This window comes from Henckelia pumila, chromosome 1, assembly GCF_033568475.1.
Source record: "Henckelia pumila isolate YLH828 chromosome 1, ASM3356847v2, whole genome shotgun sequence".
In the NCBI taxonomy this organism is placed as follows: domain Eukaryota; kingdom Viridiplantae; phylum Streptophyta; class Magnoliopsida; order Lamiales; family Gesneriaceae; genus Henckelia; species Henckelia pumila.
In genome coordinates, this window is record NC_133120.1 from 98,951,377 (window position 1) to 99,012,324 (window position 60,948).

The window sequence follows — 60,948 nt, forward strand, 5'->3', positions numbered from 1 at the left end:
TTATTTATATCATGAATTTGATATATAACTTGATTTGCATGTTAATTGCTTTTACTGAGAAATATATTTTTCACCGGAGTTATCCGGCTGTTGTCGTGTTTGTATGTGTGCATGACAACAGGTGGTTCAGGAACAGGGCAAAGACGGGCTTGATGAGTCGAGACTTAAGAGATTAGTATGATGATCCGGTTTAGATGTGTTGTTGCTTTCAAGTTATGCTAAGAACAAGAGTTGGAATTGTTTAGTTTAGACTTGAACTTGTAATCACATTTGATATTTATGTGTTTACTCTAGACTTGATGTATTGAAGGATATGTTATTATCTTATTAATGACTTCACTTACCTTGTTTCATGCTTTTTGGAACTTGAATAATGTTTCTTGCAATGAGTTGAGCTGATATAATGAAGCATGGACATTATTTGACAGCAACTGTGTGTGCAGCAGATTTCTGGCCTTTTGGCCTGCGCACGGGCGAGCCCTTGCTCGCGCGCGTGGGCCAAGCCCAAGGGGGCTCTGTCCCATTGAACTGCGCACGCGCGAGGGACGAACCCCGCGCGCGCGCAGGTCACTATTTAAAAAAAAAAAAATTCTTTTCTTTGAGGCTTTGATTCTTAGCCTTAATGTATGTTTCATAGATTATTTGTTGATTGAGAGATTTAGAACCGTGTCGTCACAGTTATAAATAGTTATGCGTTTTATTCAAATTAAATAAATTTCACATGATTAAAAAATTATAATAAAAATTAATATACACACATATATATATGTATATAACATTTGTGAGTATTAGATTTTTTTTTTTTGGGTATGGGTTGATTGTCAACCAAATCTTTTTTCCGTTTTATAAATTTTGCACCCATATGATGTTTGATATGTATTTCTCTTCACATATATTTATTAATATTTCTACATATACCTGTAATAATTTTTCCTCGTATTTTTCTCAACTAAGTTTGATGCATATGATGAATCACTTTCTAATTCATTTATCTATTATAAATATAAATTTTGTTAACTTAATTACTGAATTATAATAAAAAATATATTATACATAAAAAAAATTAACACGTAACACACACACACACACACACAGATATATATATATATATATATATATATATATATATATATATATATATATATATATATTATCATCTTATAATGTAATGCATATGTGTACCATAATACTATTTAAATAGCGACAATACATATACATTGTGTGTATAATGTAAAATATAAATATAATGTTTTGTTTTCATATAATACAATATTAATTTTTTTAATAATATATAATTTTAATATGATATGTCTTTTTCTTTCTTTTTTTTTTTCCTTTTTTTTTTGTAAATTTATAGTTTTGTGGGTTTGTTCGTAATTTAGAGTTGAACATTTAAAAATATTTGCTTTTAATATGATATGTCTCTGTTTACAATTTGATAGTTTTGTGGGTTTGTTTTATAATTTAGGATTGAGCATATCAAGATGCAAGAGATCATCTCTAAGTTGTCTTATTGTTTGGTTTGATGTATTATTAATATATATAACTTATCCCAATTAATTTCGCGTTATTTTCGTCATATTATTTATATATTTATTAATTATTAAGTTTATATCAATTAAATCAAATAAATTATAATCTATCATCAAATCAAATAATGTATTAACTATTTTTTCTTAATTATTTTTAATTTACATTATATTACTTATCTATGTATTAATTATCCTATCACTCAAACCAAACATGATAAGAAATAACTCAACATTGTTTTTTGTCCATGTTCAAGGTTTTTATTTCTTTATTTTTTAAAGCATATGCAAGGGAAATATTTGAACATGATATAATACAATGGAACTTAATTTACGAAATATTTTATTTTATAAGTGATTACTACACTCATATTTTATTTTTATTTTATTTTATTTTATGACGATGAAATTTATAGCATTATCTTTTTTTTTACGGTTGTAATCGTTATCTTTTAATGTGTACTCAGTGAATTTTCGAATTAACGCAATATCTTAAAAATCATGTTATCTAAGTAGATCAAACTGCAAGAGATTACCTAAGAACATGTAGAAAGAATCAAATTATTGATATTTGATAATTATTTAAGTGTTCACCTGAAAACTCTACCAACTTGTTTTTTTTTTTTTTTATCGTTACTAAACGTATGTATGCAGCCAGCAGGGGCGGAGGCACATAGTCCCTTAGGCCCCCCCCAAAAAAAAAATAGTATATATATATATATATATATATATATATATATATATATATATATATTGGTTTTGTTTGATATTTTTTATAATAAATTTTAATGGGTTGTGCCCCATTTTTTTAAATATATAATAAATTGGCTTCTCAAATAAAATATAGTAATTTATTTTAAGTGACGATCAAACTATTTTTTTTAAGGGATATTTGATTTATTTTTTCTATTCGACTCTTTCGAGTGGACGACCAACACAGTGACACACAACACTCGATTAAGATTTAAGGTTATTTTGCTTTAAAAAAAGATTTAAGGGCATTTCGTAAATGATTTCAGTTTTTTTTATGTATTTTTTTTTTTCATATCGTGTATTTTAAATCATTTTTTTCTCAAAAAATTAGGTTTTGGTTTCTTGAGAGCATATATTTCTTAATTCTTCTATTTATTTTTTTCTTATTTTAAATCTTTGTTTCATTTAATTATGAGACAACACATTCGATATCAATGTTAGAAATACTAAAATTTATTGTAAAAAATAAAATTAGCATTGCTAATTTTTGCGTTTTTGATTATTTTTATTTGACTATTTCTATATGTTGAATAATTGGTCGAAAATATTTGTGGATAACAACGTACTTTTACTATATTCATGAATCATAATGTAATTTAATTGATAAAGATATAATAGATATTGTTAAATAAACTAGCAGAAAATTGAATGCAATGAATCTCGCTTTATCTACTATGTTTTATCTAAAAAACTTTGCAGAACATGAGATGTTGCAATTAAAAATCCAATTTGAGTATTTTGATCATGTTCGACAACTTTCTTATATTAGAACTCACTCGAAACTTATTTAATTGTTTAGATCTTGAGAGAGGTTTGAGCTTACTCCCCCTCTCTTGTTTTTTTTTTTTTGATTTCTAATAATATCTCTATTTTTTTTATAAAAAAAATCAAAAATATATAACGTTTACGCTTTCAGTTCTTCTTCGTTGGCCCCCCCCTCTTACGTGATTCTGGCTCCGCCCCTGGCAGCCAGCAATGTGTGTCCATATATAAACTTATATTAAAACACAACTCGAAACAAAAAATTTAGAAGGAATTTATTTTCCGGTCCTTCTAAGTTGTTCTAACTTGTGCAGATTAATTAATTACGTGGACCGTTTTCTTCACACAAAAGACTCCAAGCTAAATGTTTATTAATCTAGTCAAGAAATTTCCACGAAGTTTAAAAGGACTTATTTAAATTTCAAAATCCTCATTAATTAACCCAACAAATCATTGTAAATGAACAATTTTTTTATTTATAAATGTGTCAAGGCCATTTACTTTGAAGCTATGTAGATAAAGTTTTTATGAGACGGTTTTACGAATTTTTATTCATGAGACGGTAAATTTTGCTCATATTTACAATATTAACAATTATTTTTGTATAAAAAATAATACTATATCAAAAGTGACTCAATCAGAAAAATAATCTCATAAAATTTACCTATAAAACCGTTATACATGAATTTTTATGGGTTTTTTTTTGTGTGATCGTAAGATTATGCTATATATAGAAACGGAGAATATAATGAATAACTTAATGATAATGAACTCTTATGAGAAAATCAAATGTGTTAATTTTATTTTATTTTTTGAAAGGATATATGTGTTAATTTTATAAGATAGATATCAAAGTTAATTACATTCACATGTTAACCACTTCCCGTACGTCAGTGTTTAATTTCATTTCCAAAAGGAAATTAAATTAAATATCGTAATCAAACAAATTAAAAATCATAAAGTAAATTAAGCACACACATAAAATATATAATAATTTGAAGCCTTAATTAATGCGTCAAACAATTAAGAAAAATATTACCATATATATGGATTAATATATGTACAAGTAAAGTCGAATCATTGGCATTATAATCAATCCATCAATTTTCTTATTAACTCCCTTCGCTCCACGTGAGAACGACTGATCATCTTGAAGACTGAAGAAATCGTTGACTTGAATTTAATTCGCTTTACCAAGCCCTTTATCTTCACTATCGCATATCAATTAATTAATTACAATCAACATATTAAAAAAACAAATCGAAGTGTATTTATATATATTATTCTAATTTAAAATTTCATATTCTATATCTATATTATTGTAAACATCTCGATCTTTGTCCAATTTGAATAAGGTTGTATAATTTTATTTAATTTTAAATTTATCAATATTTGAAAAATATTTAATACATCTATTACTATTTATTAAGTTTAAACACCACATACAAACTGAATGATGTTTTAGTCTGATTCTTTTTAATCCAAAAATACTCATCCACTAACCCAATGTCCTACCCATACATGTTCTTTCTATCATTTCCAATTTACACTTTTTTTTATCCCCTTTTTAATTCGCTTCATTTCCTTCCGAATTATGTGGAGAGGGCTGTTCTCATGTCTATACATAAATATTCATGTATTTGTCGCGCACACATCGGGTGTGACTCAATTACTAGTATTAATTATGTGTGCCCTCCGACGACTAATATAAATATACATCATAATATTAGTTCTTTTAATAAATAAATTTTATTTGTCATATGATCATGATAAATACTCGAAGTGTAACATAGAAAAACCCTAAGATCCGGATATGAAATGCCACAATTTCTCGTGTCAATAATCCTCTTCAATGTTTAAACTTTAAATATAATTTAATTACGCTTAAAATCCAAAAATAATAAGTAATCGGTCGTAAATTTCTCCTTCAGAAATACGTGGGATAAGTTGACATGATTAATAAAGAGTGAATGAAGAAGATACGTTTCACGCGCTGGAGAAAAAAAATTAAAAAAATTAATCGACTTTCATGATTCAATCGAATTTCTTCTAGAACAACAATTAATGAAAAATAATTAATAGATATCAACTCAAATTAATTACGTACGTTTGATGTAATCTCTACATCTAACCAGTTTTGTGAGTGAATATTTTACTTGATGATCTATATATTTAAATAAACAGTACATGTTAATTTTTCAAATAAATTGCGTGATCTTAAATAGTGATTCCAATGTTTTATATATATATATATATATATATATATATATATAATATGTCTGTACACATTGCACATATGAAAATCGAATCATTCAGGTTGCATTTTGGATCGAAACATTGTTTGAATTTGCCACGCAATACTGTTCACAAGATCTCTGGGATCTTCTACCGAACTATCCGTAATTTTTCTAGATCTTTCAATAATATGACAATATGAATTAAATGGAAAATTTTATTTTACCCCATGAGTTTTACCCCATGTAATAGGTGAAAGCACATGATTGATCAAATTATGTGGGCCCCACATGATTGATATGGGGTCCCCATGATTTGGATCAATGAAAGAGTTCCACCTACCCCATAGGATAATGCCCATGAGATAGGATTGAAGTAACCGAATTAAATATGATAATTTCAAGTACTTCATCAATATGTAGACACTACCAAAAAAAAAAAAAACCCCCGAAGTTGATTCAGTGGATCCGGATCTTACCGGGTGGGCCGGGTTTGCAAATTAATTGCAATCATGCAGCGAAACCCTATGGCCATGAATTATAACATGTCTCACATTCTCTATATATGGTAATGCAAGCACCTTATAATAATTGCCATTTGCCAGGTGTTGTATTTGTTGGAATTAAGGTTTGCTTGTGATGGCCATGCATGACATTGCAAAGAAAGTTGGCATGATCATTGAGCTCTAGGCTTGATTTGAGCAAGAAACAGGCAATAGTGTAAGTATAAATAGGTAGGAATTACTAAATGGTTATGGTAATCATGCTAAGTGATATGCTTTTGGATGTATATTTTTTAAATTTCGATATTTAGGAAGTGTTTGCAATTACTAAAAAAAAGTGATTGTTAGCTTTTGGCTTAAAAAATCATTTTTGTGTGTTTCTTAAACCTAGATTATGTGTTAGCTTATGCTTAACTTAATTGAAATCCAAAAGTTAGTGATGTGGTGATTATGATTCTTCAAAAGTGATTCTAATAAGAAGGTCATTGTTAAAATCACTCTAATCACTTATTTATCAAACACTACTCAACTTTGATTTTTAAATTTTCACATTTGTTTCCAAACACTATCAACTTTTGATTTTTCTTAACTTTTTTATAATCTATAAAATAATCACTTCTACAAAAACACAATCTATTGCAAACACTCCCTTAGTTAACAGATTTTTTTAGAATTAAATTAAGTTAATCAAATTACGTACTACATGTTTTAATTGTTACCTTTTAACACTCTTGAAATATAATTGTGCTTACTGGATTGATTAGGGGTTAATACCGATGGTAAAGTGAATGGATTGTAAGGTTAAAGTGAAATCTGACACTTATAAGGGAGTGTTTGCAATAGATTGTGCTTTTGTAGAAGTGATTAATTTATAGATTATAAAAAAGTTAAGAAAAATCAAAAGTTGGTAGTGTTTGGAAACATATGTGAAAATCTAAAAATCAAAGTTAGGTAGTGTTTGATAAATAAGTGATTAAAGTGATTTTAACAATGACCTTCTTCTTAGAATCACTTTTGAAAAATCATAATCATCACATGACTAGCTTTTGAATTTCAATTAAGTTAAGCATAAGCTAACACATAATCTAGGTTTAAAAAACACACAAAAATAATTTTTTTAAGTCAAAAGATAACAATCACTTTTTTTAATGATTGCAAACACTCTTTAAGTAAGAGACTTTATCTTTATTACTTATTTAATAAGAAAAAAATTTGTGAAATGACATTTCTCAATTGGCTTATTTATGTTTTTACTTCCGCTTATTGTTCAATTTTCGATTCAATGCCATATTTTGGGTTTACATTTTCATTGAAGACAAAACGAATAATTAAGGGAGTGTTTGCAATCACTAAAAAAAAGTGATTGTTAGCTTTTGACTTAAAAAATCATTTTTGTGTGTTTCTTAAACCTAGATTATGTGTTAGCTTATGCTTAAGTTAATTGAAATCCAAAAGCTAGTCATGTGGTGATTGTGATTCTCCAAAAGTGATTCTAATAAAAAGGTCCTTGTTAAAATCACTTTAATCACTTATTTATCAAACACTACCAAACTTTGATTTTTAGATTTTCACATTTGTTTCCAAACACTACCAACTTTTGATTTTTCTTAATTTTTTTATAATCTATAAATTAATTACTTCTACAAAAGAACAATCTATTGCAAACACTCCCTAAATATCGTATGATAAATTTTTCAAAATTTTGTGCATAGATTTCAAATTGTAATTTTGTTAACAAAAACAATAAATGATGCTAAAAAAAAATTGTGGGCTTTTACTACGAAAACTTAAACGTACATGCTGGCCCAATTATATATAGGCGGGCTTCCAATGCGATGTTGGGACGACCTATGGGCCTCAGTTTGTAGTTTTTTTTTTTTAACCACCCTCAGTTTGTAGTTAGTGGCAAAATAAATTGAAAGAGAAATGGGGCCTCTTATATAGTCTAAAAACCGGGTTAGTGTATGCTACATCGAGAGTGTTTCTCTCCCTATTTCAATACCATTAGATAACGTGGGACCCATATTGTTTAATGAAAATTGACATGTGTGTTGATGATCCAATGGTTGATATTTGACCACATCATGGGATGAGAAGTACTCCAGGTGTAGCATAGAATAATCCCTAAAAACCGTGCACACGTGTCGAAATAAAATGAAAGTGTCGAAAAGCAATACGAATTTAGCTGTGGAGCAATACCAATGAATGTTATTTCCATTAACAATGAAAATATATCTTCGATGGATGTTTGAATTGGCGACGTATGTGAACGTTTGATCAATGTTCATAAATATGATTCCATATCAATATTTTATCAGGAAAATCTATCACACAGAATTTGCTCAGTACAATTTACTTGTCTAACCCAAGATGCACCTAGCTACTAAAATATCTGGAATTCATTTATTATGAATGTTTATTTTATATTTCAAATGATGAAAATGTGTATTTCTAGAGTTGATAGGGGTGGGGCATTTGATTACAATATCCGGACAGAATCCATATGATTTCAAATAATTTGAGCGGCTCCGCAAATCGTGTTGAGTCACGTGGTAGTTAAATCAATGAGATATTATTACTTAAATTACATGGTAGGGGCACAGTCCTCTATTATGATTCACATCTCTCTTGATTTCCCACTAATCGCACTATACGTTGCACAATCACATCCATAATATCGAAATCAAATCAAAGTACACATAAACAAACCCTTAATTGGTTTTTATTATTGATTACCATAAATAGATTATGTCATCTTTAATATATTGTTTTAAGCGTACATCTAATGATGTACGCATCATCGATATACGTGAGATTAACAGGAAATTTTTTGTGAGAAAAAATATTTATTTTTAGACATAACTTCATGATATTGTAGTAGTTTTTTAAGAAAGCTTCTAAAAAATCATTTTTGATTATCATTTTTGATTATCTGGATTGGTTAATGTAAGAACCTAGCCAAAACCTTCCACCAACCATTGATTTGCTTTGGTTAATTATTTATATATATTATTATTATTTTTGGGTTAGGATATACTTTAAATATCGATTGATTCTAGTCTAGCTAGGAACCTACACAGTTAGATTCAAGTTCCAAAGAAAGCAAATTAATTATGAAACATTAATTATTGGTATTCGTCATCGGTAGCCGTTTACAATACTAATTTGAGCAACCTTTCATCCAATTCAATAATTTTTACTACCTTTTTCGTGACACCTTGTTCGTCAAGATAGAAATTCATTTTTATATATTCTAATTTCAGTCTTAATCTATAAAATTTTTATTTTTTTTCTTAGCAATTTGTTTTAAAAAAAACGAGGCCACTGTCACATTAGAGAGAAATAAAATCGCACTGAAAAACTCACAAGTGACAAAAACCAAATCGCTAGTTTTCTAGCTAGACGATCTCGAATCAAACCATGGTGAAAACAAATACTATTAACATAAAAATAATATTTGAGTAAAAACTGGATAACTTCGACCCTGTTACTCCATGAGTGGTGTGGAAGTATTTAATTGGTCCAATCATATGGGGCCCACATCAATCACGTGAGATCCACATAATTTAAACCAATCACAGCACCCCACATCACCCATGGGTAATATCTCATGGATAGGATCGAAATTTCCGTAAAAACTCCATTTCACAAAAGTTTTTGCTTTATATTATATAACAAAATGCGAATCACGTATCTGTTAATTGGGAATCCAATTTTAAAGATCGCATGCAAAACCACCAAGATATGAAGATTTTGTTTGTATCATCGGAAGATATTTTAAAACTTCAAGAAATAGCTAGCAGTTGACTTTCCTTGCGCATATAAAGCCAAGGCCAGCCTTCCTTTCTCTACACTCGTCATCGCTTCTCTTCTCAAAGAACAAGAAAAACACAACACATTTCACGTACGCACAGAAACATGATCTGTCTCTATGCAGAAACCCCCATTTCAACACTTGCATTGATCCTCTACACTTGCATGTACATCCCATTTCTCCACATCACACAAGCATTTTCGGCATTGCTCGCCTTCATTTTCCATCCACACCGATACCCAGAGAGCACCAGTTTCCAGTGCGAGCTGGATCTTCCAGTTTCGAGAGTTTGCGACTTGGCGGTGTTGCGCGATGAGAACGGGGGAGGTGAAGAGACATGCTCGATTTGTTTGATGGATTTCGAGGGCCAAGATTTGGTGAACAGGTTGCCTAATTGCGGGCACTTGTTTCACGTGGAATGCATTGAGAAATGGATGGATAGATGCAAATTTACATGTCCCATTTGCAGGGCTAACTTGGTGTTGCATCTTCATCCTAAGCTATGCATAAAATGGTTGCCATGCTCATAGTTTCCAGCGTCTGCATATTTAAAGTTATTGATCCACATTTTTTGAGTTTCGATCTGAAACGTTTGATTTGCCCTTTACATGTAATTTATGGAAACAAATTAGTGCAAAAAATCATTTCAGTAACATTAAAATTTTAAAGTTACAGAGCAAGGAGTTGAAACCTGAGATAAGTGATGCTGCTTCCACTCGACCATGACGAAATTCGAATCAAATTATATAATGCTTCAGCTTGCTTACACCTTTAGGCTTTAGATACAATGGTAGAGATCAAAACTAACTTACAACATCAACTATTTTTTAATTTTTATTTATTATTTTGACAGCAACATCAACTATTAATGAACAGAAATATCTAACACATCGATTAATTGCGAACCGTCTGAGTGTTACCTACCCACGGTTAAAACTCGACGGATGTGAAATTGGCATGATCATTGATGAAATTTGATGATCTACAGCAGGCAGCAGCTTCAAAATTGACCATCATCGAGCCACCTTGGCGCCTTCAGGAGCCAAAATAACGTTCAAAATCTTGTTCGGAACATAGATTGTCTTTTTGATCGTTTTCCCAGACAGAAACTTGGACAGTTTTGAATCCAATGAAGCAAGTTTAAAGGCATCTTCTTCTGTGCAAGTTTCTTCAACCTCTATGGTTCCTCTGGTCTTACCGTTTATCTGTACAGGTAGCACCACAGTTGACTCCTTCAAGAAAGCAGCATTCACCTGCCATTATTACCAAGTGATAATCACGGATAAGAATATACAGTTATATCATCGCTCGCTGCTTTAACAGCGTACATACTTCTAACTTTATTTATGTAATGTCAAGCATTCAACCCAAAGCATGATCCAGATACTTAAACCACCTCGCAAATTAACTTATTTGAGGGAATGAACTTTCAAATTCGCGAATAAGAAAGACAGGTAGAAAGTAGTTGACACAAACAGAGCCTTATCAATCTGGTAATAAAGCCGCTTCGTGTTGAACCTCTAGCAAGATTCAAATGGAGACCTGTTACCACAAGTAATACCTTGGGGAAAGGCTCGTAAGCCAGTGAACTTGAGTGTCCGAGACGGTACCACAGCTCCTCAGCAATGTGTGGTGCATACGGTGAAAGCAACAAAACAAAATCTTCCACAATGGATCTTGGTAGTTTGTCCCACTAAAACAAGAAAAAGAAAACTGTGAAAATTCTTGACCAATTTACAGCGACAATCAAATTAGCTGAACTAGCTCGATATGATAATGTTTGAGCAAAGTTGGACACATATTCAGTCCCAGATTTCCTCCAATTAAAACCCTTCAGGGAACCAAGGCCGTTCCTCATTTTTCTATGGAAAAGCTACAGTTCCGTAACACACTCAATCAATGAAGAGTCAAATGCGCAAGTATAGATGATTTCCAAATAAGAGAAATCAAAATAAATAAAATTAAATAAAACCTAAACTGGGAAAAACATTTGTGTGTTAGCGTGTGGTGGGGGTGGAAAGAGACCTTATATGCCGCGTTAGTGAATTCCATCATAGCAGAAATTCCAGTATTGAAACGTGTTCCTTCAATTTCTTCAGTTACCTTTCGCAACCAAAAAAACATTAATAATTCAAAAGAATAAATTCAAATTTCCACTCATAAATCAGAAATTTAATAATTAAAGAAGCTTGGTACTTTCAAGCTCATTTAAGGTGGGCGAGGCAATGCGTATGTTAAATTTTCATTATTCCTGAAAGCTGATCGCATAATATATATCTACTTATCAAACACTTCTATTTTACATCTAATAATTTTTTTGGCTTGAAGGCATCACAGTCAAAATACGAATTTCAAAGGTGAATATCAACAGAAAACAGAAGCTAAATAATCTGGAAACTATTACCTTACTGATACATCTATGAAGAACACTAAGTTGTTCAACAGTAGGTTCCTCAACAAAAACAACTGTTCCATCTCTGAATTTTCCATCAGGGGATGGTGAACCAACAATCAATCTCCAAACTCTGGCCAGAAAACGGTGAACACCTTCGATACCACTAGTACTCCATGTTTTCGAGTCTCTGGAAGTGCAAACACGAAAAGTTAGTGAGAGGGTCAGAAGATAATTTCGTTAAAAAAAAAAAGATATTACAAAGGAAAAAAAACGCATACCTAAATGGACCCATGAACATTTCATATAATCGAAGAGAATCTGCACCATACTCAGAAACGACATCATCAGGATTAATGACATTTCCCCTACTTTTACTCATCTTGTAAGCACGGGCAATTACGCGGATACCAGGATTGCCTTTCAGCACAAAAGAATCACCAGACTTTACAATCTGTATCGGAAGAATATGAAAACTTTACCGAATGATGAATTGCATCCCGTCATTAAAATTTAACAACGCACAAAGTTTAATTTTGGAACACGATGAGTCAATGAGACGAAAAATATGTAGATATCTGACAAATATGAAATCCCAAAAGGGCATGCCTGGTCCTCAGTTATGCTTTCTTGACTGAATTTACTCATTGGGTCGACCAAGTCTGCGGATACCAAATTCCCATCAGGATCCTTAAATGCCATATATTGGACCTGCAAGTAAAGCCAATAAAAATTTATATTGGCGAACATGCATCATTCAGGATTTTAGCAACCTAAACTCACTTCACCGAGTATTATTCCCTGGTTTATGACACATTTAAAAGGTTCCTTCGTTGACACAACACCGATATCAAAGAGAACCTGTGGCAAAAGTATCCCACATTATGTCACAAAGCAAATAGGAAAAAAAAAAAACAAAAGTACATTTGAAATAAAACTCAAAGAGACACAAAACAACAAGTAACAAGGATCGGTACATATGAATCGAGCCTAATTTCGAATACAAACCTTGTGCCAGAATCTAGAATAAAGCAAGTGAAGAACAGCATGCTCAGCACCACCAACATACACATCAACAGGGCTCCAATACCTGCATGTGAATAGATTCTATGACTAGCATAATAGATCCTAGCATCAAATGGAAAAACAATGCTACCCAAGGTAAATCTTCAAAGATGAATAAAACTAGAGGTTAAATTTACTTTTCTTTTTCCTTGTCCACCAATGCCTGGGAATTTGAAGGATCCATAAACCTCAGATAGTACCTGGACATCAAAAAATTGATAAATAAAGATTCCAATAGGAAAACAGAGCCAGCCAGAGTTTTAAATTAAGAACCGAATCACAAAAGATTAATATCTGAATAACACTGTAAAAATGCAACTTGATTAGAACATCAAAGTTTTTACAAGATAATGATCAACCCTCTCAAGGATAATGGCCCTGGAGCAAGAAAAATTTCCCAACAGAGTATAATTGTCCTCTTGCCCAAGCAAGTTGCCTTCACTAAGGACCATCCTAGTGTAAAATTTTAATAAAAGAGGCTTTTTAAACTTTTTGCGTATTTTGTATTTAATTGTCTTGTCCCAACCCTCTAGATCTCAGCAAACTGTCCATGACAGATTTATTGGTCATTGGTAGTATTTTTTACATCATTTAAAAAAGGACCCAGAGAGAGATGAATTTAATATATGGAAAAAAGATGTACCAGCAAGAGCCAGCCCACTGCGGCATTGTGTTTGTTTCTCGTTGAGCAGGCCTGCCAGAGGTAGGATCGATTGTTTTTACCTGACATGGGTCACATCCACCAACAGGCACAGGCAATTACTTCATAAAGAAAACACAAAGGGGAAAGGAAGTTACAGAACATAGTGATGAAATTTTTGTTTAAATTTTAGGAGTTGACTGAAATAAGAAAACTCAAATTCATTCATAACTCTTAGGCGGTCATGTAGCAAGTGATCTTAATGACAAAACAAAATTAGTAACCAAATAGTGAACATACGAATTGTTCGGTCCACAAACTTGATTGGCACAAAGTCATAGAAAGAGATAGCATACCCAAGAGAGAGCCTTTGTGAGTGGTGGCTCCCCTGTTCCAGTAGGAGTAAAATCATCCAACTCAGGAAGGGTAAGAGGTAGCTCAGCTTCGGATATAGGTTTGACTTCACCAGTATCATCTGGGAAAATTACTGGGATAGGCTCTCCCCAATAACGTTGCCTGGCAAAAAGCCAGTCCCTTAACTTATAATTAACCTAAAGCACATAAAATTGTTAAAAGCATGGATTTTGGTTACTGGACAAAAAGAAATGAATAATATAAACTACGAAAAAGACGACATTGCCAAACAAAAGTCCTACCATACAAAGAAAAAAGACTGACCTTTTTCATCCCATTTCCAGTCATTTCAAGCCACTCAATGACTCTAGAAGAAGCATCTTTGCTATTTAGACCATTAATGTTAAGCCCTGACGTTGAACTTGATGAATTTACGATAGTACCTTCACCAGTGTAAGCCTTTTCTATGTAACTGAAACTGCTGTTACCCGGTGTCACTACCTCATATATTGGAAGCTTGTACTTCAGAGCAAACTCTTGGTCACGTGCATCATGCGCAGGTACAGCCATTATTGCTCCTGTGCCATAGCTGCTCCAAAAATTTGCACATCATCACAAAATTAACAAACTAGTTAATCAAACACATACATAGATCATGTACATGTAAAAAAATTATATTTTTTAAACATTGTATATTTATTGCAAAATTATTTGATAATTTCCTACAGAATTATCAATAGAGGCAAATTCGAAAAAACACATTTAATTTACAAGAAAGAATTCTCCAGCTCCTTGCTGCTTGATGACAGAAGTAGATTCTCATCAAGGATTGCAAAAATTAAACGGTACATGTCACTTGAGCACCTCAGATTTCAGAAACAATGTGGATACCTTCCCAAAACATAATCCGCAACCCAAATTGGAATAGCCTCGCCACTAACTGGATTTCTTGCATAGCAACCAGTGAAGACCCCGGTCTTTTCCTTTTGGAGCGCAGTCCTTTCGAGATCACTCTTTCTAGAGGCCATTTCAATGTATTCTTCCACCTGTTGTCATGATTATTATTTTTTTGAAATGCCACAAACATTGAACTACGCCTAGAAAATAAAAAATAAAAGGCATACATCTTGGCTTTTGGCATTGGATACAATGGAGGAGAACAGCACGTGTTCTGGTGCGAGGACTAAGTAGCTTCAATGTAAGACAAATGCAATTAGAAACATTGTAAGTCCCACAAGAAACTTTTGAAATGACATGAATTAGAGGATATACGTCGCCCCAAATATCGTGTCAGGCCTCGTTGTATAAACAGTGATTTTAAGATCTCTTTCGGGTCTATCATCAAGAACATGAAATTGTAGCTCTGCTCCTTCTGATCTCCCAATCCAGTTCCTCTGCATTTCCTTAACACTTTCTGGCCAGTCAAGATCATCTAAATCTTCAAGAAGGCGGTCAGCATACGCAGTGATCTTCAGCATCCATTGCCGCATAGGCTGCTTGGTAATAAACAAACTGTAAAATCATAAAACCATCTAACAAATGAAAAGAAGAAAAAGCAAAAGTTGAATGTAGAATGCTGCAAGAGAACACAGCATAATTATAGAATAAAATTGAAAAAAATTGAAAAGGAAAAAAAAACATACTTTTCTTATTACAGGGTGACCACCACGCTCACTTACACCATCCACCACTTCTTCATTTGCCAGTACAGTGCCAAGTGCAGGGCACCAGTTGACAGGAACTTCAGCCTACATAACATGTTTAACATAAAAACCACACATCTTGTACGAGATGAAATCAAAATATTTGACAAGATTGATACCTGATATGCCAATCCTCTCTTCAAAAGCTGCAAAAATATCCACTGTGTCCATTTATAATATTCGGGCTCTGCGGTGGAAATTTCCCGATCCCAGTCATATGAGAAGCCTAACAATTTGAGCTGAAATAAAAACGAGTCAGTAAAAAAGAATTAAACCTCTCATGAAATCTTCACTTCTCCTCGAGTCTTGTAGTCATACCTTTTTCAATTTTTGAATAAGAAAATGTTGTTTTCAAATCATTCTAAGTCTGAATATAAAATCAGTTTTACATGAGAGTTGCAATTGGCATGGAGGATATGGATTGTATCACTGCTTTCTAGGTCAGTCAATACCACAAAGAATCTCAGAAATTACTGCATTAGCACTTGAATCAACAAAAAAATACACTACAAGACAAGATATCCGGTCTTTCTCCACTAGCTCAGCAAACAAGATAAACGGCATTAAGCAGCATGAATCACTCATGTTTGCATGATCTAGAAACACAGCACACATTGAAGACCTTGGAGAATATGTACCACATCAAGTTTCATAAATGAAGTTTCATAAATCAGATATAACGGTAGTAACCTGGGAGCGGAATCGATCAACATTTTTCAGTGTCGTGAATTTTGGGTGCGTCCCTGTCTGTCATAAGTGCATTTAAAATATTAAAAAGGAAAGGATATAATTTAATAGCAAACAACTAAGAAAGTATGTTCAGGAAGGAAAAAAATACCTCAATGGCATATTGCTCAGCGGGTAAACCGAATGCATCCCAACCCATTGGATGCAACACATTGAAACCCTGCATCCGTTTAAGTCTTGCAAGGATATCAGTAGCAGTATATCCAAGAGGGTGGCCCACATGTAAACCAGCCCCACTGAAAAAATGATGAATTTTTAAATGAAAACACCAATATGTGATCAAGATGAGGATGACGAGAAACTGTTGTTCAAGCATTTATAGAGTTAAAAAACAAGATATTAAGTTAATGACAAGGGGTTTGGACAGAGAAATATCTCGAGGACATACAGTATGATACCAAACAAAAGAAAACAGGAAACAAACAAAGCTCGTGAAATTTCCGAAACAACACAAAACCGAAAATGCAAGAAAGTGGAAGACTGTGACCTCGGATAAGGGAACATGTCGAGAACATAGAATTTAGGCTTGGAGGTATCAATCTCATCAGGCGTCCGAAAAGTTTTGTTCTCCTCCCAATATAGCTGCCATTTAGCCTCAATTTCTAGAAAAGGGTATGCTTTTCTCACTTGAGCTTCTTTCTGGGTATTAGTTTCCTCAACTTCTTCTTGTACTAGCCCATGAACACTTGTACCACCATTACCAACGCAATTGGATGGTCGGAGCCTGCAAGAATCTATGCAATAACGGCGGTACTGCAGAAATAACGGTCGGCTGCGTAGGAGGGAATCCGAAGGTGGCGGTGCCAAGAACAGAATCCGTGGAGCTGGTTGTATTTGTATGAGCATTTGGCGAGGTCTCCAGTGAACTAACTGCGAGAAATGAGGATTGGAAGTGTGGGGTGAAGGAATAAGAAAAAAACAGATATTTATAGATAGTTTCGATGGGCCAGTTAATTCGACCCAATAGGTTTAAATCTAATCAGCCCAGCAGCAAAAAGGTCGGGGTCCGAATGATTCAGAACACCATCGCTAACTTTTCAGCCTGACACACCCCAACAGGCAGCTGCTGCTCTGTCAAGACAGCCCATACGGTACACTGCTAGAGGGGGATGCCTTATGGGATTAAACATGTAATGATATTAAATGGTGTTTTTACGCCCGGCATTCTAACATACGGTCAAACTGGTTTATTAAGAACAAAAGAATTATTTGCCTTCATGATGTGGGAAAAATCACTTGTTGGAAGAAAAAAAATGTGATGCAGACCGCGTGAGAAACATATTAGGCTCTGTGGTGATCTTATGTGATCAAGATGAGGATGACGAGAAACTGTTGTTCAAGCATTTATAGAGTAAAAAAACAAGATATTAAGACCCCGTTTGGTTTGAGAAGCTAGACTAGAAAAGCATTTTTTTTTAAAAAAAATGTGTTTTTTTAGTTAATAAAGCGTTTGAATGGCAAAATAAATGCTTAAAAAATATTTTTTAAGTCAAAATTAGAGCTTTTTCAAAAGCCAAAAATTATAGCTTAAAAAAACATTTTTTTAAAAAAAAGTTTACCAAATCCAAACGAGAACTAAGTGAATGACAAAGGGGTTTGGACAGAGAAATATCTCGAGGACATACAATATGATACCAAACAAAAGAAACCAGAAAACAAACAAAGAATTTAGGCTTGGAGGTATCAATCTCATCAGGCGTCCGAAAAGTCTTGTTCTCCTCCGAGTATAGCTGCCATTTAGCCTCAATTTCTAGAAAAGGGTATGCTTTTCTCACTTGAGCTTCTTTCTGGGTATTAGTCCGCAATTTTGGGCCATTTTAATTGGACCCAATAGGTTTATTAAATCCAATCGACCCAGAAGCAAAAAGGTCGGGGTCCGAATGAATCGGAACACCATGTGGTCAGTGGCCACATTGACAACACTATTGATTGACAAACTCTCCTCTAACCTCGCACAGGTTGAGGCAGGATCCAATAGGTGGGCTGCTCTGTAAAGCCAGCCCTTTAGATTAGAAAACCACCTTAGAGGATGCTGAAACTGCCACTAGGATTGAGTCATGAATTCTCGTTCTCATTTACGAAATTTGGTCCCTTTTACTAGGGGTGGGCACAGGTGGGGTAGTTTGGGTTTCGGGTAGTTCAGATCGGATACCCAATTGGTCGGGTAGTGTTTTATAAGTATCCGATTAAGTCGGTTCGGATTTGGGTTTCTTGCTTTTTAAAAAAAATGGATACAAAAAACAAATTGATGGTCTTTTACGCATTTGATGTGGTCAACCCAACTATTTGAGAGTAAGGCTTGGATGATAGTCATGGTGGTATTTGTGATCAGAACATGTGCGCATGGAAAAAAAAAATGTCGTAATTTACAGTAACTGGGCGCATATTTTGGTATGGACATCAGATAAGAATTATAATGGCATTTTTTGCTATGCAAAATTTTTTAACTAATTGATATATTGTATTATGAACCGTAGCATGCTTTTCTCATTCTGTCATGGTTAAAAGTTTGTAAATCTTGAACATGGATTGTTGGTACTTCAACTTTCTGTCCCATTTTGTGTAGGCAACCTATAAGCATCTGAAAATCTATTAATTAACTAAATCATTAAAAATGTTGGTGTTTTGTATTAATGTAAATCTATGTTTTTTAAGCATAATCTCTTTAATTATCCTTGTTGCTCGTCATTTTTTTTTATGAATCATGCATACAACATATTCAGGATAGTGTGCTATAGGATTTATGATTTTTCTATACCAAAAATAATGAGTTTATCCATAAAAAATCCAAACCAATAGTCCATATAACTTTTCTATTTTTAAAATAAAGTAATAATATTCGGATAGTCGGGTACCCGATCAGGTATTTCAGGTAGCATTTTACTACCCGAAACCGTTCTGACTAAATATTAATCGGGTTCGGTTAATACCCGAACCCGATTAAAAACCCGACTTACCCGATTTTTGCACTCAATCGGATTTGGGTTGGGTCGAAACCCGAACTACCCGATCCGATTGCCCACCGACCTTAATGCCCTGCGTAGGTTACAAGCAGGGACGGAGCCAGAAAAATCAAATAGGCGAGATCATGGTTCACAGATGCGATCGCGGAGGCTGTCATTCCAATTTTATTGGAATTTCACGGAATGGTCGCGGTTATTGTCGCTGGATATGTTTATAATAAAAATAGAAATAATTATATAATTTGCTAAAATTTTAATTCCAAAAATTATCTAAAACGTTCCGCGATAGCGGCAAAATTTGTGAAATCGTCGTTTCGTTCTGCGACGTTCGCGAAATCGACGATATTTTAAAGAAAAACAGCGTTATATTAATCAACATTTTCACCCCTAACTTTGTTGCGGCAGCTGCCGTTCCCGTTCAAGGAATGTGCTTCAAACACGTCTAATTCAATTGGTAGGGTTTTGGCACCCGTAGGCATAGGTGTTGGCAGGGAATGTGCTTCAAACATCTTTGTTTTATGAAGCATCTCCTGAGTTGAGAAAAAAATGAAGAAGAATGAGAGAATCTCTTAATATTTATGCCCAAGAAAAATGAGAAATCACTAAGATCTTTAAGGGAGAATTGAGAGGGAAACGTCGATGCTACCCCAGGATAGTGTCCTGGGGGTGGCATGGCGGATCATGATTGGTCAAAATCAGTGGGTTCTACGTGGGACCCACTGATTTTGACCTATCATGGAGTTACACGTTGCCCGCAGGGTAGCATGAACAAACCGTGTGGAGACCATATTAGGGTTTTGTGGTGATGTTACGGTGATGTAATTAATAATTATATAATATTCTTTTTTTTTTCCTTTTACCATCCAAGTAACAAACAAAAATTGCATTTTTGGTTTTATAATTGTCATTTGATTTTATTAGTCGTGTGATTTTTTTTAAAATTTTGGTGATTTTAGTTTTTTCATTGTGAATGCTGACATGAATAACATGATACTATATATATCAACGTCACATCTATCGGGATGCTTTTTATATAAGCGCCAACTCAAAAAAGAGACTAAAATTGTCTCAAAAAAAAAAACCAGATAACATAATATAACTAAAATTTTATTAGATAAAATATCAAAATTATAAAGAAACATGTTGGAAAACTGGCGTTCAGATCAATCACGGTTGATACCCGGTGCAGCGGAAGTTTAAAAATTTTATCATGGAACAATTCCATGGTGTGGGTATCAACCATTCAACGATTAAATTATTGTGTGTGTAAAATTCAAATAACAATTAATTAAATTTTACCTTCAATCTCGAAGCGAGATTATTGACACCAACAGAATTAATCTGCTCTTGTTGTCTCTCCCTGGAACCGATGAACTCCTTCAATCAGGTCCACGAATGAGGTTTAAATCCCTCTGACAGATTGCACTAGAAAATCTATCAGAAGTTTTTCTGCGAAGAGATTAAACGAATCTGATTCGTTATTCCTGACTGCAATTCAAAAATCACAGACCGGAATTTCTCGGGCAGAGGGGGAGGGGTCGGCCGAATGAGAGAAAGAGAGGCTAGGGTTTTTTTCGATTTTTCTGTCTCTCAATAATGACCTATTATGTCTAATTTCTGTACTGCAATAACTTATTTATAATGCAGGCCACTAACACCTTAGGGCCCATTAGTCATAAGTTAGGGCCCGACAAGCAAAGCCCGCACGTTCAGAAATTAATATAAAATTCATCGTGACTCCGATTGATGAACCGATTTCACCAATGTGCACAGAAACCATTTCTGCACATTTTAAAGTCAAAATAAATTTTCCTGAATCCGAATTCAGTGGTTTCCAAAAATGCCCATCCCTATGTCATTTTATGAAATCCTACTCCCTTACTCTTAATTAAGAAGTCCAACTTCTTTATTCATTAAATTTAACTCTTTAAATTTAACTATCTCAACGGGGATTAAAACTCCATTACACTGTGTGACCCTCAATGGTTCAGGGATACAGCTAGCCGTGGGCTCACAACTCCTTGTGACTCGGAACAACACTTTCCGACTTGCCCAACGAATCATGGTAAAGCGCCTAGCAACATCGCCCCATGATTCCCTAGGTATCACTGATAGTGCCTACAAGAACCAGTAGATTTTGGTTAGCGTACAGTACGGTCCCTTCATCCAAATATCCCGATCGAATCAACAACCATTGGTATATCGAGAGTCGCTCAAGATTCGATAACTATGCAATACATCTTGAAGATCAAATTAGTGACATCGCATGTGCTACTAAGAAACCATTTCTTAAATCACATCAAGTACTCTGGCCAGAGATTTGTCACACTAATATCTCCTCAGATCGCATAGGATATCCACACTCGCAAGTATGTGGTGAATCCTTGACAACAATGCATCGACTCCTATATGTGTCGTAGCTGTACCCAATCCCGACACCTGATGACCCCCATAGAGTCGGTAAACGAGTCAAAGCACAGCACTAGCATATAGAGTCTCCATGATGTTTCAAGTCGTAAGGACTAATGGTGTACAACCAAAACCGCGGACTTTATCCACTCGATAAGTGATAACCACTTGGAAAGTCCGGATAGGGTAGTTCGATTATTCATCCTATGAATATCCATTTGCATGCTTCGAACATCTCTATGTTCCCTACCAATGAAACGTGGTACTCCGCATCGCAAATGCTAGTCTCAAACTCGAGCGATCCTTATCCTTATTATCGGACGGCTCAATCGACTAGGAACAGTTTAGAATATACAGTGACTATAAGATGTATTTCATGATAGACATATCCATGTTCTACCACATCTTACATACACTATGGTATATTCAAGGTCTTTATCAAAACAACAATAGTATATCACAATATAACAATATGAAGTAATATAAAGTCATTGCCATTAATAAAAGTGTAAATTACATTAAACAAAAGATTGTTTTTACAAAGAGTCATCAAAGCCCATAGCCACAAGTTGGCTCACTGGGCACCCACTCTTTCAATCTCCCACTTGCCCTATAGCCAACTAGTCATACTACGTAGACCCATTGCTTCGCGATGTTTGTCAAACAATGGTCCTGGCAAGGGCTTAGTAAGCGGATCAGCGATATTGTCTGCAGAGGCCACTCGTTCGACAGTGATGTCTCCTCTTTCCACAATCTCCCGGATGATGTGGTATTTCCTCAGTACGTGTTTGGATCTTTGATGAGACCTTGGTTCCTTTGCTTGAGCAACGGCACCCGTGTTGTCGCAGTACACCGGGACTGGACCAACAAATTCAGGAATGACGCCCAACTCTTGGACGAAATTCCTCATCCAAACGGCCTCTTTAGCAGCAGCTGATGCTGCAATGTATTCAGCCTCAGTGGTGGAATCCGCTGTGGTGTCCTGCTTGGAACTCTTCCAAGAGACAGCACCGCCATTGAGCATGAATACAAATCCAGAGGTTGACTTCGAGTCATCCACGTCACTTTGGAAGCTAGAGTCGGTATAGCCTTCCAATTTGAGTTCTCGTCCTCCATAAACCATGAACATATTCTTAGTCCTTCGCAAGTACTTAAGAATGTCCTTCACGGCTTTCCAATGCATTTGACCAGGATTAGACTGATATCTGCTCGTGACACTTAGAGCAAATGCTACATCCGGTCTAGTAGATATCATCCCATACATGATACTACCTATAGCTGACGCATATGGTACATGTGTCATATTCTCTATCTCTGCATCAGTCTTGGGACACATAGACTTGGATAGAGAAACTCCATGACACATGGGTAGATGTCCTCTCTTGGACCCATCCATTGAAAACCGTTTCAATATGGTGTCGATGTAGGTTGATTGTGTGAGTCCTATCATTCTCTTAGATCTATCTCTATAGATCTGTATCCCAAGAATGTAGGATGCCTCACCCAAATCCTTCATCGAGAATCTACCTGATAACCATATCTTTGTTGACTGCAACATCCCTACGTCATTCCCAATGAGTAGGATGTCGTCAACATAAAGTACTAAGAATGTCACCGCATCCTTAACTACTTTCTTGTACACGCAAGGTTCCTCCGGGTTCTTGATGAAACCAAAATCTTTTATTGTTTCATCAAATTTCTGGTTCCAACTTCTTGATGCTTGTTTTAGACCATAAATTGATCTCTGAAGCTTGCATACCTTATGCTCGCTTCCCATGGATGTGAACCCTTCAGGCTGCTTCATATAGATTTCCTCCTTAATGTCTCCATTAAGAAAAGCAGTCTTCACATCCATTTGTCATATCTCATAGTCATACCATGCAGCTATGGCAATAAGGATTCTTATGGACTTGAACATAGCAACTGGTGAAAAGGTTTCATCATAGTCAACTCCTTGCCTTTGAGTATAACCTTTCGCCACCAATCGCGCCTTGTAGGTCAATACCTTACCATCAGGCCCAAGCTTTCTTTTGTAGATCCATTTACACCCTATTGGAACAATTCCATCGGGAGGATCTACCAAAGACCAAACTTGGTTTGTATGCATCGAATCCAATTCTGACTGCATAGCTTCAAGCCATAAATTCGAATCCGCATCAGAAATTGCTTCCTTGAAGTTTCTTGGATCACATCCAATGTCGGGTTCATCTTGATCCCCTTCAAGAAGAAGACCATATCGAATAGGAGGTCTAGAAGTCCTCTCGGATCTTCTAGGTTCAGGCGTGTCCAGCAATGGTTCCTGAGGTGTAGGATCGTTATTTTGTATTTCGGGTTCTTCTCGAACCTCTTCGAGTTCCATCATCTCGCCTTTCTTAACCAATAAGAACTCCTTCTCCAAGAAGGTGGCATTCCTAGAAACAAACACCTTTGTTTCAGCAGGATAATAGAAATAATATCCGATTGAATTTTTCGGATACCCCACAAAATAACATAAGCTGGATCGACTATCCAACTTGTCTCCCACTGTCTGCTTCACGTAAGCAGGACATCCCCAAATCCTCAAGTACGAATACTTAGGAGCTTTGCCATTCCATAACTCGTATGGTGTTTTGTCCACTGCTTTAGTGTGGACGTTGTTCAACAACAATACCGCCGTTTCAAGCGCATAGCCCCAAAACGAAGGTGGAAGCTCAGTGAAGCTCATCATAGATCGAACCATGTCCAACAAAGTTCGATTACGACGCTCCGATACACCATTAAGCTGTGGTGTCATAGGAGGAGTCCACTGAGAGAGAATCCCATTCTCTTTCAGATAGTCCAAAAACTCGGTACTCAAGTATTCTCCACCTCGATCCGATCGAAGTGCTTTAATACTTTTACCTAGCTTGTTTTCTACTTCAGCCTTGAATTCTTTGAACTTTTCAAATGCTTCAGACTTATATTTCATTAAATATAAATACCCATACCTTGAATAATCATCAGTAAAGGTAATGAAGTAGGTGTGGCCATGTTGAGTCCCTATTCTAAATGGACCACAAACATCTGTATGGATCAAATCCAACAGATTCTGACTACGCTCAGGTTTCCCCTTAAAAGGAGATTTAGTCATTTTTCCTTTTAGGCAGGATTCACAAGTAGGTAGAGAGTTAATATCAGACATATCAAACATGCCCTCTCCCACTAGCTTGTTCATCCTCCTTGAGGAAATATGACCTAGCCTAGCGTGCCAAAGGTTTGCCGGGTTTTGACTATCGATTTTCCTTTTGTTTGTTGTAGCCGGTTTATCAAAATAATTAATTGGAACGTCTTTTAGTTTTAAGTTGTATAGATCGTTTTCAAGTTGTCCATTTCCAATCAAACATTCATTCTTGTAAATATTGCAAATCCCATTCACAAAATTGCAAGAATAACCATCTCTATCTAGCATAGAAACAGAAATAATGTTTTTAATTAAATCCGGAACAAATAAAACATCTCTTAATAATAACTTAAAACCGTTCTGCAAAATTAAACAAACGTCTCCTACGGCTGTAGCTTCAACTCTGGAACCATTTCCGAGCCTCAGCTGGGTCTCACCCATTCTAAGCCTCCGACTTCTTGTCATCACCTGCAAATCATTGCAAATGTGAGATCCACATCCGGTATCCAATACCCAAGAAGTAGTGTTAAGCGAAACGTTAATTTCAATATAGAACATACCCTTTGCAGTTCGCAACTGCTCAAGATATTCCTTGCAGTTACGCTTCCAATGTCCCGGCTTCTTGCAGTAATGGCAAACATCCTTGGATTTTCCATTGTTTGAAGCCTTTGTCTTTTGCTTCTTCTCGGGCTCGATTTTCTTGGGTGGGGCAGAACGTTTCTTGCCCTTCATACTTGGCCCCTTTTTAGCAGAAGATGAGGAGCCCACCAAGAAAACGGGCTTATCCTTCTTAAGTGTGGATTCATATGTAACGAGCATATTGACCATCTCTTCAAGGGTGGCCTCTATCTTGTTCATATTAAAATTTACCACAAATCCATCAAATGAAGAAGGAAGAGACAGAAGCAGTAAATCCACATTGAGTTCATGCTCCAACACCAAATCAAGGGTCGCCAACTTTTGTATGAGCCAAATCATTCGTACCCCATGATCACGGACCGAAGTCCCTTCACGCATGCGGCACGTCATCAACTCCTTAACAGTTGCGAACCTTTCAGCCCTCGACTGAGCCCCAAAAAGTTCCTTGAGTTGCGCGTGAATGTCAGCAGCATTCACCGTGTCCTCAAATCGCCTCTGGAGTTCATCAGACATCGAGGCTTGCATATAGCATTTGGTCTTGATGTCATGGTCCCACCATGCATCAAGCTTGGCCAATTCCTCCGGACTTACATCAGCTGGTGCTTCCTTCGGAGGTGCTTTCTCTAACACGTAGAGCATTTTCTCCGAAGTTAAGACAATCTTCAACTTCCGGAACCATTCCGTATAGTTGGCGCCAGTCAACTTGTTTTGTTCGAGGATCGAGAATAAAGGATTACGCGAATTCATCGTATGAAATACTGAAAAGAAAAACAGACATATATCAATGATTGTTTAAATAATTTACTAAGACATAAAATAAGCGAATTTAATTTTATGAATTTCACTCCCACTATTTTAACGATTTCACCACCCTCTGGTGAAAACGGGAAACTTTTTCCTTAGTGAGAACATGGAGTCCAATTGACAAACTTATGGTCCCGAATAATATCAGCCAACCATAATTCTCAAGAGGTAGAGCCCAATTGCTTCCAAAGCAACCCCCATGTGTTTACCTCATGTCCAATAAGGGCCCAATAATATGACGCCGTTTAAAGTGACATGTCAAGATGACCCATCAATATTAAGTTGTGATGGACGGTCGCCATGTGGATCCCCCAATAATATGAGCCGATCCCATGGGAGTTCCACCCAACTTACAACATTTGTCGATCCAATGTACAGCTTTCCGACGGACGGGCCCCCCCAATAATATGAGCCGGACCGTATCCGCGGGTAGCATCACATACATTGACCGTTGATGGAAGGTAGGAACATTTAAAACAAATTTAAATTTCCTTTATTTATCTTGATATCAATTTTAAATCATATTTAAAATGAGGGATTTTTAATTATAAAAATATTTGTCTCATCATATTTTAATTTATTGCATGCTTGCCGGATTCACGCAATTATGTCTAAACATGCATACAATCATAATATCAAATATTATATAGGATGATCGATTCCATTTCTAATTGACCCGTGGTTGCCAATCACGGGTCTTAGTCCAATCCTAGGTAATATGCAGTATGCAATGCAATCCTATTACATGTGCTTCCAATTTACATTTCTTCAGTCTTTATTGTCTGCTGGGCCCACCGTTTTCAAATCTTGATCTCCCACTAAATCTAATGTATTTACAATAAATAACAATGACAAGTAGGGGATACATTTTTAGGGGTGGGAACGGGCTATAAACCAAGCCCACTTTTATTACATATGACATTCATATCGGGCCATAAACCAGACCCATTAATAAAACCAACAACAATAAAAACAAAATGTAAATTCCTAACATACACCTACAAAATTGGTCATGGCAATCGATCATCCTTATCCAATAACATTTAATTCAAAATTAATTTATTGGATAACATGCAGTGGCAATTCAAATTTAAACAAGATAAAATCATATTTTATATATAAAATCTCATTTTACATATAAAATCATATTTTATCTCTATATCAAATAAAATCATATTTCATCTATAAAATCCAATTTTACAGATAAAATCATATTTTACTTAATATATCATAAGATCATATCTTATCATCAATTGTACCAAAAATAATTGATTTCAAAATTCAATTTAAGGATAAAATATTAAAATTTTCCAAAAAATTCAAATTTATCCAAAAATCAATTTTAAAATTTACGGACTCGAACAATTCGATCCGAAATCTCGTGAACCAATCAAAAACAATTTTTGACCGGACCAAAAATAAAATTTTAACACATTAAAATTAATTTTTAAATAAAAATAAAATTTTTCCCGCGGGCCGCCCGGGACACTCCCGGGCCGGCCCGCACCCGGGGCGCGGGCCGGGGGCAGCCCGGCTGCCCCCTTAGGGCAGCACTCTCGCTGCCCTGGCGGCGCCGAACGCCGCCCCTGGGCGGCGCTGTGCGCCGCCCTGGGCAGCGCCGAGCGCTGCGCTGGGCGGCGCCGTGCGCCGCCCTGGGCGGCGACGGTCGCCGTCCTGGGCGGCGGGGCAGCAACAATTGCTGCCCCACCGGGCAGCGATCCAATCGCTGCCCGGGTTTTGCCCCGAAAAAATTTTTTTTTTTTTATTTAAAAATATTTATTTTGTTTTCCAAAAACCGAGATTCAAAAATTTTGTACAATCGATTAATTTAATCGTTTGATCTGAGCAACCTGGCTCTGATACCACTGTTGGAAAACTGGCGTTCAGATCAATCACGATTGATACCCGGTGCAGCGGAAGTTTAAAAATTTTATCATGGAACAATTCCATGGTGTGGGTATCAACCATTCAACGATTAAATTATTGTGTGTGTAAAATTCAAATAACAATTAATTAAATTTTACCTTCAATCTCGAAGCGAGATTATTGACACCAACAGAATTAATCTGCTCTTTTTGTCTCTCCCTGGAACCGATGAACTCCTTCAATCAGGTCCACGAATGAGGTTTAAATCCCTCTGACAGATTGCACTAGAAAATCTATCAGAAGTTTTTCTGCGAAGAGATTAAACGAATCTGATTCGTTATTCCTGACTGCAATTCAAAAATCACAGACCGGAATTTCTCGGGCAGAGGGGGAGGGGTCGGCCGAATGAGAGAAAGAGAGGCTAGGGTTTTTTTCGATTTTTCTGTCTCTCAATAATGACCTATTATGTCTAATTTCTGTACTGCAATAACTTATTTATAATGCAGGCCACTAACACCTTAGGGCTCATTAGTCATAAGTTAGGGCCCGACAAGCAAAGCCCGCACGTTCAGAAATTAATATAAAATTCATCGTGACTCCGATTGATGAACCGATTTCACCAATGTGCACAGAAACCATTTCTGCACATTTTAAAGTCAAAATAAATTTTCCTGAATCCGAATTCAGTGGTTTCCAAAAATGCCCATCCCTATGTCATTTTAGGAAATCCTACTCCCTTACTCTTAATTAAGAAGTCCAACTTCTTTATTCATTAAATTTAACTCTTTAAATTTAACTATCTCAACGGGGATTAAAACTCCATTACACTGTGTGACCCTCAATGGTTCAGGGATACAGCTAGTCGTGGGCTCACAACTCCTTGTGACTCGGAACAACACTTTCCGACTTGCCCAACGAATCATGGTAAAGCGCCTAGCAACATCGCCCCATGATTCCCTAGGTATCACTGATAGTGCCTACAAGAACCAGTAGATTTTGGTTAGCGTACAGTACGGTCCCTTCATCCAAATATCCCGATCGAATCAACAACCATTGGTATATCGAGAGTCGCTCAAGATTCGATAACTATGCAATACATCTTGAAGATCAAATTAGTGACATCGCATGTGCTACTAAGAAACCATTTCTTAAATCACATCAAGTACTCTGGCCAGAGATTTGTCACACTAATATCTCCTCAGATCGCATAGGATATCCACACTCGCAAGTATGTGGTGAATCCTTGACAACAATGCATCGACTCCTATATGTGTCGTAGCTGTACCCAATCCCGACACCTGATGACCCCCATAGAGTCGGTAAACGAGTCAAAGCACAGCACTAGCATATAGAGTCTCCATGATGTTTCAAGTCGTAAGGACTAATGGTGTACAACCAAAACCGCGGACTTTATTCACTCGATAAGTGATAACCACTTGGAAAGTCCGGATAGGGTAGTTCGATTATTCATCCTATGAATATCCATTTGCATGCTTCGAACATCTCTATGTTCCCTACCAATGAAACGTGGTACTCCGCATCGCAAATGCTAGTCTCAAACTCGAGCGATCCTTATCCTTATTATCGGACGGCTCAATCGACTAGGAACAGTTTAGAATATACAGTGACTATAAGATGTATTTCATGATAGACATCTCCATGTTCTACCACATCTTACATACACTATGGTATATTCAAGGTCTTTATCAAAACAACAATAGTATATCACAATATAACAATATGAAGTAATATAAAGTCATTGCCATTAATAAAAGTGTAAATTACATTAAACAAAAGATTGTTTTTACAAAGAGTCATCAAAGCCCATAGCCACAAGTTGGCTCACTTGGCACCCACTCTTTCAAAACAAACATATAAAAACAAAAAATTATATTTTCCAAAAGAAAATTAAAATTTTGATGATAACAAGTGTTAAAATATCCAGAGAGGAGTTGAGTCACAACCACCCATTTTAAGGAAATTAGAAACACAACTACCGATTTTAATTTTTTTTTGAAGAGCAAAAAAAAAAGAAAACAATCATAAAATTTGTGAATAAAATTCTTCTGAATGAAATGTAGAGACACAACTATTATTTTTAATAATCATAAAATTTTCAATTTTGTGAATAAAAATTTTATCTAAAAAGTAGAATTCTTTTGAAGGAAACGCAGTCTCATAAAAGTTGTGAATAAAAAATTTATATATAGAGTAGATTCCTTCTTAAATACATTAACTGGATGTTAAAAAATAATGTTTTTTTAATAAATTAAACAAAAAGTTTATTTAAATTGGCACTAAAAACTAATTCATAAAAATAGTGTCAAACTTAAATATATCAATTGTCGATATTATTCATTCGTGTAAAGTATCTCCAATATAATAAGAAAAATCATGGTAAATAAATTATAATAGCACAAGTACAAGTCGTCAAAATCAGATAAATTAAACACGAAGAGAGATGAGAGTAAATTCAAGCACACAGTGTCCAAAAGCAAACACTAATAGATAACACCACGGGCATATACAAGTTATATACCACCAAAATTACATTCAAAGGTTCATTGTTCACCATACTTACAATATTATAAAATCCTCTCTTAGACTTGTAGCAATTCTCAGAGGAACGTAGCCGACATGTCGGTCGGAAAGGGATTGCCCAAGACATTGTCCATGTAAAAATGTGGATGCATCGCATCCATTACGACGAACTGCATGTCTTCGGATGGTTTCCAGTGTCGCTTCCTTTGGTTAATAAACCAGTTGTTTATCTGCTTCTGATCCAGGCCCGTCGATTCAGCAAGCGCCAGCTTCTGTGCTTCCTGGTAGCATACAGAACAAGAATGCTGCTATATGATTTAAAGTGGTCGTGATTATCAAACCTCCTCGATCTCCACTAAACAGATGTGAAATGCAATGTGATTGAAGGCAATTTCATGTAGTTCCAAGCTCAAAACATCGAAATTTTTGAACTTTTTTTTAGAGATTAGGGTAAATCGACTAACATGATTAAAGAATATGGATACATACCGATGGATATGGCCATTTGTAATGCCTGCTCCACCAGTCGAGTAACTGTTGCCGGGCTTCTTTAGGCAGCTTTCCTTTCTTTCTTTTCTTCATGAATTCTTGCTTCAGGTTCCCCAAGTATCCACTGTATTTACGCAACAATTGACCTTTCAGTTCATGATCTTCTGCTAGAGGGTCAATTGTGCTGGTGTTCGCATCCAAGTCTTCCTCCGAGGAACCATTTCTGTCCATTGCTTCGCCACAAGCTGCAAGAGAATCACCGAGTCAAAGTATCCATCATATAGAGTTGTCCTTCACTTAGCAGTCGAGTACAAACAATAAAGTCATTAACATTGTGAAATTAATATAGACAGCATATGCAACACAGGCTTGTGCCTGAAAAGTGTTTCAAGCACTATCCAATTAATGAGGAGCATGAAAAATAAATGATCTCCCACAATTGTATGCAGATAGACATACTCTCTTTCTTCAAGATATATGTGGACTAGCAAATGTACATCAGGTTAAAAATGCAACCCGTGCAAGGATAAAAAGGCTTTGGTTCAAAGTCTGTTTTTCACGCATAAAGTTTCCAAAAAGGGATTTAGCTCTAAAGCTTGAACCTTTTAATCATACACCATGATCAATCAATGTCAAGTTATACTGCCCCAAATAAGTAAAATTATGGATGTGGATACAAAATATACCAATCGACTGAAAAATTGTTCGGGAATATAGGAATATTAGGAGCTAATGATGCATACATGAATGAGATTTAAATTCATAAGTACATGAAATCCACTCCACGAAATAGGCCACCACGCGCACGCAATTGTTTTACGGTGACAGAAAATTGGGATATTACGGTTAAGAACACCTCATGAAATTTATGGCATAAACTTCATGTCTAATAGTCCCCACTAGACAATCAACGCAACAGGAAACATTGAATCATTGCTTGTTTAAATTGTCACAACACAAGGTTAGTTAATTCATATATTGTGATCATGCCTAATGAGAAAGCAATAACCATCTTATTCCAGTCGATTTCATCCCGACCGAGAAGCAATAAGCATGCTCCTATGACTTGATCAGTGGACATGATGAAAGACTTTAAAGGTTCATGCAAGAGAATACTTCCATGTTCAAGTACAGCCGACTCAATCTTTCATCAGCTAACTAAGCAGAATTTAGCAGATTGAGGACCGCCAAAGAGTTTTCATACTAAAAAATAATAACATAGATCAACTTTCAATTTATCTGCAAATACAAGCACACATCCCTTGCACCAAAAATTATAGAAAGAATTAATAACCAATTGAAACATATATATAGAAGAGGAAAACTAGTTACTACCTGCATCTCAAATATGAAGCTTCCATTTTATTTTTCATTTATCTCAAATATACAGGCATGTGTCTGAAATTAGTAGTATTTGTTTCTTTTTCTCTTTTTTTTTTTCTTACTAAGATGCCTTCATGATCATACTCATTGGCTACTTCTAGCAACATTTATATATGATTATAATACTTATTAAACAAAGATAAAATACTATTCGTATAATTGATTTTTCCAATGATATATAAACAAAACAAGCTTTACATATTTGGAATGAACAGATAATAAAAAAAGAAAACGTGGGTCAGTCATTAATAAATGGCAAAAGAGAAACAGCGATTAAATTCACTGATCAAGCAACTGTTACATGAAGGAAACTAAACACTCTTGGTATAGTAAATCGAAGTGTTCATTTCCTAGGAATCATGCACATGCAGGCATTTATTGTTACATAAAACACAAAACGAAGCAGTAATCTACCTCATATTAACAGTGAAATCTATCAAAGAATAAATGCAATGCTTCCAAAGGATCGATGAAACTAGAAGATAAAAAGGGGTGGAGAAGGGAGAGATAAGGGTTTTGATCTATAACCAGAATCCATAGGAGATAGAGAGAGAGATTTGAACTGGCACTCGATTCTTGAGAGAAAAAGCATAGCTTCCTTGAAGGGTTTCGACAGTTCTTGCTCATACTTGGCCAGCATTTCACAGTAGGCCTCCATGAATTGGTCCAGCGCCGGATCTTCCCCCACGCAGCTTGTGCCTTGTCTCCCCAGCGCAGCCGCGGATGCGCAGGCTTCTTCCAGTCTCGCCACCACTTCCGGCGGAGCTCCGATCTGGTATATATATATATATCAACAGTCAGTTCCAGTGAAAAGCTCACTTTTTTACAAAAGGGTTCTTTCTGGTTTCAAATTTCAAGATTCATGTTTTTTTTTTTAAAAAAAAAAACAAGAGTAAATTATCTATAGTATACCTTTTGACAGTTAACATAGGCAGCCAGGAGGCGGTGGTAGTAAGGATGTGCCATGATCTTGGCCTTCACAGAGCCATCATTAGTATTCTCCATTAAATAATAGCCAGTGCTTGTACTCATATTGTTGCTGTTGTTATGATGTTCCCCGAGCATCATAGACGAACTAACATCTACAGCTAAGCCTCCTTGTCGATTAATGAGATCTTGGTGATTAGCGGGAGGAAGAAATAGGTTATTAATGTTGATGTCTACTGTTGGAGGCATCATTAACATAGGACTCAGTCCATGACTGTTTTCTCCAAAACCCATCAAACTACTGCCGCCACCGCCACCGCCACCGCCACCGCCACCGCCAGCTTCCATTTTTTTTTCTCTCTATTTCCAGTACTCCTGCAGGAAACCCTCCACCAAGATTTTATATCTAGTTCATCAAGCCATCTTTTGTGTTATATCTCACGCAATTTCCTCCCGAGTTTTATGCTAAAGGTTTCAGCTTTTTTACATAAAATCCCAAACAGTGTGTTAGTAGAGTCTGCAGTGATCAGTGGATGAAGGGGTGGGGTGGGGTGGGTTTTCAAAATCTTTGGGTTTTGGATATGGGTCTGAGAAAGTAGCCTGCCCAGGTTATCTTTATCCTTTGGAAATGGGTTTTTCGCGTTTTATGTTTCCTTCTGGTTCTTTAATTTACACACACACAAACACAAGCATTAAAATCTCCCTTCTTCTGCTGCTTCTGCACAGACACAACAAAATGAGTTAAAGAAAGGAACTCACTGATGAATATTGGAGAGAGAGAGAGAGTGTTTTTGCAGAGTGCACGCTGTGCTTTGCAGGGGAGAAAGAGACACCACTGTGTGTGTGTTCATGGAAGGGGCAAGATTGAGTGTATTTATTTTAGAGGGTTATCGAGCAAAAGCTTTTACCTTCCCAATGAAAACTCTCGCCCTCTTTTTCTTGCACTGACACTGAGCCACTGCCATTACTGGCAAACTAGAGAGAGAAAGAGAGAGTGTGAAGCAAAGCTTTGTTGCTTATGTTATAGAGAAGCTAAGGGGACAAAGGTTAAAAATAGTGGGGAGATGAAAGATCAAATCAAGGTGTAATTTGAGTGTTTGTATTTGTAGTGACAGATGATAAGGGAGAGGAGAAGTAGGGTTTGGTTTCCGGGGCAAGAAATCACCATTCCTCTGCTATTCAGCTGATATACATAAATCAATCATCTCGTATTTGAGCTATATATTTATTTCTCCACTCACTAATTATATTTATTCTTGCCTACATTTTGCCTACATCTCATTTTACATCTTTTTCTACCTAAATTTTAATTTCATTGTATCGGATATACATGGATAATTAACATATATTCATATAATATCTAACTCATATCTAGCAATTAGACATTGATTGATTAATCGTCTTTGCATATTATGTCATCTGGATAGTTTGCCTGTTAATTTGTTTTGGATACAGAACGTCATGCATCTTCCTTTTAGCCGAAACATGAGCACCAAATAAGGTGCAAGATTGAGTAATAATGTACAGAAGCTTCTAAAATCCTTAACAAGAGACATTGATAAATGAATCTGCGCACCACAGTACTTGATATATATACTTGATGTTGTAGTAGCACTTTGTCTTTTTGATTTTGGAGGAAAATGAGATCCATTGCGATTTAACATGTTTTTATTGTGCTGTATTTGGACGAGAACACTTTAGTTAACAAAAATGATAAAGTGGAAAAACAAAGTATAATTAATTCTATATTTGGATATTTTATTCATTAGGTTAGATTCGTCGATTGACTCATATATAAAGTGAAATATAATATGTTTGGCATAGAAAATAATTTCTATGGGTCAAGTGAGTAAAAAATTTATATCATAAAATTAATTCGTAAGACAATATCACCAAAAAATTTTATAAAATTTATACTCAGACGACATATACAATGAATTTTAGCCACTCTTGCCTTTTGACTGCCATGGGTACCAAAGGCAACATGATATAATATACTATGTAATAATGCATGAATCATTCTTAATTATTAATCACATTGGTCAAATTTTGAATTTTGATGGACACTAATATATCTTCTTTTATATCTCAATAAAATTTATTTATTTTTTGATACTTATAATTGTCATCTTTTAACTTTATTTTTTAAATTTAAAAATCTAAAAAAATATTTATTTATTTTTTGATGTAATATAAATTATTTACGAGGGCGAAATTTCACATGCATAAATTACTAACGAAAATAATACAAAAGGCTTTAATACCTATTTTGGACATATTTTTTTATCAAGATTTTAAAAAGTATGAAGCGTGTCGAAGCGTAGAGGTCAAGCTTCAAAATTTTCAAGCTTAGAACGAGTTTAAGCGTAAAAAAACGTTTTTAATTTTTACTATAATTTTAATTATTTTAAGACATACATTAAATAAAATGTTAGATTAACCATAAATATATGATTAAATAGATAATTCATGTTCTAAACTATAAATATATATTTATAAAAATGTTTTCATTTTAAAAAATAAATGAAATTTTTTGTCTTAAAAAGCGGTCGCTTAATCGAGGTTAAGCGTATTAAAATTTAAGTGAGATTCAGCGTCGCTTAAACAAGCTTTTTAGAACACTAATTTTTTATATAAAAATGTGTTCGTATGATAAAGATATAATGTTATAGTCTCAACAATAATTAGAATAATTTTAAAAATATATAATATCATTAACTTTCAATTTATTATTGCATGATTCGTCGTCTCATTTACTCTCCAAACGATGAGTAGACAAAAATGTATTGCACGAAATAAAGTGATTCCATTTAAAACTACAAATAAATTTTTTTAAAAAAAATAAAAGAAAATACAGTGATGTCCATTTGTCTGGCCGATGCAAAATGCAAATATACAAAAGGCTTTTTTGATTTGGAAGTTGACAAAACAATAATGCACTTTGTTTGGTTTCATTTTGGAACTCAAATTGCCCGTATCCATAAAACAATATATGCGTCGTTTTCAAAAAAAAAATTTTAATATTTTTTCTCACCTCCACTATAATTTTTGCCGTTGGTTTGATTTTTCAATATTTCCCAATGATAGTATGGTATGCTATTGTGATAATTTTTCAATGCTTCATTAAATTAACTACAATTTTGGTCTTATTATTTTATCTTTTGTGATTTTATTCATCACTATCGTAAAATTTTAGTTTTAATTAAAAAGTAATTAGTTAGTTTTTAGACGTAACGCTAAAGTGATGTATATATGTACAATAGTAACATCAACACTTCGATAAAAAAAATAACTACAATTAAAAAAAATTGAAATATAAGTAAAACCTAATCGTGACAGGACGTTAAATGAAAAAAAAACCATAGAGAACAAAAATTACAATTTTCCTAGAATTATATATATCAAATACAATTTTAATTCAATAGTATTTATCAAATAAATTCTTAAATTTGAGTTCAACTACAAATATTTTATGAATAGATTTCCTATGAGACGTCTAATGAATTTATATTTCTGGAATGAGTTGATCTGATTCATAATTACAGTGAAAAATTTCTTTTGGACATAAAAATATTTTTTTTTTTAAAATTAAGTTGGATCGAGTCGGTTGAAAATATTTCTCCCAATATTGATTCAAGGAAAAATATTGTTTCGTGAGAGTTTTGAAGATGTGTTTACTTTAGGTTGATAATCATGTGATAAGTTTTTTCATCCAATCTCATCAATTGTTTACTTGTCAAAAAGCAATTCTACTCGAATCTATCGGCCCGTAATTTACTACTGATTTTAGATGATTTCTCATCGTTGATTTCATAATGTATAAACTATCAAGAGATGATGTTTGAGGAAATTTTTTAGAGAAATCTTAATCTACCCTTCGTTGATTCATTCAACTCTATCCCAATTTCTTCTATTTTTATACTCATATTAAAAATATATTTTTACTCAATTTATCAAGTTTAATCATAAAAAAATATATAGGCGGATGACGAAATTGTAATTCATCACTGAATCATAATTTCAATCTCAAAATTAATCAAACAAAAGTAAATGTTATTGTTTATTCATCATTAATTTTTCTCTACACGCGTTGTATGCGTGTACAGTTAGAATAATTATTTAAACATGATAATTTTTGTAACTGTCGAATTAATGAATTTTAAAATTATTATTTTTATTAAGAATGATATTACAATTAAAAAAATTAGAAGTATAGATATGAATTTAAAAAATATTTAAATAATTTTAAAAAACTTGAAAAGTGGATAATATTAACACCAAAAATAGTTACTATGAGGTATAATGTTTTATAATATATATAATAATAATAGGGTAAATGATTTAAAAATCTCTGCCAACCCTTCAAACTTTATCTTAACTCCCTAACCACAATTTTCTTTATTTCAACTCCCTAGTGGTCCCCATTTTTGAATTAAATATTAATTAGCAACTAATCCTTTGTGCGTGACATTGTTAACCTATCGAACCAGTCCCGGCCATGCAAGACTATCAGTTACGCAAGGTTTCCAACCGATATACTCCGAATTAGGGTCCAACATGCTTCCGTAAGATTAATTAAATTAAAATACCTCTTTGACCAAAATGTCGTCGGGTCATACCTGCCGAGTTTTACGAAGTGCTCCTCACACTCCAACCACGCAGTCGCAACAAATGGTTTCTGCACAAGCTCCTTCAACGACACCCAGCACAGCCTTAATTCGTTTTCTACCTTAAGGCGTATGGTATATAAATTTAATTATATAAAATATGAGCATGAAAGAACAAGAGGCTTTAAAGAAATTATTCAGACATAATATTATTACATAAATCAACTCATTTGAAGAGGAGAAGACAACTTGTTTAGCTACTTATAGTAGCTTTGTTCTTGAAATACATGAAAGAAAACTTAATACAATAGAAAGAGAAATATTACAACAATTTATTTGTAAGAAAACTGAAGGAAATGATCGATATCTTCAGCTTCCTTGAACGCTTGTATTTATAGCTGAGGTTCCACTCGTTTCACCGAGAAACTTCAAGGAATCTTACATCTGTCTTGTATTTCTTTATGTCATTATTGATGACATCTTTTACTAGTGGAGGAGACAGCTCTCTTGTATTCTTTATGTCATTATTGATGGCAACTTTTACTAGTGGAGGTATCACATGTCTGCCACTTTCTTTTGACTTTTTTCTCCTCACATGTCTGCTTTATTGTTGTCGGGCCATCTTTTGTTTTTGAAGTTGGCCCCTATGAAAACGCATCTTCAGTGGTCCTTGTCCACCTTTTCTTGTCTCGGAGAAATCCTTTCGATCCGTTCGGGGTCTAAAGGTTTTTCCAAATTCTGGCTCCTTCTGATTTGGGCATTCTGGGCAGATATTCTCTGACCATCGTCCAATATGAGTCATGTTACAAAATTTTCGGCGAGTTTCTTTACTCCCCGACAGCTTGTTGTTCTACAAAAGATTTCTTTTCTTTTCAAAGAGTTATTCCGCAAAGGATGTAGTTTTTCCTGTCATTGTGTTTAACAGGAACGATCCATTCACAGAATTCTGATAAAATTTAAATGGAAACTTGACTTTTTCCATCTCAGTAAGACAGACCCAAATACCCCATGCCCTTCTGGTTGAGATCTCATTTTCCCCGAAAGTGGACACTAAGGGTATTTATTCATTTTTAGGATCCTTGATAAATTTGTGACTATTTATATCAGGTCTCCTTAGCTTGATGAAATGAAAGGGTTCGTGTGATCCTTTCACTGTTGGTTCTGGAGCTGCGCTGAAAAAGTATAACTCAAGCACATCTTCTGAAACGACCCAAACATTCTAAAATAATATATGCGGAAATTTTTTTTTTTTTAAAATAATACTAAGTAAAATAAATGTACATACATGCCCATACATATATGCACAAAATAAATAGATTTAGAAATAACATAAATAAAATGCAACATTTTTACTTAAATATCTGAGTCAAACTTAAATAAAATACTGTCAAACAATCCACTTAAAAGTTTGCACGCAATAAAATTATTATTTAATAAAAGTAGTACTAAAATTCATCACTGAAAAGACATAAAAGAAAAAATAAGAAAAAGAGTTTAACATTCTTAAAATGTTCATAAGGACTCAGCCGACGGTCACGGGGGATCACTGTCTGTCCGCTCATACGTCCTCACCACCGATAGGAACTACAACTTTCTCTACGTACTCACTTGCATCATATAAGTGTAGTGAGCCTAGAGGCCCAATATGCTAACATAACAAGGGTTTAAAATAATTTAAATCACTGGAATACTAATACATAACATACACATGAATGAGCATGCTAAAAATCATGAATCATAACATCTTGCTTAAAAACTGATCTTAACTATAATCATATAATACATACTGAAATATTGTTGAGCATACATTTTTCTAACATCGCATGGTTGTATCCATAGTGTAACCTTAACTGACATAGTTCGACTGATCAGTCTCTTAAACCAACGTACGTGGCGGTGACGAATCACCCTGAAAATTGGTAGTAAACTACCCTGAAATTGACAGTAAACTGCCCTTAACATGTGGGGACTTGTCCCCCTTAAATTGTCACACTACATCAACTTCCAACATAAAATTATTTTCTTGCTCAACCTTAAACATAAAATCATGCCATAAAATTATTTCATGAATGCATGTACTTAAATAAAAATGTGTGTTCTTCATATATATATTTAATTTAATTTTTATACTAACATATAAATACTAAAATAACTTTCATGCATAAAATAATTAAATATATAATTAGGACACATGCAATTTCTCATGGTTTGTACTGAACTGCTGGCCTTAACACTCAAGCCGTTTTTCTTAAATTCTGGCCCATTAACACTGAGACTGGCCCATTAACATACTTAAGCCCAAAAATACATTTCTAAGCTCAATTAATTTATTCAAGCCCATTAATGCATTACTGGCCCAATAACAACCTATTCTGGCTCAATGGGCCCAAAAGCCCAAAAACTGGCCCAATAACTTCCATGGGCTCCCAAGCCGATAAAATTATTGGGCTAACTTAATTTAATTTAATTAAACCCAATAACAATTAAATTCAACCCAAATAATTAAATGGAGCCCAATCAAATTTTGAGATTTAATTAAGCCCATTTAACCCTTAATTAAACTTAAAACTTAAAAATAAAAATACCCGAGCCCTACTAACTTAACCCGAACTCGGACCCAACTAACATGACCCATGACTTACTGACCCCGACCCAAACCTATGACTCGACTCGGACCCACCTTGAAACCCAAAACCCGTTTCCCCCCTCTTGCACAGCCCTTGGCCGCGAGCAGCTGCAAAGAACACCGGCGGCCGCCCTGCTCCGGCCACCCACAGGCCGGAGAACCACACCTAGGATCTAGCACACATCTAGAAGTTTCCATCAAGCCAAGAAACAGCCCAAACCGTGGTCCGAGGAAGGAGAACGAAGCCTTGCAACAGGCTGTCCCCCAGCTCGCGCCCAGCCCTGAGCGGCTGCCGTAAATTCGATCGTTCTCCCTACTCCAACCATATTTTTTTGTGAAACCACTTCTCAATCTTATCCAACATCAAGGGGGTTCTAACCCTTCAAGCCTCACTCTAAACCATGGCCTGAGGAGGGATAACAAAGCATTCTCCCACAGCCCCAAAACCTGCGCGAACCGAACCTGCGCGAGCCACCCATGACAGAATTCGATTTGCTTCGTTCCAGCCCTTCTCCAACCTTAACCGATCAACTAGCCCAAGTCTAGGGACCCTAGGACACCCATGAGTCTTGGCCGAGCAGCCATGCACACCCATGCTAAATAAAAAATGTGAGATGATGACAAAACACATAAACAAGGTGCAAACATCAAACGATACCATTTAAAATCTGAAAATATTTGAGGATTTCGACACGTACACAACACCTACATAATACATATTGATATGGTGCTTAAAAAGGGAAGAAAAACATGCCTTTAAATCATAGAAAGTAGATGGGAAGAACGTGAAGACGATTCCGGACGACTACGACGAGCAACCTTCGTAAAAGCTTCAAAAATAAAGGTCTATGGCTTCCTCCTTGATGTTGCTGTTGATGGAAAAGAATGGAGAGGTGAGGGAGACGGCTAGGGTGAGGGAGAAGTGATTTGAGCGTGTGAGGGTGGGCCTTGGGGTAGATAGGGAATAACTTTCAAGATAATGACATAAATAAAAATATATCTAGGCTTTAAAAAAAAATAATAGATATCATAATAAACATAAAAATCCCGAAATATTATATTAAGGGAATTTTAAAGATAATTAAAAGTCATTATTTTGGCTTAATTTGGGTAAAAATGGACTCCTAAAATTATATAAAATTAAATACTGATAATTTTGAGGAAATAAAACTCAAAATAATATTTTCGGGCTCCTAAAAGACTCATAAAATAATTTGGGTAGAAAGTTGTCATCTCGTCCGTCCACGGTCTCGTCAACGCGATAAAATAATACAATATCATAAATTAGGAAAATCTCTATTTATGGGTTAAATACTTAAAAAAAATCATTTAAATAAGCACAGATAATTCACATAATTATTTAACCCATAAATCTAAAATTTTAAATTAATTAAATTCCTAATTATGCATGCGGATTTACGTACTGAAAATACCGGATGTTACATCTTCTCTGGACAAATGGTCGTTATTTGCCCATGTTTCTTGGATTGCTTCTGAATCCATTTCGGTAACTGTGATATCTCCGAAAAGCTTGGTGACGTTGTATAAACTGAGGCCAAGGCTCCAAATTCATACCAGAGCTTTACATCCTTAGGATTGACATTGTTTTTTAGCCAAACCCTTGGATATATTCCTGCCACATCAACCCTACAAGTGTTAGGGTTAATTTCACTTCTTGTACTTAATTTCTCCCACCTTTGTTGATAAACCTGAAATGGAGAAATAATAGCTTGTTTAGTATCGATCTTTGCCCTTGTCAGTGTTGGGTCTAAGATTGATCTCTTTTTTTTTTACCCCAGAGGCGGAGGGTTGACTTGATGAAGAATCCTCATCAATTGTTGCTTCATCTTGATCATCAAAAGCTGATGATAGATTAGCACTTGTTTCTTGAGTTTTAGCTTCCTCAACATCTTGTTTCCCAACCGGTAGTTGTAATTCTTGTTTTTGTAAAACCAATGGTTTTATCATATCTTGTTTATGAGAAACCAATGGTTTCTCTATAGCCTTCACAATTGGCCCTTGAATAGCAGCCCATAGTTGTGTTTGAGCTTGCATACATCCTGTAATTCAATTAGATACTTTAATCCGATCAGCTTGTTGTAACCTGCCGACCATTTCAGCATTAATGGCTAACTGGTTGAACTCGGTTTGAAGCAACCCAAGGTGTTCCCTGATATGCCTCTGCATTTTCATGATGGAATCCACGTCACTGGCTTCCATCTCTTGTTAAAAAATCTGCAAGAATATTTTCATGAGATTTAATAATAACAATATCAAAAATATAATTTTGACATAATGCTTGCCATCTTAATTTTTTCAGGTTTAGATTCAATTTTATTTCTTAGAAAAGCTTTTACCTGGGTGTTATCAACCTTCAGAGTGAATTTTTTAGCAAGTAAAAATAATGGCCATTTTTCAAAAGCCCTTTTAACTGCATAAAATTCCTTTTCGTTGATATGTCATCTGATGGCCTCTGATTCTGAAAAAACACCGCTACAGACTACAGTATCTGCATGGTATTTCCCCATCTGGAGTGATCTTGGTAAGGACTGCTGTCCACCAATCGTCACTGGCATCCGTGAATAATACCAGATCATCTTCATCTACGGGTATAGCCATTTTTTGGAGATTCTTACATATCTCTTTTAATTGGTTTACCTCTTTAGTATGGTCATCGGTCCATATAAACCTAGCATCCTTTTTTAACAAAGGACTGAATACCTTTCTGTACATTGCTAGGTTGTTAATGAGCATCCCTGCAAAATTAACTACTCCAAGAAAACTCTGGAGTTGTTTTACGTCTTTGAGTGTATCTGAAAAATTCTTTACCTTTTCCACAATATGGGGTTGCAGAATTATTCCAGTTTCATCAATCTCAATACCAAGGAATTCAATTTTCCTTGTTGCTATGACTACTTTCTTTTCAGATAAGACCAGTCCTTGTTTACAAATTTTAGAGAAAATCTCTAAGTGTTTAACGTGTTCGTCTATGTTTTTTGATGCTATCAGAATATCATCAATATAAACAAACATAAAGTTGAAATAATCTTTAAAAATGTTATCCATATTTCTTTGAAATATCTGGGGTGCATTAGCCAATCCCATAGGCATAACTTTCCAAATATAGTGTCCTTGTGGAGTAGAGAAGACTGTGAATTTCTTACTGCCTTCTTCCATTCGAATCTGGTAAAATTCAAACTTACAATCAAAATTTGAGAACACTCTAGCATTTCATACACAGCTAATTAGGTGTTCTCTACTTGGTATGAAATACCCATCAAACTCCAGGATTTTATTAATACCTTGGTAGTTAATAACTAGCCTGGGTTTTCTTCTTTTTATTTCACCATGATTTCTAACCAGAAAACCTGGGCTGCTATATGGTGAAACTCTTTCTTTGATTAAACCAAGGTCTAAATGTTCCTTGATAATCATTCTCATATCCTTTTGATTTGTTATGTTCATCGGGATAGACTTATATCTGACGAATTCATACTCTTTGCCTTCCTTTAGAGTAAGACTGGCTTTGAGTTGATTTCTATCCCATCATGCCAAAGGATGCTCGTTGTAACTTTCTTTGAGCCTCTTTTTGACATCTTCAAGGGATACCTTATTTTCTAACTCTATATCTCTGTGATTTAGAGTAACCTTGAGAAGCTCCATATCCTCTGTTTGGAGTTCTTGTTCTGTTGTTATTTTCAATATGGTTTCTCCAAACCTTCTTGGATCTTTCATTTTTGGGTGAAAAAGTTGTTCTTTATCACCACGCTGGCTGCGAAATATTATCGGCAATTGTCGATAAAAAGCAACCTTGAGTCTTTGAACGATAATTTTATGATCACAAATTGTAGTGAACATAAGTTTTCTTGACTCATTGTCTTGCGTGTACTTCTTAAACATTTGTAAGAAGTTATTTCCTAACATAATATCAGCTCCTGTATCATGGAAATAGATTGGTGGTGTTTTTACCTTGTACCAAGGTGTTTGACCTGCACCTCCCATAAGGATATCTGCTTGTTTTATTCCTTTGCAAAGAATTAAAATTCTTCGAGAAAAATATCGTCCAGCAATTTTTGGCAATTCTTCTTCACATTCTTCAGGAAAAACTCCTCTTTTTGCTGTACAAATTCCTGCTCCCCAGTCAATATAAGCTACAAAGTACTCAGCCTTATATTGTTCATACAACATCCCTATCGAAATGTATATGGAGAAAGGACTTGTTGTCATTTTTTAAAGTGATTAATAAATGGCCCCGCCATTTTTAACAGACTGTGTTGTAATTCAGTAATCCGCTTAAGACTATTTACCTTTCTACTTCTTCAATGCGTTCTAGTAAATCATGTTCATGACTTACTAATTTCAGCAGTTGCTTATTCCTCTGTTTGTGAATAGAGTTTTCGAATCTGATTAAGGGATTGTCCCTTATCCAATTCTCTTGGTTTTCCATTTCGTAGAATTTTTATTGAATCCTCCAAGTCTTTTTTTTTGTCATGAACTCTATTCCCTTTTCAAGGTGTTTTCATGGTTTATGGTCCTCCAGAAATTCTAGACCAAGAATAAGCTGATCTATTTCTTTTCCTGGAATTCCCCAGATTTGAACTTCCAATTCTCCAATATTTATCACTCCTTGGTAAGTTTCTTTTTCCTGTTGTTCCAAATAGTAAATCGAGTTACAAGGGAATTGGTTCCGATGACTTGTAATTTCGAATACTATTTTCACTTCTTTCCATCCTTCTGGAGATCTAAGTTTTTCTATTATAAAACTCTTTTTTTTTTGGTGGAATTTCTTGTATAGGAGATTTGTCTCATCTCCTGCTTGTCATTCTGTCTCCTTGGAAAGATAAAGTTAGGGGTTATATTTTAAGGTCTCTGTATAGAACCGGTCTGTCTTGAATTTGAATGTCTGTTTTCTGAATTAAAGGAAACTCGATTCTTTCCGGGTATATTGCTTGAGCAACTTTCCCAAAGATCTCTGAAATTTCAATGAACTTATTTCTAATAAATAATTCAGAATGATGAGTATTAGAAAGAGCATATGAAATTTGATACGTAATAGAATATGACCTATTACCTTCCTTCATTAGTCTTTTTTCCTTGAAGTTTTGATGCAACGTCAAGGCTCGACTAAAATCTCTATCAGCTAAATTGTAGGCTATTCTTGGATAAATAACTCCCACAATTTTTCCTGCACACAAATTTCCCGAGATAGTTCCTAGAACTGCATCTTGTATATTCTCCATTATTTTATCGCATACTACGATATCTATGGGTGAATCTATTGCCTCTTTAAAAGTAGCTTTGATCATAATCTGGATTGCTCCAATATGAATCCAATACATTGTCTTTGCTACTTCTGCTTTTAATTTCTGTAATTCCTCTCGAATTTCTTTAAAGGGAATTAACTGCATCTCAATTTGATTACTGGTTAATTCCATAGAGATTGCCATTTCCCTTCTGGATACCTTATAAATCAAATTATGTCTTCTTTGTCTTAGCCCTAGGTTTCCTAAGACTCTTTCAACTTGTCCTGCCAAAAATCCTTGATACTTTTCTAATGTTGGATTTTCTCTCATAATCCTTTGGACCATATTATGAGATATCGTGGTTTGACTAAAGAACCCAGCCAAACTTTCATGTGTTTTATTCCGAAACACTTCCTCTTTACTCTGATTCTGATTCATTCTCAGAAACTTATTGACTAAACAATATCTCTTATTCGTATATGCTTTCATCTGAGGGGATATCCTCAAATTGATATACTTGAACTAGATCTTGAAAGAAGACCGCATCATCCATATCTGGTGTTGCTTCAAAGAGTTTAACTCCTTTTTTCTCATTTTCTGGACAATTTGTAGATATATGTCCTCTTGCTCCACATGTCCAGCAGTTGCAATCCTTGAAACTTTCACTTGCTCTTGTATGAGTTCTTCTGAAAGTTCTTCTTGATGGTGTTCTTTTCCTGCTTTGTGATGAGCCTATTGTGAAATAGTGGGTGCCCGGTTAGCCAACTTGTGGGTAAGGGCTTTTATGACTCTATGTAAAACAATCTTTTGTTTAATATAATTTACACTTTTATAATGGCATTGACTTTATCTTTCTTCATATTGTTATATTATGATATACTATTGTTGTTTTGATAAAGACCTTGAATATACTATAGTGTATGTAAGATGTGGTAGCACATGGGGATGGCTATCATGAAACACATCTTATAGTCACTGTATATTCTAAACTGTTCCTAGTCAATTGAGCCATCCACAAATAAGGATAAGGATCGCTCGAGATTGAGACTAGCATTTGCGATGCCGAGTACCACGTTTCATTGGTATGGAACATAGAGATGTTCAAAGCATGCAAATGGATATTCATATGATGAATGATCGAACTACCCTATTCGGACTTTCCAAGTGGTTATCACTTATCGAGTGGATAAAGTCCGCGGTTTTAGTTGTACACCATTAGTCCTTATTACTTGAAACATCATTGAGACTCTATATGCTAGTACTGTACTTTGACTCGTTTACCGACTCTATTGGGGTCATCAGGTGTCGGGATTGGGTACAGTTACGACACATATAGGAGTCGATGCTTTGTTGTCAAGGATTCACCACATACTTGCGAGTGTGGATATCCTATGCGATCTAAGGACATATTAGTGTGACGAATCTCTGGCCAGAGTACATGATGTGTTTTAGGTTAATGGGTTTTCCTAGTAACACATGCGATGTCACTATTTGATCTCCAAGATGTTATGCATAGTTATCGAATCTCGAACGACTCTCGATGCACCAATGGTTGTTGATTCGATCGGGATATATGGATGAAGGGACCGTACTGTACGCTAACCAAAATCTACTGGTTCTTACAGGCACTATCAGTAATACCTAGGGAATCATGGGGCGATGTTTCTAGGCGCTCTTACCATGATTCGATGGGTAAGTCGGAAATTGTTGTTCCGAGTCACAAGGAGTTGTGAGCCCACGGCTAGCTGTATTTCTGAACCATTGAGGGTTACACAAGTAATGGATTACTAAAACCCCGTAGAGATAGTTAAATTTAAAGAGTTAAATTTAATGAAAGAGAAGTTGGACTTCTTAACTAAAGGGAGTGTGATTTCCTAAAATGACATAGGGATGAACATTTTTGGAAATCACTGAATTCGGATTCAGAAAAATTATCTTGACTTTAAAAGATGCAGAAATGGTTTCTGTGCACATTGGTAAAATCAGTTTATCAATCGGAGTCACGATGAATTTTATATTAATTTCTATAACAACAGGCTTGGCTTATTGGGCTTAAGTTATGGATTGTGGGCTTTAAGGAGTTGAAGTCCTGATACAATTATAACTTAATCTAGTCTAGAAATTATCTATAAATATATGTGCACTGTTCGAAAATTACATGCAATTCATTATTAGAATTTTCGAATACACTACAAAATATTTCAAGAGGATTTTCGAAATCTTCTGTCCCTTTTCGGAGAAAATTCAGTCTTGTGATTTTTGTGAAAAATTATAATTCTGAATTAACAGATCATATATGTTTATTCTTTACGCAAACTTCTGATTGATTTCTAGTGCAGTCAATCAGAGGGTTTCTGTTTTTCATTCGTGGACCTAATTCCGGAGAAAGATCGCGACGCCATCAGTTCCCGGGATTTACAAGAAAAGCAGATTAAATTCTGTTGGAGTCCACAATCAAGCCTTTGCTTGACAAGGTAAAATATTTAATTGTGATTATTTATTTTACTTGAATAAATTTAATCGTAAAAGGTTTTGATACCCAGATATGGAATCGTTCCATATTAGAAAAATAAAATTTTTAAACTTCCGCTGCACCGGGTATCAATTCTAATTGATCTGAACACAGTTTTCCAACAGTGGTATCAGAGACAGGTTACTCAGATCAAACGATTAAATTAATCGATTGTACAAAATTTTTAAGCCTCGGTTTTTGAAACAAAACAAATTTTTTTAAAATCAAAATTTTGACGGGCAAAACACGGGCAGCGATGTGATCGCTGCCCAGGGCAGTGCACGGCGCTGCCCAGGGCAGCGATCGTCGCTGCCCAATCTCGGGCAGCCCGCTGCACCGGGTATCAATTCTAATTGATCTGAACACAGTTTTCCAACATGTTGTTAGGGATGTTCTTGTAGGTCCACTTCTTCTACCCGATCTATAGGATCTGGCCTTTTGTTTGGACCAAAATGTTTCAAGAACTTTTCATTCTTTTATTATAGAGATTATTTCTGAATTTCTTTCTTTTAAATCCTTGTGATCTCTTTCCAATGATCGTTGGAAGATCATTTTCTCTACAACACAAAGGTGTACGCTTATCTATACCCCTTATTTTCTTGTAGTTCTTCTGTAATGCTGCCATATGACACCATTCTGCTAATTTTCCTTTCAAAAAGGAGGCACGTCTTGCCAATATATCAAGATTACCTGGAACATATTCTTTGATCAACATTTCTCTCCAGGGACTTGGCATTTTTGCGAAAAATAGCTGAATAGCTATATTTTCCTCGACTCCCGAATTCTATCTATATTTAGTGAATAACATAATGTATTCATCAACTAAACATATATCATGTAACTCGAGGCTATAAAGAGTTTGAGTATATCTTCTCTTTTTCTCAGTATCTTGATTATTGAAATAGTCTACCCCTATGAATTGTGCTTTAAATTGGCCCTTCTTTTTCCAATCTCCCTGAGGGATTCTCCTGCTAGGATTGATTCTTTAGTTTCTGGCATAGTCATCTCCCATGCGATCTTAACAGATCCCATTAGACTCATTTTTAAAAGTTTAATGAATCCTTCTTTATTGAGATCTAATGTCCCTGATGCTATTCTCATAGTTGACGTCCAATCATCTATAAGATCTTCTCTGTTTTTTAAGTCCAAAACATCAAGGTTTAACATAACCCCGTAAGGATGTATTGGATCTAAAACAGTTTTTACGTAAGGAGTTTGATGGAGTGAGATTTTACTCCTTCTTGATCTGGTTCCTGCTGGATGTACGTGAATTTTCTCCAACCTGGAACTCACTATGCGGTTCTTCTGTTTTAAACACATATTTTGGGGGATTCCCTATGGGTTGTTCACCCTCAGGGGAATTCATTTTTAGATCTACTACTTTGAGATTCGCAAAAGAATCCGCAAGATCTTGTAGATCCTCGAGATTTAATCTTTCTAAAGTAGTCGTCAGATAGTGTTTTTTTTTCTGATACTGCTTTTATAAGATTAATCATCATTTTATCATTGTTTAAAGGTTTTTGAACCATTTTGGTTTTACCTTTCTGATGTAACAAAGGTTCGGTACCAAATGAGAGTGGTAACATTCTTCCTGTATTTCCTTTTCTAGAACCCGAAGTGTGTTCTAGATTTATGATTTTATTTTGAAGATCCTTTAGAGTCTCAAGAATTTCTTCTTGTTTCTTAAGGATTTCATCAATTTGCCGAGGTATTTCTTACAGCTGATTGCTGTAATATTGTACCGTCTTTTGAATTTCTCTAAGATCTCCGGAGAGTTTAGAGGAATCTAGGGTAATCTCTAAAAAATGAGAGTTAGAAATCATTTTTCTTTATCTCTTCAAAATTAAGAGCATTAATCACAACCTGTTGTAAGTAATCTATTGTGAATAGATTAACTTGTTTATAGGATTTCATATGAATAAAATCTTCTTGATTCAAACCTTCGTTTGAAGTCATCTTTTGTAAAAATCTTCTCCTCAACAAAGAAAATCATGAATTAACGAATAATATTACGTCTGAATAATTCACCTAAAGCTCTGATACCATTTTGCGGATAATTCTTTATACTGCAAATGAGCACAAAATCTCCAGATTCTAGCATAAAACCTTTAAATTTTAAGCATAAAACCTATAGATTTCAAGCATAGATTAGCATAAATCCAGTACAAGAATTAAATATTCAAATATTCAAATTTAATGGTCCTAAAAAGTTATAGTAAATAATCTTTTGACTAGGGAGTTATAATAAAGTTAGGAAAACTATTAAGAATTTTAGGACAATTCACTCATAATAATATAGATACTATAGATTACTCAATGGTCCATATCACATATAAAATTATTTTCAATAGTCTCGGTATAATGTATCCACATATTTAAAATGCCTCATAGGTGAAATTGAACATATATTATCTATAGTATCAACTCGAACTTCTAGAAAAACAAGAAATATTTTTAATAATTAAATAATAAAGAGTCCAAAGAAGCGATAATTTTTCTGCGAGAAATGATGAAAACACATACTACAACTGAGAGTTTGTGGGGCAGTCCAAATGTCTAACTACTCTCCAATTAATTTTAAACTTATTACATCGAGTCGAGGAATCTCTTTTCGACTTTTTCCATCAATGTGTCAACAGCTAGCTACATATCAACGTTTTTTATGTTTATGCTGAAAATTAAATCCATACATGGTTCTACATAGTGTGTTTTTTCTCTCGGGATTTTTGTATTATCACTTTTTCAGTATTTAGTATATTTGATCCTTATCAAATATAAAAGTTACAACGTTTAAGAGAGGTAAATGTCAAATAGATATAAATAACATGTGTTTTTTTTCATAATTTAAAAATAATGACAAAAATAGCGACAAAAAAATCATTTATCTAATTTCATACTTTTCTTATCTATCTATTAAATCTTGGATCCGTCGTTGATTGCACAAGCACATCACGGGTCAAGCGATATATTTTCAGCATATAAACATTTATAAAATCTACAAAACCTTGTTCATCGGTTGATGAAGGAACTCAATCCAACTATTGTTTTTAATTAACAGGTATATATATATATATATATATATATATATATATATATATATTAGTCGCGCCTCCACATGTGTTGCATGTGTAATTAAAATATGAATATTATTTATTGTGTACATATATTATATTTTTGTTCAAATAAATTTAAATTTGAAAATAAAATGAAAGCACAAAAATAAGAAAATCATGGACAAATATTGAAGTTTAAAATAGAGATAAAGATTTTGTTTTTATTTTTTATTTTTGAAGAGTATTTAAATATTTCGTTTTTGATTTTACCAAATTAATTTTAATTTCGTTACTAAGTGATGTTTTTCATTAATAATATAGTAAGATATATGTCTACGAGGTTCGACAAGGCAAACTTTTTTTTGAATAAAATCTTGCAAATTTTTAATTTAGTTAACATAATTATATTTCAGTATATCTCAAAAAAAAATTATATTTCAGTTTAAAATATATTTTAAATAACTTTATATTTTAAAGTATTTCAAAAATTAAATGTAATTTTGAAAACTAAACTCACGTATAAATTTCTTCGATCAATTTATTCAAAGACGTGGATCGAAATTCGCCATGAAATTAAATTTAGAAAAATTGCTATAAAATGTTTGTCAGTTCTTGATAACCCAATCGATTGCATTACGAATTTTAACTGTGTAGTGACAAAGTTTAGGCAGAGTTAGCATCAGCGCTCAGTTTCATCATTATTACGCACTTAGATTTTTTATTATTTAAAGTCGATTTTTATAAGGTTGGATTAGATATACGTCACCTGAAGACGCACATATACATGTTACATTTATTATTAATTATTATTATATAAAAATTGAATTAAAAAGTGTATAACTTACAGCTACTTATGTGTGTCTATAAATATATACATATATATATATATAATATACTCACATATAAACAAATAAATAAAATATAGGGCATATTATTTGTACGTAATCAGATATAGGGAAAGCTAGGTAGCTAGGGTTTATTCCAAATTTCCAATAAAGTTTTTGTTGTGACTTTGTATTTTGCTTTGTGTCACGTCCATCGCAGTTTGCCTCTGCGCCACTATTATATTACAGCAACAAATATATTGAGAAAATAAAAGAAATCACCTTAAAACAGAGCCTATATACATGCAATGCATGTATGCCACACCTAATTAAAAGTAGATTTTGCAATCAAAATTTATGCAATTATACATAATTTCAGTATACGTAGCTAAAAATAAATTCATTTACATTTAATTAAAGATTTTGATAAACACTTAATTAGTTCTTGTTAGAATATTTTCAGATGAAATTTCATATTTTCAGAGATTTGATTGCACGAACAATGATCTTCAGAAAACTTGTGTCCGTTTGCGAGTGGACGCCTTGGTTCATGAACGGATGCATGCCAATTCAGAAAAGATACAACTGTTCTGAATCGTCTATAAAATTCTATATATATGTCGCATCATCAGATTCAAAGATATGTCTTTTTCGATTATTTTTTTCATTGTATCCTGTGAGAGATTTTCTTATAATCCAGAAACATCTCTTAAAGATAACATTATAAAACGTATCTTCGAGTTCTTCAAAATTTTTTATATTATTTTCGATTTTCTTCAACAGTTCTTCATTGTGATTTGGCAATTACATAGCATAGATAATTTTCATTTATACAAAAAAGTAGATTGGACTAATTATATTTGAAAAGATATAATAAGATCGGGTGAGACTATGTTGCACGTACCTGGAGTTCTTCTCGAGGTGCAGCATAGCCCTTGGATCAATAGGGCTCACATGAAAACATGTGAGACCCACATGTTATCATGTGGGTCCTCCCTTGATCCAAGGGCTTAGCTCCACCAGGTGAAGCATAGAGTCTCACCCAGTAAGATCGATGTTTTGTCTGTTTCGATGTTATATCATGAATTAATGGAGATCCAAATTCTTGTATTTTTTTAATAATTATATATATATAATCAGAATAAATGAAGCCGTCAATTAGGTAAACCACAATTAGTACTCGATACGTATTAATTAGCAAACTTTTGAGTTAAATTAACAAGGAAAATCTACACTTTTATCGAGATTATGAGAAAGCCAAAACCCTTTCCAATAGGATGATGCATGCTCGATAGGTGGAAACATATAATATACAGGTATGAGGTATTATATAGTATATAATTATTATAAAGGGCCCCAATATAAACAAAAGTTGATTTATAGGGAATTAATTTATATATACATATATGGACACTTATTTCAATGATGATGATAGTAAATATTAAAAGCTTCATGTGGTTTAATTATTACATACATTATGGTTATTGGTCATGTGATTGGCCCATAAAAATCATTCTTTTATCAATCCCTTTTTACAACTGTGTTATATATACATATATCGAACAGACATTCTTCTGAAGTACAAAACAATAAGTTGAAGAGATATTTTACTGGAGATGTAATATAGTTGGTGGCTCAGTCCTGCTTATCAATGTTTCATATTTACTGAGAAATAGCAGAACCATCTGATTGCCCTTTTATTGAGTTGAATAAAAAGTTAAGCTAAAGTCATCATGTACAAATTGAAAGCAAACCAAATTCTTCATGTATTTACCAACTCATGACTCGCGTGCACATAGAGAGATATATATCTTGAATCTTGATATAATAACGTCGTAAGCATCTATGTAAACACCATTCGAGGTAGTATCCATTTATTGGATGTACAAGACGTCACCTGATAAGCCGTGCTCATTTCTAAAGAAACCATATACATAGTTCTCCTAGCTAGATTGAAATTACTTTTTCAGAGTTTATGAAAGATGATGGATGAATTTTCATTATTGATAAAGAGAAATAAAATTAAAATGGGCGGAAAAGTAATTGGTGTGGTTGCATTGCATCTTGGCATGATGTTTTGGCATTTGCATATTGTGTAGCATACGGGACTATGCAATTAAGAAAAGGGGCATTGGTCTATTGTGTGCTTTTTGCATGACAAGACTCCCAAAAGACAAAAACTCCACTAGCTTGTAAGGTGGTGTTTGGCTTCTCTCTCTCGATATAAGCAAAATATTCTTTTGTCGATCGATGATTAGCATAAATGGGAGGGGCCCTTGTCGATCGAACCCTCCATAGCTTCAAGAAAATAAAAAAAAATCTTCAAGGAATTGAGATCAGTATCTCTTTTGGCCGACATGCCATCTTTTTTCCTCTGATTTATGCCAATTTGAGTGGAGAAAAACTATCACCCAGATTAGATGCCTTGCTAATCGCTTTGATATTCAACATGTTCTTAGTCAGCTCCAGTGTCAAAATTTTGAGATATTAAAATTAAAGCATCTTCTTAGAAGCGCGACGAAGCGTCAATGTTAAATTTAAATTCTGCAAAAATTTAGAGCAAAAACATTTAATTTTAATAATATCAAGTCAATCAATTGACGAAACAATACTTAAATATGTGAAATTAGAAAAACAAAATGTACAAATAAATCGTAGATATTCTTTTATTAGACTAACCCAATTTTAAAAAATACCACGTACACATATTGACTTTCACATTAGATTACACATCGCACTTAAAGTTATCAAATTAAAAAATTAACTTGAAACTACATGTAAAACGTCACGGCTTAATTGTTTTATCCGCACTTGATGTGATCGACCTTGTATCGGCCTAGCTCAGGGTGGATCATTTCAGCTCATTAGTTATTTAATTAATTTTATTATGAAGAATATTGCAATACATGAACATGCGTAGACGGATAAAATTCAAATTCCAATTTAAAATTTAAAACCTCTCAAAGCCGAGATCCTGGTTACGCCCTTGGCCGCCTTTGATGGTTAATAATCCTAACTTCTTAAAACAATTATGAAGGCCGCCTTTGATGGTTAATAATCCTAACTTCTTAAAACAATTATTAAAAGTAACATTTAATCAGATAGAATAACAAACCCATAAAAGAAAAAAAGGACAAAATCATAAAACATTAATCCCATTCCAAAAGCATCACACTTCCTGTCTTCGCAGCAAGAAAGGATAAGGAAATAGTTAATAATGTAGAAGACTTTCACCATAACTTCGCTGGAAATATAAAAATTGTACAGAGAATATCAATAACACAGGTTCAAGAAAATGGCAGAGTGATTAGCGCAAATGCAAATCCAGAAACAGTGTGGCTCCTCCTGGTGACTCGAAGTCCTGACCTTAATTTGAACAGTATATTTAAAAGTATCTTTGCATTAGTTTTCAGATGAGAGAGGCACAACTGAATTCGAATAGCTATTCAGAATTTCTGAATAACGACCGAATTCAACAACCCTGCTTGTTCAATCGTCTGGGAGTGATCACTGAGGATATTCGGAGGAAATCCAACACTCTGCAACTGATATGTTCTGGATCCTCCTGTCCTAGATGCATCAATAAAGGATCGGATATCAGCTATTGTGTGGTGGTGATTGAAGTGTGCAACCATACGGGTTCCGTCAGCAAGCCTAAGTTGAATTGCAGTGGATGGTTGAGATCTATCCACCACAAGTCCCGCTGAAGGGGACGGAGCACCATGGAGGGTAGCAGGTCTAGTTGTCTCAGGAACTGGTTCAGTAGCAGAGCTACTACCTAGAGTTCTTCCGACACCTAGAAATGGTACACGGGGTGCCTCTATTTCCTACAAGTACCAAAAGAAATGTTATACAACTTTTCTCCAAGGAGTGTTGTTACATGCACATCATCACACTGCAATCACAAATATTTGAACTTATGATGCTTCTGCTTCAAGAAAGAATACAAAGTTTGAAGTGAAACACCTTTGAGGCCAAGGTGATGAAAAGACAAGTGTGTTTTCCTTGAATTAAGTTCTGTATTTTGTCTTCACATCTTATTACATCCTCAACTTGATGAATCCACTTCTTAACTGTCACAACTCCACCTCAATTTATTAGCTTTCTGAGGAACGGATGCATTTGCATTTTAGGGTGTAGAAACATCATACAAATGCAACAGGAGTAGGACAGTAATCGGAAAAGCAAACTCATTCATGTTCAATTAGACCACTAAGAGTTCTGAAGTGAAGTTTTGTTTGGTAGTAGACATGGAGTTTTTTTCTAAATGTAATGAACCAAGATCAAACAGAGTCGGGTAAAAGTTTCTATTCTGAAGAAGCTTTCATATAAGCAATAACTGAATACATAAAAACTTGAGCATTTGCCTACTAAAAAATGATGGGCTACCAGGATTTGCACCATAGCAAACAAAAGAAGGAGAGGGTCAGCAATCCTTGAAATTGTATTCTCCAGATGACAGTGAACCAAGAACATCTTGTGATTCAGGTTATACAATTTTACTAATTTTTTCATTATATCACAAGGCCTTTGATTATTTTACTTTCTTCCTTGCACCTAAATTTAAATCAACAACAAGTGACAAATCTTTCTTAAAGAAAAATAGACGCGCAACTCATTCTTGTTGATAAAAAAGAGTATTGGAGCCAACGGAACACAAAAACGAGTCAAGTTTGGACTCACGGGGCAGTTCTCTTCCCTCCTTATGAGGTTAACATGAACAGAGGATCTCCTGTCAGCAGGTTCCAGCTCTTTAGGGCACTCAGATTTTCTGATACTCTGCAACATCGAATCACTTGGACATCGTCAAAACCAACAATAGGCCATCAACTTCCAAACATAAACATCAAGAATTGAGTGGATTCATGGTTGCCTATTCTATATTCAATGAAGAGGGGACAAAAAAATCTGAAGACGTATTTGTGAAAAGGTATGGAAGAAAAGGAGGATGCAGAGACAAAACAAATATTATACCTCAAAATTTTCCTCTTTTGATCTAATTCTTTTACATGAAAATTGAAAAACCATTTTTTATTTACATTTCTTGTTACCTCCAGAAAAGGAGCATTTTGAGGGTCATTCAACCTCCTCAAAGGGCCATCATCAACGGTGAAACCATTTCTCCAGAAAACAATGTTGTGAACAACTGACTCTGGCTGCTGAGGCCCAGCCTGAACAGTTTCGCCTGAGAGAGATCGTCCTGTCCCAGTAAAGCTTCTTGAACTTGAAGAAGGCTGAAGATTTTCCAAGGAACCCGGCACTGCACCCACCTGCCTAGCTTGGTCAAATATTGAGTCCACGTCATGGCCTTTCGATGGATCTTGGACAAGCATACCACTGTAAGGTAAAAGGATAATCGAGTCAGATGATCAATCACGCATTAGATATCAGAAGAAAAAACTTCCTGCCGAATAAAAACCATGAAGCTGTGCCAGAAAAGTGGAAACAAGAAAATGATGGAAAATCAGAAAATTCGAACAAAACTGTGCCACCTTGCAACTCTGGCAATCAGAATATTCAAGCATATAGCTATGAAAAATAACATCAAGACTGCCGGCTAATCTTTATAATTCCTCTCTTCGCTGATAACTGAGAGTTTCAATGTGTTCTTCCCACAAAAAATCCCAAACACAATAGAAGGGCAAACAAATATGCACAAAGGCCACATGTTGAGTGCCAGAGAAAATGAGCAGTTCCGCTCAGCACAGAATGACTTTGTGTGTGTGTATAACATAAGCATGAAAAAGTATGAACCTTGAAGATTGTGTTTTGCACCGATACATAGTAGATCAATCAATAATACAGCAGTACCAAAAGCCAAAAAGACCCAAAACGGAGAAGAGAAGTGTGCATGTCATCATCCTAAGCTATACCAGAACTTCGTCTAGTCCATCATCACCCACAACCCTAAGTCGCAACAAATTATGATTCCTTTTTTCTATTCTTGGAAAAAAAAAACTAACAAATTATGATTCTAATGACAAGAAAGCCATACTAAATCGAGATTGTGATATCAGATGATCAACCCTAGAACTCAGTAACGATAATAACATGGAATGATCGAATTGCCGAAAGTGCCCGACCTAATCTAATCCGTTTCAAATAAAACCCAATTTTTTTAAAATAAAACCAACAAAGAAATCATATCATGCGTATACAAGTAACATTAGTCTAGGGTTTTGTGTTCAGATGAGAAATTGGGCAAGCTAAAAGCAACCTCTTTTCACCGCCAGTGTAATACTCCTGGGGTGCATCGGAATCGCTGTCGGAATCATGGGCGGCGGAGCGGTTCAAATCGGAGAGGGTTCGGATACCACCGGCCCGGCTACTTGAGGGTTTCTTGTCACGCGAAGAAGACATGTCGATAGATTCTCGAGGCTGCAGAATTTGGCAAATCTTGCTTTCTTCTGCTTCAGATTTGCTAAGCAAATTAATGAGATCGTATAATATATAGATGAGAATCGAAGAGACAGATACGATTCTCTTTCTTGCAAAGAGGGCTAAAGGAACTTGGCTGGCGTTGCTCGGATATATTTGTGTATTCAATTCAAAATCTAATCTAATCTAATCTAATCTAATTATTAAAATAAACTAGCATTACATTCTGATGCACAAGAGTTTGTTTTTATGTTATTACTTATTATTAGTACTAAAAATTAGTAATAAATAATTAAAATAAAACTAAATTAATAAGATTGAGTTTGAATGTGAAATATTGGAAATTCAATCGTATTTTTTTTGATAACATACAAAACTATTTAAAATTTTCTTTAAAATTCATTCGTATTTGTATCTATTTTTTAAATTTTTGGATAAAATAATCTATCGTTTTTTGAATTTTCAATATTATATTTATCTATAAGTTTAAATTAAATCATATTTTTATTTGTATTTATACAATATATCTAAATACTTTTGGAAATAAACTTTAGACGGAAAACATAGTTTTTTTAGTATTTTTTTTTTGTTTATATATATATAGAGATATATATATATATATATATATATATATATGTGTAGATTAATAGATATAGTAAAAATAAATAAATTATGTATTTTTTAGTTATTTTTTTATGTTTTTTGATAATACTATTCAAAAAGCATCCCATAATTTATAAGTTTTTTAGTAAGACAAATTAAAAGAAATCGAAGAGGCAAGTATGAGATATAATAATGTAAATTTGTTCAGTTTTTAAAATTTTATTAATAATATTATTTAAAGTAATTTGTTTTAGGCGAAAAAATGTCATTTTTATTTCTTTAGTATATTTTTTGTTTATTATATATATATATATATATATATATATATATATATATATAAATGTTAGTGGATGTCACCAAAAATCGAAGAGTTGTAAAAATGATGCTCTTACACATCCATGTTTTGAATATTTAAATTATATGTTTTATTTTTAAATTTTTAAATTTACATAGATGCATGCATAATCTATTTGATATATAGAGTAGGGGTGGAATAGGGTTGGAACCTGTTCCGTAAACCCCCAACTCAACTCCCGTCCTGAAAAGAATCGGGAAACTTTTTTTCTCCCGATCCCGTACTCGAAACATTTCGGGACCCGACTATTCGGGATCCCGAATGTTCGGGATCCCGACGGGTAGTGTAAGGCCCGATATTATTTAATTTTAATTCGAGAATATTTAATTTGGGAATATTTAGAGTTTAGAATTAAATTCTAATATTCTTAAATTGAAAAGGATTGAAATTGAATTAAATCACTTTTTCGGGGACTGAATTGCAATTAGCCAAAAGTTCAGGGACTAAACTGCAATTTGGCTAATATATATCTCAACTTACCTTTAATATATCTGATTCCAACGTGTGTTATCAGCAAAGGAAAGGAAGAAGAGTCAGAAAACGGCTGAAACCCCCAAGACACCATTTTCATCCCGTAAAAGCTTCGATAACTCGCGCTTCGGTTGTCAGAAATTTCAGATAAATATATATATGCGATCACCGCTTCGAGACCTTCGATTTGGTACAAGTTTCATTCACTTTTCTCAGATTTTATTTTTATGTTGAAGATGGAAATTTATGATTGTAAGATATATGCGTATATCAGCTGTACCGATCGTGTATTCGCAGACGGTTCAGAAAAGACTATCGTTCGGATTTTATATGATTTTAGCAAGCTAAATTAGAACCCTACCTTATCTGAATATGATGTTTTTGATGGGATTGAGTTGATATAATGAGTTGTTGGGATTGATATCTTGTTTTGGATATTGTTTGGATTGCCGGTTTGTAGCCGTTACGCCGTCGATTCGTAAAATGTCAAGACTTTGATATTCTTGATTCAAAGAAGCATGGTTTGAGTTGCATCTGATCTTGTTAGCTCTTTGACATGTTATTTCTCAGCTTTCAATCGAAGATTTACGAATCGAGAGTGCCGAGTCGCAACGAGAAGA

At 34.5% G+C, this 60,948-nt stretch overlaps 3 protein-coding genes across 4 annotated transcripts; all 3 read right to left on the reverse strand.

Annotated features, from left to right (window-relative positions):
• Positions 1–10,229: 10,229 nt before the first annotated feature.
• Positions 10,230–17,486, reverse strand: LOC140893347 (leucine--tRNA ligase, chloroplastic/mitochondrial). 2 transcript variants are annotated; one of them, XR_012153120.1, is made up of 21 exons: positions 16,984–17,486; positions 16,588–16,732; positions 16,440–16,496; positions 15,869–15,988; positions 15,690–15,794; positions 15,319–15,539; positions 15,171–15,237; positions 14,938–15,092; positions 14,371–14,635; positions 14,049–14,243; positions 13,696–13,775; positions 13,190–13,252; positions 12,996–13,077; positions 12,771–12,848; positions 12,597–12,698; positions 12,269–12,441; positions 12,000–12,177; positions 11,621–11,698; positions 11,157–11,288; positions 10,483–10,848; positions 10,230–10,347 (listed from the first exon to the last, which is right to left on the reverse strand). XR_012153120.1 is itself a non-coding variant. In XM_073302405.1 (20 exons), exons 1-20 carry the CDS (start codon positions 17,340–17,342, stop codon positions 10,609–10,611), a joined length of 2,895 nt encoding a protein of 964 aa, XP_073158506.1. In that variant the 5' UTR covers positions 17,343–17,485; the 3' UTR covers positions 10,240–10,608. The 2 variants fall into 2 exon arrangements, 1 of the variants encoding a protein (XP_073158506.1); XM_073302405.1 differs by having other exon boundaries at positions 10,240–10,848; positions 16,984–17,485.
• Positions 17,487–30,751: 13,265 nt separating this feature from the next.
• LOC140879975 (homeobox protein knotted-1-like LET6) lies at positions 30,752–34,834 on the reverse strand. The gene is made up of 5 exons (XM_073283982.1): positions 34,565–34,834; positions 33,642–34,374; positions 33,258–33,501; positions 31,347–31,591; positions 30,752–31,138 (listed from the first exon to the last, which is right to left on the reverse strand). The coding sequence occupies exons 2-5, from the start codon at positions 34,002–34,004 to the stop codon at positions 30,935–30,937; spliced, it is 1,056 nt and encodes a 351-aa protein (XP_073140083.1). The 5' UTR covers positions 34,005–34,374; positions 34,565–34,834; the 3' UTR covers positions 30,752–30,934.
• A 20,823-nt stretch (positions 34,835–55,657) lies between these two features.
• Positions 55,658–59,073, reverse strand: LOC140888478 (plant UBX domain-containing protein 4-like). The gene is made up of 4 exons (XM_073296170.1): positions 58,739–59,073; positions 57,573–57,858; positions 57,205–57,300; positions 55,658–56,348 (listed from the first exon to the last, which is right to left on the reverse strand). Exons 1-4 carry the CDS (start codon positions 58,879–58,881, stop codon positions 55,968–55,970), a joined length of 906 nt encoding a protein of 301 aa, XP_073152271.1. The 5' UTR covers positions 58,882–59,073; the 3' UTR covers positions 55,658–55,967.
• Between the last annotated feature and the right edge of the window lie 1,875 nt (positions 59,074–60,948).

Excerpts from the sequence above, each read along its gene's own strand:
- LOC140893347 (XM_073302405.1), bottom strand. The coding sequence starts at position 17,342 with ATGCTCATACAAATACAACCAGCTCCACGGATTCTGTTCTTGGCACCG. Across the intron at positions 14,636-14,937 it reads GCGGATTATGTTTTGGGAAG|CTATGGCACAGGAGCAATAA; the intron begins GTATCCACATTG and ends TTTTTGGAGCAG. Across the intron at positions 12,699-12,770 it reads AGGGAATAATACTCGGTGAA|GTCCAATATATGGCATTTAA; the intron begins GTGAGTTTAGGT and ends CTTTACTTGCAG.
- LOC140879975 (XM_073283982.1), bottom strand. The coding sequence starts at position 34,004 with ATGGAAGCTGGCGGTGGCGGTGGCGGTGGCGGTGGCGGTGGCGGCAGT. Across the intron at positions 33,502-33,641 it reads CCTATGTTAACTGTCAAAAG|ATCGGAGCTCCGCCGGAAGT; the intron begins GTATACTATAGA and ends TATATATACCAG. Across the intron at positions 31,592-33,257 it reads TCTATCTCCTATGGATTCTG|CTTGTGGCGAAGCAATGGAC; the intron begins GTTATAGATCAA and ends ATTCTCTTGCAG.
- LOC140888478 (XM_073296170.1), bottom strand. The coding sequence starts at position 58,881 with ATGTCTTCTTCGCGTGACAAGAAACCCTCAAGTAGCCGGGCCGGTGGT. Across the intron at positions 57,859-58,738 it reads TACACTGGCGGTGAAAAGAG|TGGTATGCTTGTCCAAGATC; the intron begins GTTGCTTTTAGC and ends TTTACCTTACAG. Across the intron at positions 56,349-57,204 it reads GGAGGGAAGAGAACTGCCCC|GAAATAGAGGCACCCCGTGT; the intron begins GTGAGTCCAAAC and ends TGGTACTTGTAG.